This window comes from Leuciscus leuciscus (assembly GCF_965113295.1).
Source record: "Leuciscus leuciscus genome assembly, chromosome: 18".
NCBI lineage: Eukaryota > Metazoa > Chordata > Actinopteri > Cypriniformes > Leuciscidae > Leuciscus > Leuciscus leuciscus.
In genome coordinates, this window is record NC_138742.1 from 36,009,946 (window position 1) to 36,082,034 (window position 72,089).

Genomic DNA, 72,089 nt, shown 5'->3' on the forward strand with positions numbered 1-72,089 from the left:
CTCTCTCACACACACACACACACACACACACACACATACACACACATAAATACATACATAGGCTACACACGTGCATACAAGTATGCATATATACTTACACTAATAAGCAATTTTAGGATGCCTTGTGTGATGTATGTAAAAGCAATTCATGTAGTTGACTATTTTATTTTTTTCCCCTTTTTTATGTTTGTGTTTTTTAGGTTCGAAAACTTGCATTCGAATGCGCTGTCAAGTTCCACTGCAAATTCCCGGAATCCTGGTCAAAAACCCAAATGGCAGGCAAAGACTGGTTTACATCCTTCCTCAAAAGGAACAAGTCTCTTTCAATACGAAAACCACAAGCCACCAGTATGGCGAGAGCAACTAGTTTCAATTCTCACAATGTAGGAATTTTTTTTAACAATTTAGACACTGTATACAATACTCACCATTTCAGGCCAAATGACATATGGAATATGGATGAGACTGGTGTGACCACAGTACAGACCCCAGAAAAAATTATTGCGACAAAAGGAGTGCGCCAGATCGGAGCAATGACATCTGGAGAAAGGGGTACGCTTGTGACTGTGGCAGTGGCCATTAATGCCCTGGGGAATTCGGTGCCTCCGTTTTTTGTTTTTCCCCGTAAACGGTATTACTCTCACTTCATCCATGAAGGGCCGCCTGCATCAGCCGGAGCAGCAAATGGGTCTGGTTGGATGCAAGAAGAGGAATTTTTGCAGTTCCTTCACCACTTTGCCAACCATACAAAACCCTCGCTAGAAATGAAGGTACTTCTCTTGCTGGACAATCACGCGTCCCACCTGTCTGTGCCAGCCATGGATTTCTGTAGAGAAAGAGGCATCGTTTTACTTACTTTCCCGCCACACTGCACTCATAAGCTCTGTCCCCTGGACAGAACAGTTTTTCGATCTTTCAAAGGGAGGGTCAACACGCACCTGGACCCCTGGATGAAAGCTCACCCTGGCAAGAACGCCACAATATACGACCTCCCTGGGATTGTTGCAAAAGCGTTGCCACAGGCAACAACACCTGAGAATATCATGTCGGGTTTCAGGTATCTATCTATTAAATAAAAAATAATAAAATCGTTAATTTCCTTTGGGATGAATAAATTATCTGTCTATCTATCTAGGTGCACTGGTATCTGGCCGTACAGCCCTGATGTGTTTGGAGAAAATGACTTTGCTCCTGCATATGCAACCGACCGACCAGAACCAACTACCTTGACATCCTCTGCAGATTCCGCCACACTCCACCAGGGCTGCTCCTCTCTCCACCAGGGCTCCACACTGCACCAGGGCTCCTCCTCTCTCCACCAGGGCTCCTCCACACTCCACCAGGGCTCCTCCACACTCCACCAGGGCTCCTCCACACTCCACCAGGGCTGCTCCTCTCTCCACCAGGGCTCCACACTGCACCAGGGCTCCTCCTCTCTCCACCAGGGCTCCTCCACACTCCACCAGGGCTCCGCCACACTCCACCAGGGCTCCGCCACACTCCACCAGGGCTCCTCCTCTCTCCACCAGGGCTCCACACTGCACCAGGGCTCCTCCTCTCTCCACCAGGGCTCCTCCACACTCCACCAGGGCTCCTCCACACTCCACCAGGGCTCCTCCACACTCCACCAGGGCTCCGCCTCTCTCCACCAGGGCTCCTCCTCTCTCCACCAGGGCTCCTCCTCTCTCCACCAGGGCTCCTCCACACTCCACCAGGGCTCCTCCACACTCCACCAGGGCTCCTCCACACTCCACCAGGGCTCCTCCTCTCTCCACCAGGGCTCCTCCACACTCCACCAGGGCTCCTCCACACTCCACCAGGGCTCCGCCACACTCCACCAGGGCTCCTCTGTGCCTGAATTCAATCCTGTTTTAGTCAGGCCCTTCCCCAAGGCACCTCCAAGAAAAGAAGTTGCCAAGCCCAGAAAGAAGATAATAAGTGCCATCCTCACAGACACTCCAGTCGTTGCAGAGGAAGAGGTTAGAAAGAGCAAAAAGACAGCCCCCAAGAACAGAAGCCTTGGTGTGAAAAAGCAGGGTAAAGCAAGTAACTCAGTTGACTGCCTTGTGTGCGGGGAGGAATTTACATCCTCTGCACCTGGAGAGAAATGGGTTAAATGTGTCTTTTGTGATGGGTGGGCACATGAGTTATGCACAGAGGGAAATGAACATTATGTGTGTCACGTCTGTGATGAAGAGTAAGTTGCATTAAAGGGATAGTTCACTCAAAAATGAAAAGGAGCCCATGATTTACTCACCCTGAAGCCATCCTAGGTGTATATGACATTCTTCTTTCAGACTAATACAATTCGAGTTGTATTTAAAAAATGTCCTGGCTCTTCCAAGCTTTATAATGAGAGTTAATGAGTATATTTTTTTGGAAGTCCATCAGAGCGCATCCATCCGTGATGGAAAATATACTCATTCACTCCCATTATAAAGCTTGGAAGAGCCAGGACATTTTTTAATATAACTCAGATTATATTCGTCTGAAAGAAGAATGTCATATACACCTAGGATGACTTGAGGGTGAGTTAATCATGGGGACATTTTCATTTTTGGGTGAACTATCCCTTTAATGAGTAAAGTTTCAAGGCTACACATCGTAAAGTGGTGTGTTGAAAATGTTTCCACTTACTACGTGATGAATATTTGTTAGATATATGATTTATTAGCACTGATACAAAATAATCAGTTATTCAATTCATTCAAATATCAGTTGTACAGAAACGGTGTGAAAAGATGCATTTTTTTTTTATCTTTACATTGAAAAAACTTATGCAAATGTTTAAATGTCTTATGAAATGGTTTATGCACATTTTAAAATGTCTTAAGATAAAAAAAGAAAGTTACATGATTTTTAAAATGATATATCGGTTCATGAAACTGAGGCCTATATACAGGTCTGTTTTAAAAGTAAAAAAAAAGAAAAAAAGTTTGACATGATTTGTTGTCTAATCTCCCTTAAATCACACAGTTGAAGAGGTTGAAATGTCTTCGTAAATGTTAAGAGTGACATGTTTTTTATTTTTATTTATCAATGTATTTATCTACAAGGCCTACTGTAATAAGAAAAATATTTTTTTATAATTATTGAACCAGTTTATTGTTGAAAATAAATCTGTGTCTACACTCAAGAGTATTGTTTTAATAGATCAAAAAAATTGACATACTGTGCTATGTAGAATAAAACATTTAGTTGAGTATACTATAAGGAAATATACTACAATCTAAACTAAACTGAATTTGAATTTATTGTGTGAAATCTGACTCTTCCAGCAACTGTTACAACTAACCCTCTGTCTGTTACAACTAACCCCGCCCACGGGGTTAATTGTAACATTTGACTCTTGGCGCTTTGGGCGATACTGCACAGGAACGGTAGGTCCGACGAACATACAAACAGTGCTCATTTGTAGGAGAGGCTTGCATGTTGTTTGTTTAAAAATATGGTTCGTCTAACCCCATTACTTTGTTCATTATTTGGCCAAATCCCAAAAGTGTTACGTTGTGCCCCGCGCTCCCCTATGGTTGATAATGGCATTTTTTTTTATTCATTTAATGGACTTGGGCTCCAGATAAAAACCAGAAAAGTAGAAAGAGATTAACTTCTTATATATTCCTAAAGGAATAAAGACTTTTTCCATTCCATCCAAAAAGTACCTAATAAGAAGTTAACTTATTGGATGATTGAAATTATGATAGCCCCTCGTTAGAAGCAGCCAATCATCAGTCTAATCTTAATTTGCAAATCACAGGTATAAATACTTATCTGGTGGCATGTTTTGTCATTTGTCCAAGACAGCAAAATTGGAGTTCCAAGATTTCACGGCATCAAAATGGCTAGTCCTGCTAAGGTTCTAAAGGAGGGTGAAGACGGAATTGAGGGATTTATATTTAATGTTTCTCCCAGAAAGCAGAGCCGCAACAATTCTCCATATTTCACCGCGGTTATCCAAAGCGCCAGGAAAGAATACCATAGAGTTGTCGTTTTTTCTATGGACAAACAAGCCACCTTCACCCAGGCTGAAAAAAACGGCAACGCTGTAAGGCTGCGCAACGTCAAGCGCACTATAAGTAAGTAGCCTAGTTGTTTTTTACAGAACAGCCTGTATTGTGGTTCAATGCTGTATGGCCAGTGGGCGCGGTTTTAATAAAACTCTTTTAATTTTTCCTATAGGCTATTCTGATCCGGACGGATTTGATGTGTTGTGCTCTCGCTGGACCAGCGTGGAGGTGACCAGTCTGCCCTTTACGCGATCCGCGCCGCCGAGCTGCAAAGCTATGTCAATAGCGGAGGTGAAAGCGCTCGGTCCGAAGCAGAAGGTATGAATCGCAGAGCTGACTTTTCCAGACTTATTTTGTTTGTGGCCGCAATGGACAGAAAAGTAATGTTGTGTTTGTGGTGTGTTTAGGTGGGAGAGCTTCGCGGAAAAGTGAAGTTGCACGGTTCTGTGAACCGAGTAGTGAGCGTTAATGGCATGGACTGCGAGCTCAAGGAGGTGTGGATCTGCGACGGGACGGGAGAGATTAAAGTGACGCTGTGGGACAGGTTCGTCCACTCGACAGAGGGCGGAGAGTCTTACAGCTTCAGAAACCTGTCCACGCGAGACAGAGACGGGTGTATCTGTCTCTGCACTGGTCCATCCAGCACCATAGACCAGATCACTGATCTGCAGGTGGAGGAGGGAGAAGGTGCTGAGCAAGAGCAATTAACGGCACTTTTCAGTGCCACAATAAAAGGAATCGAGGTGGTTATTCAAAGAAAATGCTCTAGCTGCCAGTTCAAACAGAGGGAGTTTGTAGAGAAGTCTACAATGCATCGGTGCGAGGGCTGCAAGATGAAACAGGCGTCCCTCCGTTTCTCCCCCTCTTTTGGAGGTAAAGCTTGCGTGTCCACTGACAGCGGAGGAGATGAAGAGTGTGTTACTGACCAGCTCGGCACTTTCAACTTATCTGCGCGGCGCCGGCCTTACCAATTTGTCAAACGACTCGGAGGCGATCGAGGACCACTTTCTCCAGTCCCCCGCCTTTGACCTGAAAATCAACGTGGACGGTTTTCTTGTATCCATCGAGGCAGCTCGTCCCCGTGAAGCCTCCTCGTCAGAGGCAGCGGCTCCTGCTCTCACCGCGGAAGAGAGGTGGGACAGTGATGCAGAAGGCGCGGAGGAAGGCAACGCAGTCGCGGAGGAAGGCAACGCAGTCGCGGAGGAAGGCAACGCAGTCGCGGAGGAAGGCAACGCAGTCGCGGAGGAAGGCAACGCGGTGTCTGGTGGTTTGGTGTCCATCGTAGCAGCTTGTGAAGTTGGCTCCTCAGAGGCAGCGGCTCCTGCTCTTAGCGCGGAGGAGAAGTGATTCAGAAGGCGGGGCACCGCTAATGGAGGAAGGCAACTCGGTGTCTGGTGGTTTGGAAGTTTAACGTACAGCTGTCGATTTCAGTTTCGTTACCGTTAGATATATATAGCCTATTATTATTTTTTAAATTTTTTGAGTACAAGTGTTTTGAGTTGACCAAATGTTTAATAAATGTTTAATTTTTCATTTGATCCTATTTGTATTGTCTGCTTATTTGACTGGGACAATTTGAACTCCATATATAGGATAACATTTATTAATGTATTCTTAAATATGGTAAATGGGTGGACTGTTAAAAAAATAAAAGATCACTAATAAGCCATGGGAAGAAGTATTTTATATTAATTTATCAAAGTAGGCGAATCTTTGTATACAAGTTATATAAGATTGAGGTTGATTTAAAAGTTTCTAATCCAGTTAAATTTACAAAAGACCAGAGAACTGGATTAAAGTTTGTAGAGTAGGCTATAGGCTACTGCGTCAATCCAGTATCACAACACGTGAAGTCACGTTGGTCCATTTTCGTTTGCGTTTGAGCTAATCGTACTCCTAAACCTAACCATAACTATTTCTTTAAACTATGTAGGTTACATTTATAAAGAAAAAACAGACAAGTATAATCACAATCATTTATTGAGAATGTCAAAACCGGTAGCCTACCAAAAGTCGTTCACGTGACGATGTGTTACAGTCCTTTCTGGCAGTAGTTGTGTATCTATGTTGTGTATGAGGTAAGGTAACAGTAGAATTTAAGTTATTAATTTAAGCTTGAAAAAAGGTGGGCTTAAACTGTATTTTTCTTTTGGGAGTTTTTTTTTGTGTGTGTGTGTAAAATAAGATGGAAATGTAGGACGTTAATTTTTTTGGATAGATTTAATTATTTGGATATTTGGCCTAACTGCGCCAGAGCATTAGGTTTTGCGGCTTGCTTTAACTGAGTTGTTTTACATTGGATGAGTTATAGCCTATTGAAAGTCTAGTCGTTTGTTTGTATTTTTATTTCTGAATTATATTAGAGTAAGCCTAGTGCTTTAAGGAAAAAAAAAGTTGAAGTCTAAAGGTATCGAATTATCGGAATGATTGTACACTCAAAAAGCTTTTTATGTCTAAACATAATATTTATTTGAATTGCATATAGAATTTCCATCCATTTGGATTACATAGATTTAACATAAATCAATTAATAATCTGAATGTGATTCATATTTTTAAGTCATGTAAATTAAACGGGCAAGATTTTATGTAATAGCACACAGAAAAACACCCATGTTAAATTAACACTGCTCAGTGTTGATATGTGTGCATATGCTTTTCGAGTTGTTTAATCCTCCTCTGCTGAGATCTTCACAGATTGAATGTCTTCTTTTCTCTTCAGTTGATTTCATCTAAGGCTGTGTCTGAAGTCAGTTATAGATCTTGTGTTTCTCTTTCCTTCAGTGATTCTGCTTGTTAACAGCAGGTGTTCATAATTAATGCTCAATCACCACTTCATTATCTCATTAACTTCAACACTGCTTCAATGGTACTTTATCTCTGTAGTGTGCACACATATCAACACTGAGCAGTGTTAATTTAACATGGGTGTTTTTTCTGTGTGCTATTACATAAATCTTGCCCGTTTAATTTACATGACTTAAAAATATGAATCACATTCAGATTATTAATTGATTTATGTTAAATCTATGTAATCCAAATGGATGGAAATTCTATATGCAATTCAAATACATAAATCTTATGTTTAGACATAAAAAGCTTTTTGAGTGTACAATCATTCCAATAATTCAATACCTTTAGACTTCACCTTTTTTTCCTTAAAGCACTAGGCTAAGATTAAGACTAGGCTGCATCTCTAAGATTATGTAATTGTATTAATAAACTGAATGAAACATTAATAAACTTGTATTAATAAACTGTATATGAAACAGGTAAGATTTATGTAATTGTATTAATAAGCTGAATGTAATTCATATTTGTCTGTCATATGTAAATGAAACGGGCAAGATTTATGTAATAGCACACAGAAAAACACCCATGTTAAATTAACACTGCTCAGTGTCAAGTCAAGTCAAGTCAAGTATATTTGTATAGCGCTTTTCACAATACAGATTGTATCAAAGCAGCTTCACAGTATTAAATTAAAATAATACAACAAGGTTTGTTTCTAGTGGAATTTATTGATAAAATCAAATTAGATATCCCCAGAATATCCCCAACTGAGCAAGCCAAAGGCAACAGTGGCAAGGAACCGAAAAACTCCATCAAGTGACCTAATAGTGTCCTAAAACTCCATCAGGTGACCCAATGGAGAAAAAAAAACCTTGGGAGAACCCAGGCTCAGTCGGGGGCCAGTTCTCCTCTGGCGTTTATTAACTAGAGGCCGGATTGTAATTTGAACTGTAAGATTAAAAATATTATATGAATGCCTGGCTGAAGAGATGCGACTTTAATCTAGTTTTAAACTGGGAGAGCGAGTCTGAGCAACGAACAGTATCAGGAAGGCTATTCCAGAGTTTTGGAGCTAAATGTGAAAATGCTCTCCCTCCTTTGGTGGTTCTGGATATCCTAGGTATGACCAAAAGCCTTGAATTTAGTGATCTTAAAGAGCGCGATGGATTATAGGGCGATAGAAGATCCGTTAAATAGACTGGAGCTAAGCCGTTTAGGGCTTTATAAGTCAGTAGCAATACCTTGTAATTAATACGGAACTTTATAGGTAACCAATGCAGTGATGATAAAATCGGTGTTATATGATCATATTTTCTTGATCTAGTAAGAACTCTAGCGGCGGCATTTTGGACTAACTGTAGCTTGTTAATTGAGGATGCAGGACAACTGGCTAATAAAGCATTACAGTAATCTAGTCTCGAGGTCATGAATGCATGAACTAACTTTTCTGCATCAGAAACTGATAGCATATTACGTAGCTTAGCAATGTTTCTAAGGTGGAAAAAGGTGGTTTTTGTAACATATGAAATATGATTTTTGAAAGACAGGTTGCAATCGAGTATAACACCCAGGTCTTTTACTGTAGAGGATAAAGTAACAGGACATCCTACTATATTAAAGTTGTATTGCGAGAGGTTTTGTGGGCGGTTTTTTGAACCGATAAGTAGTACCTCTGTCTTGTCTGGATTTAATAAAAGAAAATTACGCGTCATCCAATCTTTTATATCTTTAACACACTCTGTCAATTTGGATAATTTAGCGTTTTCATCTGGCCGTGATGAAATATATATTTGAGTGTCATCAGCATAACAATGGAAACTAATTCCATGTTTCCTTATAATATTTCCAAGTGGCATCATATATACTGAGAATAATAGAGGGCCTAACACAGATCCCTGCGGCACTCCATAGTTTACTGGAGTTATGATCGATTTTTCTCCATTTAAATAGACAAAATGGTAGCGGTCAGATAAGTATGATCTAAACCAGCTTAATGCTTGTCCTTGAACACCAGTATAATTTTGTAGTCGATCTAAGAGTATTGTGTGATCTATAGTATCGAACGCAGCACTAAGATCAAGTAAAACTAGTATTGAGATACAGCCTTGGTCAGAAGCTAAAAGTAAATCATTTGTGATTTTAACGAGCGCAGTTTCAGTGCTATGGTGCGGCCTGAAACCAGACTGAAACTTCTCATAGATATCATTTTCTTGCAAGAAAGAACACAATTGAGCGGACACCACTTTTTCTAATATTTTAGACATAAATGGAAGATTTGAAATGGGTCTATAATTTGCTAGGTTATTATGATCTAATTGTGGTTTCTTAATGAGAGGTTTTATAACTGCCAGTTTAAATGTTCTTGGAACATGACCTAAAGATAAAGACGAGTTAATAATATTAAGGAGAGGCTCTTCCACTACAGGTAACACTTCTTTCAGTAGTTTAGTTGGTATCGGATCTAATAAACATGTTGTTGTTTTAGAGGAAGTGATAAGTTTATTTAACTCTATTTGTTCTATAGTTGTAAAGCACTGTAATTGTTCTTGCGGGGTGATAATTAAGGCTGAATTATAAGGCGCAACTGAAGATTGAACGTTTACAATTGTGGTTCTGATGCTTTCTATTTTCTCAGTGAAGAACTTCATAAAATCATTACTACTAAACTGTAACGGGATATTTTGTTCGGGTGATGTCTGTTTATTTGTTAGTCTAGCCACGGTGTTAAATAAAAACCTTGGATTATTTTGGTTATTTTCTATTAGTTTGCGGAGGTGCTCAGCCCTGGCTGCTTTTAGGGCCTTTTTATAACGTGACATACTGTCTTTCCACGCGATTCTAAAGACCTCTAAATTAGTTTGTTTCCATTTACGCTCTAAAATACGGGTTTCTCTCTTTAGAACATGTGTAGTATTGTTGTACCACGGTGCTTTAATTTTCTCTCTGACCTTTTTTAATCTAATAGGTGCAACAACATCCAATGTTCTAGAGAGAATAGTGCTCATAGTGCTAGTTAGTACATATCAGTGTTGATATGTGTGCACACTAAAGAGTTAAAGTACCATTGAAGCAGTGTTGAAGTTAATGAGATAATGAAGTGGTGATTCAGCATTAATTATGAATACCTGCTGTTAACAAGCAGAATCACTGAAGGAAAGAGAAACACAAGATCTATAACTGACTTCAGACACAGCCTTAGATGAAATCAACTGAAGAGAAAAGAAGACATTCAATCTGTGAAGATCTCAGCAGAGGAGGATTAAACAACTTGAACAGCATTACCAGCTTCACTTATTACTAACCAGACTGACTTTATTTAATTTCCATTTTAATGAAATCAATAGTTGTATTTTAAAGTCACTATGATGGTGGTTAGCGTTTGCTTTAGTTGTTGACCCTTGACTCTTTAATATTAAATGTTTTCTGGCTGCAATAATTGTGTGTTTATAAAGCACATTTGTTTTTGTAGCAAAAAAGCAAAGAGAAAATGAGATCAGGTGATGTTGGCTGTTTATTGATGATGACGATGTCATCATCATGTAATTGCCTGAGTCCCTGATCTTATTCAGTGTCTATACTTTGCTTATTTAGGATTTGTGGTTTTAATATTGTTTTATTCATAATAGAAGCCATTTAATTTACAGCATATAATAAGCAATAATAAGTGAAGCTGGTAATGCTGTTCGAGTTGTTTAATCCTCCTCTGCTGAGATCTTCACAGATTGAATGTCTTCTTTTCTCTTCAGTTGATTTCATCTAAGGCTGTGTCTGAAGTCAGTTATAGATCTTGTGTTTCTCTTTCAGTGATTCTGCTTGTTAACAGCAGGTATTCATAATTAATGTTCAATCACCACTTCATTATCTCATTAACTTCAACACTGCTTCAATGGTAGGCTACTTTAACTCTGTAGTGTGCACACATATCAACACTGAGCAGTGTTAATTTAACATGGGTGTTTTTCTGTGTGCTATTACATAGATCTTACCTGTTTCATTTACATATGACAGACAAATATGAATCACATTCAGTTTATTAATACAATACATGCTCTTGCTCCTGAATGCAGAACCATGAGTGGAGGTGGAAGCGCTCGGTCCGAAGCAGAAGGTATGATTCGCAGAACTGAGCTTTTCTGACTGCTTCGGTTTGTGGCTGCAATGGATAGAAAACTAATGTTGTTTTTTGTGGTGTGTTTAGGTGGGAGAGGTTCGCGGACCGGTTAAATTTCACGGATCTGTGATTGGTGACTGTCCACGGCTCGGACTGGGAGCCTTACTGGGAGGTGTGGATCTGTGACTATGGGGAAGTGAAGCCTCATGAATCACTGAGGGTTTCCCCTGACTGTTCCGGGAAAAGATTCAAAGCTTCGAGAGTGTCGAGAACAGCGCCGAGAACAGCGACATCTGGTGCTTATTTAAAATAAAGCAGCCAGAAGCCTGTGTTAGAAGCTCTGGCAGATGAAGGAACCACAACACACTCCATAGTTTCAATGGTATGTGTAGCCTACAAATAAAAGCCTTACATGTTTGTGTTTGATTTATTCATTAAATAAATTAATTTTCCCATTAAAGTGTGACAATAAAATATAATAGCTTATGCTTATATGATTCAATAAGATTTAATGTAGGCCTATCTCTCTCTCTCTCTCACACACACACACACACACACACACACACACACACACACACACACACACACACACACACACACACACACACACAATGAATAAGGACATTGTCTGAAAGGATCATTTGCTATTAAATATCAATAATTGTAAATATCAACCAAACTGAGGCAACAATGACTGAAGGTCGAGCCTTCTGACACCCAAAGCGAAACGCGCACGTGACTGGACAGAAAAGGCTTGTTTGAGATGCGCCTTGCCTCGCCTGAAATGTAGTCGAGAGTAGGCGCTGCAGTGAGAGGAGGAGTGAAAAAAGCGCAGGCAAGCCGGACAGATCTCTCTTCTCGTAGTGGATCTGACACCTGCGAGATCAAAGATGGATATCGCGGGATTCACGCTCGTGCACATTGTTACTAATAAACTGGATGTAATTCAAGTTCTGATATGAAAATAAATAAAATGAACAAGACACCCAAAGTACTTGTTATTTAATTCCATTCCAAATACATGTTTATCAATAATTTTTTCTTTAATACAGTATATGTGTTTTTATTTTTTAATTATTTTTATAAAAATTAAATTGCATAACCCAAAGAGATCGCACTGTCAGATAGTTTGGGAATATTCACACATAAACAACATATACACATAAAACCTGATATTAGAGTTTTAAAATCAAACATTTTAAAAGAGAACAATACATCACGGTTGTTTAAACCAATGAGCATTAAGCTGTGTCGTCAGCAAGTCGTTTCCCATCGTGCTTTTGATCAGCGCAGTCAGTGGAGAGCAAGTGCGCTCGACTGCAGAATCCGACAGGTGCGCCTTGCGATCGCGAGAGATTTTTGACATACGTCAGCATGACATCAGAGCAAGGCGGACCGTACTCGGACACATTTCTAACCGGCATGCATCTCGCGCTGATCACCGGTGATCGATTCTGCGCAGATTTTGCTCATCTCAAACAAGCCTAATGTGAGGCTTCGTTTGTCATCGATCACGTGACTCTAGTAAACCAATACACGCCTCGATACGGGGCTTCACTACAAATTAGGTGTGTTCGACATCGGCTGCGGCTGGATGTAACCAGAGCCCGTCTACGGAGAGCCTGTCCACTCCCTATTAAGCCCTATTGTACCGAATTTTGGTTGTAGTACCACCAGAGTTCCACTGGGGGCGCTTGCCATGAGTGCAAAATGAATGGGAGTCAATGGGGCTAGACGGCTAAATTTGTCTCTTTCACCCGATTGCCGTTGAGAAATCTCAGATGTGATTGTAGATTTTGCAAGTTCAACATGGGTTTTAGGTCGAAAGTTGAATGAACGAGTACTTATGTCGTTTTGATTTCTTACAGGTTGAGTTGTTGTTGCCCATAACACGCTAGCATTCTGCTAATGACGTCAGCATTCTGACGTCACTGACATTTTGAAAGACTTTTTTAAAGCAAATAAGTGACTCTAAAAAATCTAACACCCAGCAATGTGTAATTTCTTTGCATCTCCTTTCGAATACAACATTCAAATTACTAGACAAAAAATTATATCCTGAGAAAAGTGGATTTTGAGGGGTATACCGCCATTGACCTCCATTCATTCTGCACTCGTCCTGTGAGCGCCCTCATATGGAATCAGAGTGGAACTGCAACCAGTTCAAAAGCCGGAAGTGTAGTGAGAGTGAAACTTCTCGCCATATTAGACATTCTCTGATGTAACCGATCGGCGAGAGTAGCCGCGTGCAGGCGGGGAGGAGCTGCAAACGGAGACGTTTCTGGTTCCCGTAGTGACCGCTCACGTGGTGTTTGCATACTTTACAAGCGTGCCGCACAAGCCCTCAAAAGTGAAGCCAAAACGTCTCGATCGCCCCCCGGTGACTGGTCCTAGTATAGGTTATAAGTCCCGCCTCCCCGTGTTATTCAACGGGACGTGAGACCAACTAAACAATTAAATTACACTTCAAATATCTTTTTTCCAAAGGTGGTTTATTTCATTTGCTGTCATTTTTATCACGCTGATGTAAGTTGGTCATAGTAATTTGAATAGCACACTACACATTATAAGGAAGCATCCAACTGGTTTTTGTGGTTGTTGTCAGGTTGCAGAAACTATAGAGCATGTGTTGTTGAGTTGTAGACAATATGAAGAACAGAGGAAAAGTATGATAGAAGAGTTAGGAAAAGTTGGAATAATAGGGACAGGAGTGAGGGAAATACTGCAAAGTGGGGAGAATGAACAAAGCAGAGGAAATATTTTCTTTTTTTTATCAAGAACAGGTCTGATGAGAAGAATATGATGTAAATGGACATGAAAGAAAATAAATCCGGAAGATTTCGGTAGTGCAACATTAATGGATGCAAGCTGCCGATAAACCCTAAAGAAGAAGAAGAAGAGTTCTCTGGCTACTCTCGAATCACTCTCGCGGTACTTTGATGGCATACGTCACAGTCATGTGGCGTCGGCGGTGGATCAAGTCGGACACAATTTCTAACCGGCATGCACTGCTTCAAGTCAGCCACCGATCGGATTGCGCAGAGCTGCATGAAGTCGAACAAGCCTATTGTGTCTAATACACGCATCGAAGCAGTGTCATGTAACACTACCGCATGACCTGCCTCGATGGACAGAAGGAAACCATCCAAAGTTCACTTTCAGGTGGAAGCTGGGAAACTGTAGACAGACTGTTTTTTAATGGGGTTGGATAAATATTTTTTAACAGTGTGTGTGTGTGTGTGTGTGTGTGTGTGTGTGTGTGTGTGTGTGTGTGTGTGTGTGTGTGTGTGTGTTACGTGGGAATTAACTTATTTTCACTCAAAAAGGACAAGTTCAGTTTTGGTTTTTGCATGTAAATTTATAGCAGTAAAATACACAATAAACATTGATTTACTGTTGCAATAATAGTGTCCTGGTGAATAAATTGTGAGTTATGTTATCTAATAAAATAAAAGTTGTGTTTGTGTTATGGTATTTATAAGGAGGTATTTATTTATTTATTTCCAACCACTGGGGGAGCTGCGACCATGCTGCGACTGTCAGAAAGCACATTTCCGGTTGGTGGGAAGCCATTTTGTTCCCATCTCTCTCTAATGGTAAGAATGTGATTCTTGTTCCGTCTATATAATCTTATTAATCTGTATTTTATTACTGCTCATTCTTAATATATTTAATATAATTTGAAGTATTTGTATATTAATTGACATGTGTATATGTTTATTTTTGACAAATAAGCGTTAGGTGGTATATTAATTTAATGAGGCCTGATCACTGTGTCGTTGTAAAGCTAACCTTAATAAAATAGCATGCAAAAGTATTCTAAAATAATCCTATATGCTGTATACAGCTGTGCTGTATAGATTAGGTGTTTTTAAGGTAGGCTATATGATACGGTTTGGTGTGAATCTATTATTTATCGAAAATATGTTATTCTCGAATCCTGTGCGTATTTGTACAATTATCATGATTCATAAAAACAACACGAAATGGGACAAACTAAACTGCATATTCTTCTGTGAGGTAAATAATATTCCGGTTGTCCTGCGAATGCTCTTCGATGACCTTTAGCTTTCATGTAAATATCATCAATCGGAGCAATTCATTAAAGTTAACTATTTGAATTTGCACAGTTAAATATTTCATTCGCGTGCTGATGCGCTGTTCTAATATGCGTGTTTCTGAGCGCATTAAATCCGACGCGTAGCATGGCATTAAAAGCCTGTTAAACAGCGCCTTGGTTAATGGACTAAGTTAGTTTTGTGTCTTATTAAGCCAATACTTGTCATTAAAAGATTTACGTAAACACAGTTGGGTTATGACTAAAGTGAAAGCAAGCAAACATTTGAGAGAAAATTGGGTGCGAGTCATGCGTATTTCGCGTCGCGTGCAGGTCTTAAAGTTACAGAGCAGCCTTATAGTAAACATGTTTCGGCTTATCCTTAAAGCTACACTGTGTGATAATTTCCCCCATCTAGCGGTGAAATTGTATATGACTACCCAGTGAATATTAGTTTCTGTTCCTTTCAAAACTATTCATCACCTGTAATCCGTCGTAGCACAGATTTATGTTACAAGGTAAACAATACTTTTTCACCATTGACATGAGGAAAAGTAACGCAAGTTATACTAGAGGTCGTTCTGGCGTTATGCACAACCATGCTATGGTTAGACAAGCAACTATAAAACTTTGAATTTACACAAATAGGCTGAATTACCTGTCGAGAAGAAAGCAGGAAACCTCGGCGTCCGTTTTAAAATGTTTGCTCCTCATGAGCTTTTTCCATCTGGGAAAAGTTACTCCAATATTGACTTTGGTCTTGCTGATTTGCCTGTCGTGTTGAAGTTTTAATTCTCTCTTTCGCTTCCTTGGCGACTCTGCTACTGTACATGTCCTTGAAAATAGGTGTGATCCTCCATCAGAAATCTTTCAAATCTGCTGGCAGTCGCGAGTAATCTCCTCCTCGCATTCGTCTCTGTGTCACTGAGTGTAAAGCGCGAAAGGCAAAGCTTGAATTTACAGGTATGTCCCTCTTTGGCTAATGTAGTTTCAAGATGGAGGGGCAACATGGCGACCAGCATTCGAACCCCTCACCCGTATGTACTTTCAATGGCAGATTATAAACTTACGAGAATACTTTATTACTTGAAAGAAGTATACATTAATGAGCACATATATTTTTGAAAGAACTAAGTGTTTTTTGCTAAGAATCAACTAAAAAAATTACACAGTGTAGCTTTAAAGGAATAGTTCACCCAAAAATGATAATTCTGTCATTTTTTACTCACTCTAAAGTTGTTCCAAACCTGTATTAATTTGTTTCTTGTGCCTAACACAAAATAAGATATTTTGAATAATGTTTCTATCCAAAAGGTTGCTGATCTCCATTGACTTGCATAATAGGGAAAATATTGTAATAAAGTCAATGGGGACTAGGAGAAAATAACTCTCTGCTCTTGACTGTGAACTTAAATAGTAGCTTTAATACGAATTAATCTATATAATATATAGAGTAAAGTCTATTTAGTGTTTTATTTTTATATTTATTTTTTTAATGGTACTGTTAAATATACACTGTAGCTGAATAATAATTATATGTAAAGCATTGCTTATTTGTATATTTTTTGTGTATATGTAATGTGCATCTTTGTTCTTAATTTTTAATAACAAAGAAAATAATGACAAAGATTTTTTTATATTTGCCAGTTTGGCCTAAATGTCTGTAATTATTTTTTCTGTTATATTTTGTTACCTTGTAATGTTTAGTTTTTAAAATAGGGATATTAGTTTGGCTGTAATGCTCAGTCACTCTCAAAACGGTAAAACCAACATGCAAAAAAGAACTGTGATAAAATCGTTAATTGTGATTTTCTTTTGAAATGAATCGTATGTATTGGTTTGTTGTTTTTTAATTTAAAGGGTTAGTTCGCCCATTTAAGACATGAAGTTGTATGCAATCCTTACCAGCACTATAGTGCATACACACTGACCCACTCTGTGGTCACCTCCCTGGTCAGAGTTCTGGCCGCTGGAAGTTTTTCAAGAAAGTATTCCCGGTTAGTTTCCGGGGCCTCAAAACTGTGCGTTTTTATGTGAAAAAATTATATGCGTTTCAAAGCTTGATTAATTTACATCACAAAAAACACGCCAGACAAAATTCATACCTCAGTTTTTAATCGGCACTATTTTCTTTCCATTTCTATCAATCCGCGCTGCTGTCAATGTCAACAGTGCGCACATTCCGATCAGCTGTTCCATAGTGTTTACACAATTGAATGACACCGACCTAAAAAGTTGAAAATTAACAATGGTGCGAACTTGTAAATTCCCAGGTTGTCACCACAAGAATGTGCTGGGATCACTGTTCAGATTCCATCGTTTTCCTGTTTCGGATATATATATCCGAAACAGGAAACCGATGGAATCTGAACAGTAAAACACAGAACGTTCCCCTAACGTTCCCGTTTGGTTCCCATTTGGTTATTTTTTTGGGAACGAAACAAGAACGCTCTGGGAACGTTCCCTGTAGGTTATTTTTAGGATCTATGTTTATCAGAATCAGAATCAGAATCAGAAAGAGCTTTATTGCCAAGTGTGCTTGCACCCACAAGGAATTTTTCTTGGTACTGAAGCTTCCAGTGCACATATACAAATACAAATACAACAAGAAACATAGTAATAATACAAATTCTAAGAATAAAATATATTTAAAAAAAAATTAAATAAAAATAGTATAAAAAGTTTAAAAAAAGGGGTCACAGTTGGGTTTAGTCTGAATAAACATTTACAGATTATGAACATATTTACAGTATTTTGAGAAGTATGAATAATATAAATATAAATATCACCTGAGTTAGAGAATATTACACTAGACAGTGGGAGTCTAGTGCATGTTACAGATTATGAACATATTTACAGTATTTTGAGTAGTATGAATAATATAATATAAATATCACCTGAGTTAAGAGAATATTGCACTAGACAGTGGGAGTATTGCACTTACAGGCATATGCCTTGGGGGGCATGTTAAGTGTTCAGAAGGGAAATGGCCTGTGGAAAGAAACTGTTCCTGTGCCTGGATGTTCTTGTGGCCAGTGATCTGTGTCGCCGTCCTGACGGTAACAGTTCAAACAGGGGGTGTCCAGGGTGAGTGGAGTCTGTGATGATTTTACCTGCTCTCTTCCTCACTCTGGAAGAGTACAGGTCCTGGAGGGTTGGCAGGGGGGCACCAATAATCCTCTCCGCAGTCCGGACTGTCCGTTGTAGTCTCCTGATGTCCGATTTGGTAGCTGAACCAAACCAGACAGTGATGGAAGTACTTAAAACAGACTCAATGACGGCTGAGTAGAACTGGATCAGCAGCTCCTGTGGCAGATTGAACTTCTTCAGCTGGCGAAGGAAGTACAGTCTCTGCTGGGCCTTTTTCACAATGGAGTCAATGTGATTTGCCCACTTCAGGTCCTGAGAGATGGTAGAGCCCAGGAACCTGAATGACTCCACTGCTTCCACAGTGCTGTTCATGATGGTGAGAGGGGGGAGTGCTGGGGATTTTCTCCTGAAATCCACAATCATCTCCACTGTTTTGAGCGTGTTCAGCTCAAGGTTGTTATAGCTGCACCAGACAGCCAGCTGTTCAACCCCCAGTCTGTAAGCAGACTCGTCACCATTTTGGATGAGACCGATGACGGTGGTGTCGTCTGCAAATTTCAGGAGCTTGACAGAGGGGTCTTTAGAAGTGCAGTCATTAGTGTACAGGGAGAAGAGCAGTGGGGAGAGAACGCACCCTTGGGGGGCGCCAGTGCTGATGGTGAGGGTCCTGGATGTGAGCTTCCCCAGTCTCACTCGCTGCTGCCGGTCGGTCAGGAAGCTGGAGATCCACTGACAGATTGAGGATGGCATGGAGAGCTGAGTCAGTTTGGCTGTGAGAAGATCAGGGATGATGGTATTGAAGGCCGAACTGAAGTCCACAAATAAGATCCGTGCATAAGTCCCAGGTCTGTCAAGATGTTGCAGGATATAGTGCAGTCCCATGTTGACTGCATCATCCACAGACCTGTTTGCTCTGTAAGCAAACTGAAAGGGATCCAGAAGGGGTCCAGTGATGTCCTTCAGATAGGCCAACACCAGTCTTTCAAACGACTTCATGACCACAGACGTGAGAGCGACAGGTCTGTAGTCATTAAGTCCAGTGATTTTAGGTTTTTTGGGAACCGGAATGATAGTGGAGCGTTTGAAGCAGCAGGGAACTTCACACTGCTCCAATGATCTGTTGAAGATCTGCGTGAAGACTGGGGCCAGTTGGTCAGCGCAGGCTTTTAGACAAGCAGATGAGATGCCGTCTGGGCCTGAAGCTTTCCTAGTCTTCTGTTTTTTGAAGACTCGGCTCACGTCCTCCACACAGACCTTAAGCTCGGGTTGGATGGCAGAAGGGGGGAGGAGAGGGGTTGCAGGAGGTGATGGTGGATGTGTGAAGTGCACATCAGAGCGGGTGTGAGGTGTGAGTCTGGGCTTCTCAAACCTGCAATAGAATGCATTGAGAGTGTCAGCCAGTTGTTGATTCTCCACAGATCGGGGGGATGGTGATTTGTAGTTGGTGATGTTCCTCAGGCCTCTCCAGACTGATGCCGGGTCGTTGGCTGAAAACTGGGTTTTCAGCTTTTCAGAGTAGCTTCTTTTAGCAACTCTGATCTCCTTTGTCAGTCTGTTTCTGGCCTGGTTATACAAGATTTTATCCCCACTTCTGTAAGCATCCTCTTTGGCATGACGAAGCTGTTTGAGTTTCCCAGTAAACCATGGTTTATCATTAGTGAATGATAAGAATGTCCTGGTAGGAATGCATGTATCCTCACAGAAACTGATATATGATGTTACAGTATCTGTGAGCTCATCCAGATCGGTGGCTGCAGCTTCAAAAACAGTCCAATCAGTGCAATCGAAGCAGGCCTGTAGATCCTGCTCTGCTTCGTTGGTCCATCTTTTTACAGTCCTTATTACAGGTTTAGCTGATTTCAGTTTCTGCCTGTAGGTCGGTATAAGATGAACCAAACAATGATCAGAGAGCCCCAAAGCTGCCCGTGGGACGGAGTGATACGCATTCTTTATCGTGGAGTAACAGTGGTCCAATATATTACTGTCTCTGGTAGGACATGTAACATGCTGTCTGTATTTTGGCAGTTCACGGGAGAGATTTGCTTTGTTAAAATCCCCAAGAATGATTAAAAGAGAGTCTGGGTACCTTTGTTCCATTTCAGCTATATGTTCAGCCAGCTGTTGTATCGCCGCGCTCACACACGCGTCTGGAGGAATGTAAACATTCGCGAGAATGAATGAGGAAAACTCCCGCGGCGAGTAGAAAGGTTTACAGTTTATGAAATGTGCCTCTAAATTAGGAGAGCACATCTTCTTCAGTGTTGTTACATCTGAACACCAACTTTCGTTAATGTAGAAACACAATCCACCACCTCTCGTTTTCCCCGTTAGTTCCGCGATGCGATCCGCTCGGAACAGCTGAAAGCCCGGCAGATGTAGTGCGTTGTCCGGTATGGCTTCACTCAGCCAGGTTTCAGTGAAGCACAGAGCAGCGGAGTTTAAAAAATCCTTGTTAGTGCGGGTGAGGAGAAGAAGTTCGTCCATTTTGTTAGGAAGAGATCGGAGATTCGCAAGATGAATACTAGGGAGTGCAGTGCGGAGGCCGCGCTCGCGGAGTTTAACCAGCGCGCCAGCGCGCTTCCCGCGTTTGCGTCTGACCGCGCGTTTGAACAACACCGCTGCCCCTCCGACGAGAATGTCCAGTAAAACGTCTGAGTAATCAAAATCTGTGAAAAAGTTGTCTGGTGTGTGTTTCCTAATGTCCAGTAGTTCGTCTTTGGTGAAACTGATAGGAAAAGAATGACTAAACGCAGAACAAACCAACAAAAACAACACAATAACTGGAGAGCTCCACACCGAGGCAGCCATCCGCGGCGCCATCTTGGTGATGGATTATAACATTAAGGGAACGTTCCCAGAACGTTCCCTGTAGGTTATTTTTAGGTCTAAATTTATAACCTAAAGAGAACGTTTTGGGAACGTTCCCTGCAGGTTGTTATTTAATAACCTAAAGAGAACCTTCCCAGAACGTTCCCCGCAGGTTATTTTTAGGTTTAATTTTTATAACCTAAAGAGAACCTTCCCAGAACGTTCCCTGCATGTTATTTTTAGGTTTTATTTTTATAACCTAAAGAGAACCTTCCCAGAACGTTTCCTTGCAGGTTTTAGGTTTTATTTTTATAACCTAAAGAGAACGTTCTGAGAACATTCTCTGCAGGTTATTATTTTAATATCACTTACTATTAACAGGCAGATTCAACTGACAACGTCGTCAGTACGGTCCCCTAAGGTTATAAGATAACCAACAACGTTCAGATCTATTCGCAATAACTTTTTATTAATGATATTTTAAATTATGTTATATATTTTAATTCTATATGTTAAATGCTGCGTGACTTTGAAGTGTTTTAATGCGCATGCGCGTGATCAAACACTGGAGCACGTGCGCTGCGCAAGAGCAGATGGAAACGTCATCGACAACTGACAAACAACAAAACTCCCGTCTCTCGCTGTTGGTTTCACTGCTTTCAGGTAAGTTTAGACAACAAAATCTCACAAATAATACACACAAACGCCCCTGACACATTTCTTACGTGTAATTGACACGCTTCTGTTAAATATTTTTTTTTTTTAAATGGTTTTATGTCTTTGAAAAAGTCCGTTAGCATCTACGCTAGCTAACCGTTTTCAAAAGACAACGTTAGGCCTAAGTTACGTTAAGTTGAGGTCTTATTTATGAAAGTTTGGGTTTTTAAACACATATTTAGTGTAGATAACAGTTTTTGATAGTTTTGCTGGTAATTTGTCAATGGGAAGTAAGCTAATTTATTTAGGCTAACCTAAAAGAATGCACTGTATTGTTAACTTAATCAGTGTCGTCACTTACCAATATTGCTAAAATGTGATTTCAGAATAGCGAGAGAAAAAATACAACTCTACAACAAGGGGTGAGTTATTGATTAATCATGATGATAATTCCATATGCATTTATTTCACAATAATCTTAAGATTTGTATATATTTATCTTTTATGCATTTCACCTCTGTTCTAGCTTGGTTCCTTGTAATAAACATATCACATGTAATATTTTTGGCTCTGTGACAAACAGCATGTTATGTTCCTAGATCATCATGCTGTGATGGCCTGCTGCACTCCCTGTCCAAGAAAATTTCTATGAACCATATGACTAGTAAGCAAAACCACCTCAAACATGCAGTGCACTGCTGTTCAAAGGGTTGGGGTCTGTAAGATTTATGCTTTTGAAATAAGTCTCACATTTTAAAATCATTAACCCCAAGTTTTTTCAGTGAGATTGTCCTTGAGAAGCCTGTAAGCTAAATAATCAGCTAAATAATAGGCGACTAATACAATATTATAATGGTCATAGTTATAATAATTCATTTAACTATTATGATAACATGATATCCTGATGATTACTATATTTTATTTTATTTCTTTAGGTCTGTTTTGAATTATGTTGGCCAATGAGACTGACACCATACTGTCCAACTCAAAGGTATTTATGTATTTTTTTTATTGATCAATACTGAAATTCTTTGTACTTTTAAATGCGGTTCAGGGGGTCGACAACTTTAGGCAGTTATTTTTCACAGATTTATTTATTTAATGTTTATTTGACAGGGACAAATGCATAGAACATTGCTTTATAAAAAATACAAAGTAGATGCCATGCATACAGGTTTATAGCCATGACTAATTTGCAACCCCTTGATATCTTGGGCAGCTGTGGCTCATACTCTTAGTCTTTAAAAATGTTTGAATTGATATCCCCAATGCAATATCAGGGGGTAAATATATCAGTAGAGTTCTTAAAGTTATGGCTTTGCTCTTGTTACCAGATGAGATAAAATCCCTATTGTTTGGCCCTGTATTCTTCAGGACAAGACCTTGATGCCATCCACAGTCAGTAGATGAAGAAGGTGAGTTTAGCCAAATTCAGTTCTCTTTCACTTTTTTTTTACAGACACGTGCACACAAAATGAAGTCAAAATGGCGAGTTTCCTCTTGTCTTGTGTTTTAAACAGAAAGAAAACGGATGCATGTCATTTATATTAGTTCTGCGCATTCGTCTTAAAGGGACAGCAGCCTAACGTACCCGCAGCTGTTTGTGTCACCAACGGTGATCAAACATCAAAAGAGAAAATGACTTGTAGCTTTAGCAAAGATACATTAATTTTATAGTTATTTTATTTTTACACTGAAGACTTATTTTACATTTTGATAAATCAATTTCTGTACCTGATAAGTTAGATTTAACTGAAAAACATAATGCACTGCTTATTTCAACTGTGTTTTTCTTCTATTGTATTTATCTATGCTTGTTATCTATTGTAATTTTCTATGCAGGTTCACTCCTCTACAAAATCCCCCCAATAGGGGTTATGCGGAGCGCCCAGCGGTTGAACCGGAAAGAGATCTAAGCATTTCCGCTTTTCACTTCCGTACACATCTGCAGCGGTAGGTGATCTCTGAGTTTACTGTTAATTTTTGCTTATTACACTAAAATTCTTACTTCTGTTTTAATTAAAATGTCACGAAGGCTAAAATATCAGAAAAGGGAACATCCGAACAGCAGTTTTTGTTGTGTGCCGGTCTGCTCTATGTCAGGGAAAATGAGTAGTACAAATAGGTTCTGTACTCATAAAGTGACGTCAACATCAGCAGTAGCATTCGCCGTCAGGCAAGTGTTATTTAAATAAACTCCTGATGTACTTACAAACTTTCCAATGCCTCGTTTAATGAGTACAGAACCTATTTGTACTACTGTAGTAGTTTGGTACCATTCTGGGCATTATTAGTGGGGTAATTTACCAGATACAAACCTGGAGCCGCGCATGCACTAAACCATACGGCTGATATCTCTAAATAAACTCTACATTTTTCAATATCGTGCAGCCCTAATATTGAGCATATCTTAAAGTGAACCTGGAATGATAATTTGTGATACCAGATGAGATGTATGTATGATAGATTTTGAACTGTACTATTTTTTTTATTTCAGGTTCCAGCGGAAGGCATCAAGGCATCAGACGTTGGCCTGGACAGATGTTCCTGTAAACTACACCGACCTTTGCTTTTGCATGGATGGCTGATTATTACCATGTTCTGTGAGGGTTTCATTATAGCAAAACTGAGCACCTGTGACAGTGGAAAAAAAAAATTGATAGCAGTTTCAAACTTTTTTTCCTCTTTCTCTCTCATAAACAACACAGCAGTTACAAGGTTTTCACATTCTTCATTGGAGGTGAGACTTATACATAAAAGGTAGAGCGAATTCGCAGGTCAGAGTTCACTAGACTTAAATATTATTTTCTCTGTTTTTTATTTGACTTCAGAGAGAGAGGCTTAATGGGTATCCTTAATGGGTATCCTGTGGGCCCTATATAAAACATTCCTTTTTTGATTTGTAGTCTGAAATAATAAATAGTGCAATATAAATAAATGCAATGTAGTGTTTTGAAATATATAAATTTTTCTATACACATTGATGCTGAAATATCTGAATAAATACATGATACCAGCAGCGCTCGTGCTCTCATATCTCCTACAGCTTGTGACACACAATCCCACCTCACTCTTTTCATTTGCTCCAGATGAATATTAATGCCATTACAGGGCTTTAATTTTGGCATGGGATTGTGTGTCCATGTAACACGTTGTCTTTTTATTTTCTTGTTAAATTTGCAGATGGTGTTGGGAGTTTAAATGTTTTGAGCGGTGTGAAGATTGGCACATTCATGTATATTGTATATAAATAAATACTTTTTCAACTTTTTAGCCAAAGTTATAGGCTACAGTTTGCAAAAGATAGTTTTAATTAAAATGTTTGTGCAGTTTTATTTATTGAAATATTTTCATGTTTGAAATATTAAATGTAAATCACTGTTCCTGAATACATTTTGCTAATGCTGTTTTTAATGACTTATTTTAGGTTGATAATTAAACAATGAATCAACAAAAACATGGATTGTGTGCTGATTTATTTATTTAATACAAACTGATTGATTTACTTATTAATGATAGTTTCTGTAAATTCAATTTATTGTAATAATATATTCATAGGATTCTTAAGTGTTTGAACAATAAACAATGTAGAATATGTTTGTAGACCTATAATTTGTGTACAGGCATATCAGGATGTGTAGACGTTAGGAGAACGTTCCGAGAACCTTCCGGGAACGTTCTGGGAACCTTTCGGCAACGTTCCCCTAACCTTCCGGGAACGTTACGAGAACCTTGCGGGAACCTTTCGGGAACGTTCTGGGAACCTTTCGGCAACGTTCCGGGAACGTTCCCCTAACCTATAGGGAACGTTCTATTAACGTAAAGAAAACTTTCCTGGCTAACCAATAGGGAACGTTCTGGGAACCAAAAACTAACGTTCCCAGAATGTTAAATTGCCAACCAGCCAAATCTGTCTCATATTAGCTATAGCTAATATGAGACAGATTTGGCTGGTTGGCTGCCATCGGCTACTCTGCGGGAGCTAAAATATCCAGAATCAAGGATTTTCGTGTGTGCAGTGCTCACTTCAGCGAAGACGATTACATCCCCAACCAAGGAGAAAAAAAAAAAAAAAGATTTTAAAGAGTTTTGCTGTACCAGTACCACGGGTAAGCTCTATATTTACTAACTTTATGATCCCATGTCTAAACTGTACAGTAAACAATGTTTAGACTCCAGTGGAAATCGCGTGAAAAGAGGTCTAATATAAAAACAGTATGGGATATAGGTACAATTTGCTGAGAAAACTATTTGGATGTAATGCAGACAGACCTGTAATGCAGTTGGCCTCCTCGTCAATCAATGGGTTTTGCATCTGTGGCATTAGTTCCCATTCGTGGCAGCAATAGCTTCTGTTGGTATAACTTGACAATTTGAACAAGTGCACCACCATATGTCGTTCATCCTGGCTCTTGCTACAGCTGTGGGCAGGGGCGTAGCCATCATTTCAAAAGTGAGGGGGACAGAATGTCAAGTGTAATACCAGTTTTTTTTCAGACTTTTGTTGACAGGTTTTTGCTTAATTGGCTTAATATGCTATTTATTTTTAAAGCAATAAAACAGAAAGAAAGAACGATGTTCATTACTTTATATTGCACATGCAGGGTTTTTCCTGGCTCAAAACTAGGCGGAAGTGGTAAAATCCTGATCATGCATTTTAATAATAAGATAATGAAATTTGTATTTTTCATAGACCATCATATAGCCTACTGTGTTTGTGGGTGGAGCTCGGTACCCCTAGGGGGGTCGGGGGGCATGCCCCCCTGGAAGAAAATGTGTAAATTTTAAAGATAAATGCATTAATCTGGTGCACTTTGAGTCACCCGAATCTGCTGTTAAAAATAAATAATCCACCCGCCAACCGCCCAAACCTATGATATTTGATCATCACATTACAATTATTCAAACTACAATTATTACATCACTGTTGGAAAACATTTTTATCAGAATAAGTTTTTTACCTTTATAAAGGGCATTTTTTCCTTAATTTTATTAAATGTAGCCTATGCTCCATCTTTCATTTCAAATTGAAACTTTGTTACCGTCAGTGTATTATTATCAACTATAGGCTATCAATCGCCACTTAACATTAAATTAAATTAGAATCATCCTTGCATTATCTGTGATTCCCTATTTATTATTAATATTATTTATTATCTATCTATCTATCTATCTATCTATCTATCTATCTATCTATCTATCTATCTATCTATCTGCCTGTCTGTCTTACTAAACTAAAACTTTCCAATTGAAAACCTTCAAACTTCAAGCTTTTAAAACTACTTCAAACTTTCTGGTTAGGCTTTTTCAAGAGAACTTAAAGTTTGTCATCATGTACACATGTTACAACGCTGCCTGATTCAAGCAGGCTGTTAATGCATGAAAATACAAATTCAGCATTAGGCTAACAATCACCATGTTTATTCTAATTTGAAGGGCTTTGATAACATCTGTGAAAATAAAAGACATTACGAATAAAAAAAGATTGAAAATAAACGCACGTTTGTGCGGGTAGTGAATATTTTCAATTTACAACGAAACTTGTTAATTATTCAACAAGAGAAATAGGCAGAGTTATTCATCATTGTGCAACACAATTCAGATACCACATGACAACTTACTTACAGCGCTTGACTTTTTCGTGAAAAAGGATCGAGTTAAGACTGAAGAGTTTGTTGTCGTTTTGAACTCACTGCAACCTCTATGAAAAAAAATGGATTGGGCGCGGGTGCGAGCATGGGCGTGTCGTGATGCACGAGTGACTGATTACCATGGAAACGTGAAAGTCACGTATGTAGATAGACTTGACTCTTTGGATTTTAAATCTCGATGTAGGCTATGCACACCCGCGAAAACCGGGTGTGGTGGACACACTTGCCCTATGAAAAAGTGCGGGGGACGAATTTACATTTTATAAAAAGTGGGGGGGACACGTCCCCCGCGTCCCCCGCGTAATCTACGCCCATGGCTGTGGGCCCAGCATCAACTTGGACAACTTCATCTCTGTCCTCTCGCTCTCTCTTTTCCCGTTCTATTTCCATCTGCTGAAGTTCGGCATCGGTATACTCCGGTTCATAAAGGTATCCCTTTAGCGTTGTGCTAAAATTACTTTAATCATCATCTGTTCCGTCTGACATTGTGCTAAAATTGGTTTCATCATCAGAAGTTTCGTAGTCAGACATGTTTGTCAGTGAGTCGCGCTATCAACAGCTGATCGGAACGTGCGCACTGCTGACGTTGACAGCAGCGCGGATTGATAGAAATGGATAGAAAATAGTGCCGATTAAAACTGAGGTATGAATTTTGTCTGGCGTGTTTTTTGTGATGTAAATTAATCAAGCTTTGAAACGCATACAATTTTTTCACGTAAAAACGCACAGTTTTGAGGCCGCGGAAACTAACCAAGAATACTTTCTTGAAAAACTTCCAGCGGCCAGAACTCTGACCAGGGAGGTGACCACAGAGTGGGTCAGTGTGTATGCACTATAGTGCTGGTAAGGATTGCATACAACTTCATGTCTTAAATGGGCGAACTAACCCTTTAAGTGTTGATTGGGATGCTGACATTTATATTCATGTTTTGTTTCATCCCTGCAAGGAAACATAGCTTGTTTACAGAATATTATTATTAGGGGCCAAGCACCGAAGGTGCGTAGGCACCTATTGTATCTGTTCCCGTTCCTATTATTATTATTATTCTTCATTTTTCCGACTGGGAGTCTATGGCAGCCCATAGAACCACTTGCGGGAAAGTTTTCAAATTTGGCACACTGATAGAGGAGAGTCTGAACTATCAGCATAGCAAATTTGGAGTCTCCAATTCATTCCCTCTAGCGCCACCAGCTGTCCAAAGTTGCACTCATGTTTATGCTAATAACATTTGAACCACAAGGGCTAGAAACAAAATTCTTTTTTCCTCTGATTCCTTAGTTCAAGACGATTCGAATGCACCATATGACGTCATTTTCCGTCATAATAATTTTTCCGCCATTTTGAATTTTCCGAAAAACCTACTTTTTCGAACTCCTCCTAGGCCGTTGCTCCAATTTCCACAAAAATTGAATCAGATCATCTTCAGACCATGACGACAAAAAGTTATGGAATTCGTATTGATTCGTCAAACCGTTCTCGAATACAGCGCAAACAAATTATACGTAGCGCTTGCGAAAACAGACACAAGCCTCTATCTGCTCAACACTTTATCATATTCAGACCAAACTTGGTACATATCATCACAAGCATGACCTGAGGCTACATGCTGCGTTTCGGCGCAGTGCCACCTACTGGTCCGGAGATATGAAAAATGGCTGTTTTTGCTTATAACTTCTGAATGGTTTGTCCAAAAATCATAAAAGTGGTCTCGTTAGATTCAGGGCATCATGCCGAATCGACTGATATCCAATCTTCCCAGATCAGTCATTTTGGCTGTCGGCCATTTTTAATTATGTGCTAAAATGCTGTATTTTATGAACGCATGTACGGATTGTTACGAAACTCGGTATGGGTCATCAGCACGATGTCCTGAAAGAGCCTGGGAAGTTTCGAAACAGCGCCACCTAGTGGTAAATTTTTTTCCCCAAATGCTTATAACTTTGGGTGTGGTCAACTTATTTTCACAAAAGTCATCTCTTTAGACTCCTGAGTCGTTGCCGAGTCCAACGATACCAAACATGCTAGGTTTCGCCTTACGGTTTGTGTAGCGTTGAGATTTAGCGCTTAAAAAGCATTTGGCTATATCTTCGAAACCGCTAGTCCGATCGAGACGAAACCACCGTCAGAAGTTTGGAAACATAGGTCGATAGCTATACGCCAATGCCCAAATGCGAAAATATTGATAGTAAGGGGTAGTAAAATCCAATCAAAGTCATGTGTCAGTCATTTTTAACGTGTTGTTTCATATAAATGTCTATAACTCCGAAGCAAATTGAGATATTTTCACCAAAATTGACACACATTTGTATGGGCTCACTCTGAGGACACACAAAAAAAATGGTGGGACTGAGCCTCTTGGTGGCGCTATAATAGAACAAAACATGAAATTCCCATTGACTTCAATACAGTTTTGTGAAATAAAATGCTTTACTAAACAAATGCATTGGTGTGATATTACGAAACTCAGAATGTGCCATCAACACCATCCCCTGAAGGTACCCAAAAAATTTCGAGACAGCGCCACCTAGTGGTCAAAAATTATAAAAACATTTCCAAAAAGGATAATAACATTTGATTAAATCTGGCTATTGAAATGCCACTGGTCTTAATAGATTCCTTGGGTCAAGCCGAGAACAAAGATACCAAGTTTTTCTTATTTGGCCGAACTTCCTGTCCGCCATCTTGATTTTCATTCAAAACCTACTTTTTCGAACTCCTCCTAGGCTGTTGCTCCAATCTTCACCAAAATTGAATCGTATCATCTCCAGACTGTGCTGACTAAAAGTTATGGTTTTCGTGTCGATAGACGAAACCGTTTTCGTATAGCGCAGCAGCAAAGTTGAGGCATGATGGTAAAAGCACTATTCAGGCTTTATCTCTGCAATGCCTTGACATATTGACACCAAACTTTGTATGTGTCATTGTCACTTCACTCTGACCACATCACATCAGTTTTGTAACAGCGCCACCTATTGGTCGAAAGTGATAATCCATTAAATCATATTTTGAATGACTTTTTATATGATTTTTCAGCCATTTCGCTTAAAATCCTCTTTAAATGTATTTAATTGCTCATTGTTGCAGTTGGTCTGACACCTTCAGCCATGTTGGCATATCCTGTCATCTGCTTGCGCTTGGCCCCGATAATTGCTGCTTGCAGCTATATTTTGTAATTATTTCTCTTCTTCATTCTACTACTTTTAATTATTTTCAGACACTAGTCTAACAGATAGGCTACATATGTGTTAAATAGACGAGATGCTCACATGTGTGCTTTGATATTATCACTTAATTTGATTGTCATTGTCCAGAGTTAAACAAGTTTGTGTTAAATTAGATTGTATAAGGGAATATGAGATGTATTTTAAGTGTATGTTTTAATTGGAGGATGGCAGCTTTGTTGACTAATTTATGTTTGTTTGCTTTTTATGTGAAATGGGGAATGAATGGAGCAGTACTGACAGAGGTAAGTGAAATTTCACACAGAATATGTCCATAAATAGTATACAAGGCAGAATGAGTTGAAATGTACCTTATATATTATACAATTGTATGTATTAAAGTTTGTATAACTGGAGTATCGAGTTCTCTTTCGCAGTTGAATAAACATTAACACATAGAATTATGCCAAAATTCTTGTTTTGTCAATTGTTGTCATTAGAGCAGTCTGAAAATAGATAATGTCTTAAATAACTTGAGAGTTCTGAGAAAATGAGATGTGCATCAGATCTGCATCATGTTCAGCAGTGTCAGATCTTAAATTCAGAGCAGCCTAATAAACCAGTTGCTGTGATGCAGTCAATTTCATTAACGAAAATTATGACGAAAATGTTCATTGGCAACCTTTTTTTCCAAGATGATGATGACAGGGAGATGCCATTAAATTATAAATGTGACTATATCAACACATGCAATGGGCAATTCCACACAAAACTGTCACATCTATAACGCCAACTAAATACCATGGCATTTTGTTGGTATTATGGATGTGACAGTTTTGCGCGGAATTGCCCCAATATCGTTTACAAAAAAAGAGCGCGTCTACAGAGTTAAGCCATTGTAAGTTGTAATATGTTTATTTTGTTTATTAATGAACGATGCAGTAAGCGCTTAATTGTACTGGTGATCATCTTTAGCGTGTGCATCTCAAACAGCAATGCACATTTATAACTAAAATTGGGACTATTATATACATGCCATTATAATAAGAACATTATTGTAATAAAACGTTGCGTTAAACAAGCTGTTAGAAAAGTTCTTCAATTTCCCGTTGCTTGTTGTCTTAAGCGCTTGCGTGATCAAATAGTAATGCAAAACATTAAAAGTTATGATTGGTACTGTCATATGATTATAATTTTATACACTATTGTAATAGAAAGTTGTAAATTATTTGGGTTTAGTTGCAAACTGAACAATTTAATCAACCATTGAGTAGATTAACCTTCTAGCAAAGTGATTCAGTTTAATACTCGTTCTCTTTAGCCTCAGTGCGTGCAGCTCAAACAGCATTGATGTCATTTGAAACAGTAAGCCTGATATTTAAGAGGTTTACTATTACTGTAATATTAAAATGTATTTTTTTTTATATTGATGCGGTATAGGTTTCATTTAAAAAATATATTTTTCTACTTTCCAAAATGAATGTCAGTTACTGCAGTTTGACAAAGTTGACAAGAAATGCAATGACTTTCCGTCAACTAAAACTAGACTAAAACTACGAAAGACAAAATAACTATAGTGTGACTAAGACCAATAAGCATTTTCATCTGAAGATGAAGAGTAAAACTAAATAAAATATGGCTGCCAAAATTAAAACTGCTGTGATGTCTGTCATTAATGTTAATCATTGAACAAAGGTAACAGCAAATTGTAGGTGTAATAAAGATTAATCTGTTTACTTTATAATTTCTTTTGAATATTATAAAGTGTTTAACTATTAAATCTTTGTATATTTACTACCTGTTAGACAGGTAGAAATTATTCAGGTAAACGTCATTATAAGGGCTTCATGTGAAAATGTAATGATATATATATATATATATATATATATATATATATATATATATATATATATATATATATATATATATATATATATATATATATACATTAAAGTAATACGTTAAAAACGGTAAGCTTTTAATTATATTGAATGTACATGTATATGTTTTTTAATGAATTCCATAGAGATAGTTGCAGTAGCAGTATTAGTATCATCTTTCATAAAAAGATGCCATTAAATAAATATTTAAAAAATACTACATTGGTTTCACAGACAAGGCTTAGCCTAATCTAGTCCATTTTAACTGAAAGCAACTTGTACTGACATATTACTAACATTGTTTTGTGTTAAGATGCACAATAATAATGTTTTTTTTTTTTTTTAGGGCACATATAAAAGATTCATAAATATTCTGATTGAACTAAGGCATAATTCTGGTTTAGATTCAAGGACAAGTTTGGTATTTTACACTTAAAGCCCTGTTTTCAGATTGTTTCTGATGAAATAGAATGGTTAAGATTCGAATTTGGACATATGCTGCTGGCCCCGAGAATTTTAGGTTTCTTTCGCTTCGCTTTCGCTTAAACTAAATAATTAGTTTAACTTTTTGATTGTGAAGTTATGATGAAAGCTATATATAAAAAAATGTAGGCTAGTGTGTAAAATTCAATTTAGTAAGCACTGTGCTAAACTTGTTTCTCTGTGTGTATTTTTATGTAATTGCAGATGCCACGTGGAAAGAGTTTCCGTCGGTCCCAGGCGGCCAAGAGGAGGAATGCTGAGCGTTATACGCTCAGCTCCTTCTTGGACTTGGAAGAGGTTGTGCCTCCTCTCAAAAAAAAGGCACCCAACAGCTCTGTAACCCAGAGCGTTGACACAGAGAACGCTTCAAACTGCCGCAAGGCTGCTAATACCTCCCAAAACTGCCGCAAGGCTCCTAATGCTTTCCAAAAGTGCCACAATGTTCCAAAAATTTACCAAAAGTGCCACAATGTTCCAAATATTTGCCAAAAGTCTTTCACAAGTGTTCCCATGTTTACAAAAAGCTGGAGTGACATTACCAGTGATTTGCATGTCAATAACTCTGATTATTTTCCACAGAGAGTCTTACAGGGTTCCTTCCATCAGGGTGATTCCCGATTTGGTTTCAACAGTGGCAGACAGTGTGCAGCAAACAGCATCACAGCAGTCATGATGAGTGTGCTAAAGGATGTGCTTAGCTGGACAAGAGAGGACCTGGATGCTGTTCTGTTGCATGGAGATGAGCTGTACACATCTATGGACGTGCAGGGGAAGATCAACGATTCAGCATGGCGTGGTTATGTTGCTGTTCCAGAATTGCCAACCGTGCACACACTCTTCAACACAACATTCTCAATAAAGATCTCAGAATCTCTAAGTGGTGTTTTTGGTGTTGATCAGTATGATGAAGCATTGAGAGATGTGACCATGTCTATTGAAAATGCACTTCAGAGGGCCCTGTTTCAGTCTGATGCATGTCTGTTAAACCTTCATGGCTACATTTCTGCTGTTATAAAGGCGGGGTCAAAGTTTGCTGTAGTCGATTCACATGCACGTGATGGTAAAGGTATGGTATCTAGTACAGGCACAAGCGTAGTAGTTTATTGTGACGACATTTACGCGTTGTTTAATTATGTTGTTAACCTTGCCACATCACTGGAGGGTCATGGAAAATCATTCGAAGTAACGGGTGTAACCGCAACAGTAATCGGTAAGGCCTCACCTGCTGGCACAAGTTCAATTCAGTCTGGTCAACAATGCAGCGTCACTCAAGTTTCACCTACGAGCGCAGCAGAGCAGAGTAAGTGTGTCGGTGACGGTGGTAAACAAACAAACCAGCAACTCTGAGCAAACTGGTTGAAACGCGTCAAGATTCACGTAAGGAAAATAAACGTGTGCAGAACAAGTCCAAACATAAGTTGTTAAAGACCCACTCCGATGAAAATCATGTTTTTCTAGGTGTTAACATGTTCGTGTGGTATTTTTCTGATGTTAGAGGACATATCTTGAGAAAAATCAATTCAAAGTTGTATTTCTGAGTATTTCTGCATTCAAATGGCTGTGAATCAGTAGCAGACGCTAAAATGCCGGCTAAAATAGACTGGAGTTGTGACGTAGTAACTCCACTGGGCGGGGCCCGCCCGGTCAGGTTCAGGAGTAGAGAGAAGACGATGGCGGATCAATACCTATGTGCGGTAGCGAGTTGCAATGCTAAGAGGAGAGATATTGGTATTAGCTTTCATGCTTTACCAAAACATGTTGCTGTGAGAGATGAATGGATTACGTTCCAGGGTTCCAGACTGCGACCATTTTTTGAGAATGTGCGAGTTAAAATTTTATGTGGTTGCATTTGTGCGAGTGCATGGTCATGTACTACTCAGTTAAATTCACGCATGAATTTTCCTGCATTGAACTTGTTTTAGCGCCCGCCAAAGTGAATTTTTGTCCCGCCAAAGTCTTATTTGATCGGTGAGTAATGTAGATGAACTGCTGCGCTTGTTTAAATGAAAGAACGAGCAGAGAGAGAGACCCGAACGCGCGCGCGCGCGCACTCTCTGTCTTCGGAGCCTGGTGAAAATGTAAACAAGACCTCACCGTCTCCAAACTAAGCGCTGTCTTGCTCTCTCTCCCTCGCACATATTAATCAAAATAAATCGACACGGCGGTAAAAGGTCGGAAGACCAAAGTTTCATGTGGAGCATTCTGAGATTTTTTTTTTTTTTTTTTTTCTGAATTGCCGCTGGGTGTGAATTGTGCTAAATAAGTTGCCTTATCTTCTCTGAAAAGCATTCCGGACATTCAGCTGACATAAAACAACACTTTAATTAAACGAAAAAAACTATCCAGTGATGAAATGTTTTCTGTGTTGACAGAAAGAAAGAAAGACAGAAAGAGGCTGTTGCTGCCGCCTATGTATCTCGCTTCAGCCAACGGCTCCGCCCACAACGCAGAGGCGAATTGCTAATGAGCTACTGCCGCTCTGCTGAAGCGAAGTCCCAGAAAACGGCACAGGTTTTGTGATTTTGGCTAAAAACGGCATAATCATCATTTAAAGACCACTGAGAATGTTTAAAAATAGCTCAAAATATGATCGGAGTGGGACTTTAATGGATGATGATGTCAGTGTTGGACTTCAGTTAAATCCAGAGTTCAGTTCTAAACCTTTAACTGCTGATACAAGTTCGAATAAATCTGGTCAGCAATGTAGTGTCACACAAGTTTCACCTACGAGCGCAGCACAGCAGAGTAAGTCTGTCAGAGGTTGTGGTAAACAAACACGTGTAGGCAAACAGGCTGAAACGCATGATTCAAGTAAGAAAAATAAAGGTGTGCAGAGTAAGTCGAACCAAAAGTTAATGGATGATGATGTTAGTGTTGGACTTAAGTTAAATACAGAGTTCAGTTCTCAAACTTTAACTGCTGATACAAGTTCAAATAAGTCTGGTCAACAATGCTGCGTCACACAAGTTTCAACTACGAGAACAGCAGAGCAGAGTAAGTCTGTCAGAGGTTGTGGTAAACAAACACGTGTAGGCAAACCGGTTGAGCCGTGTCTGGATTCAAGTAAGAAAAATAGACGTGCGCAAACCAAGTCAAAAGTTTCACATGTGAGCATGTTGCATGATAATTTATTAATGGATGATGATATCATTATTGGCCCTACAGTAAACACTGAGTTCAGTTTCAAACATGTAACATTTGCAGACCAGAATGCTATGTGTGCACGCTTACAGCTGGTTAATGAAAGTGTTATTGTTCAAGGCACAAATGTGTGTTCTTTAGGAGTACCGTGCAAAACTAAGAGCATTAAAGCAGATGGTAATTGCTTGTTTAGATCCATGGCACATGCAGTATGCGGCAATCAAGAGAAACACCTGAAAATCAGACGTGCAGTTGTGAAACATCTTGAAGCTAACAGTTCTAAATTTGTGAGATATTTAAGTGAAGAGCACACATCAGTGAAAGATTATTTGACACAGTCTAAAATGTATTTTTCCGGAACGTGGGGAAGTCATGTGGAATTATTTGGTCTAGCTGACTTTTTCCAAATAAATGTAATGACCTTTAATGATGACAGATGGAATGCACACGCCCCTACCGAACAGCCATTTACAGATAATGCAATCTATTTGAAGCATTGCAATGGAAATCACTATGAAGTTGTTACATGTGTTAAACATATAAATCAAGATCTTTGTGCACAGGCTTGTAACATTGAAGTGGATGATCAGAACATTAATCGCTATTTGCGAAAAAGGAAATTGAATGACACAACTGAGAACTCTAAATGCAAAAGAGAACGTGTGCTATACCACAGCAACACCGAATTCAGGCAGAAAAAAATAGAGAGCTTAAAATCAAAATACTGTGAAGACGGCGAATACAGACAGAAAAAACTTGAAAATCTTCGAAATAAATATAAAAACAATATTAATGTAGAGCAGTCAAAACGTGAAAATTCAAAGATGAAGTATTCCACAAATGCTCGTTTTCAAAAACTTGTTCGGCACTATTCTCAGACCAAGTATAAAAGAAACAAAGCCTTTAGAGCAAGTGTTTGTGAATATTCAAAGAATAAATATCGCAAAAACTCTGCATTTAAAGCAAATGTATGTGAATATTCAAAGAAAAAATATCGCAGAAACCTCTCATTTAAAGCAAGCGTATGTGAATATTCAAAGATTAAATATCGCAGAAACCTCTCATTTAAAGCAAGCGTATGTGAATATTCAAAGATTAAATATCGCAGAAACCTCTCATTTAAAGCAAGCGTATGTGAATATTCAAAGATTAAATATCACACAAACCCCACCTTTAAAGCAAGTGTATGTGAATACAATAAAAAGAAATACCACGATAATGAAAACTTTCGTATGAGTAAAATACAAAAAAGATCTGAAATTTCTGCAAAACAGAGGGAGAGACAGAAAGACATTGATTTCACTATTAATCAGTTTCATCAAGAAGTCAGTACAGGTCCAGAATTTGTTTGCTGTGTTTGCCATCGTTTATTGTTCAGAAAACAGGTTGTTGAATGTCGAAGAGATTGCTATAAAACCAGAGGTCAACAAATTAATGATTTGGCTGAAAGATGCATCACACTAAAGTATTTACATGAATGCAATACTCAATGTGAGAATAGATGCAATTTATCAGGTAATCCGGCTTGTAAATTGTGGATTTGCTATACATGTCATCGTAAAATCCTTGGTGGGAAACTGCCTGAAGAGAGTGTTGCCAACAACATGCATTTGGTGGACGTTCCAAAAGAACTAAAAGGTCTGAACTCTTTGGAAGAACATCTTATAGCACGCAATATTCCTTTTATGAAGTTGCTTTGTCTTCCCCGTGGAAAACAGAATGGCTGCCATGGACCTGTAGTGTGTCTTCCTGTTAATACCACAGATGTCTCAAATATTCTCCCACGTAATGAATGTGATGACCACATGATAAGAATAAAACTGAAACGGAAATTAACATATAAAGGCCATTATGAATATAAATATGTTAACACTGATCGTGTCAGACATGCATTGTCTTATTTGATGAGACATAATAAATGGTATAATGATGTGGAGTTTAATGAGCAGTGGGTAAACTCTTTGGATGCAACTGATGAACCAGACAAGAATGCTGATGATTTTGAAATGGAGGAACAAGATGTAACTGATAAAAATGATGATCATAATGGAGCTGGAGATGACCCAGAGGAAGATATAACATATGTTAAAGAACAAAGTGGTCTTCTGTCAGACACATCACTACAACCTGTTGATCTGGGTTCAGAAATAATTGATCAACATTTTCAGGATGTACTAAACGTTGCTCCAGGTGAAGGTAACAGTCCTGTTAGGCTGCTAACTGATAAAGACAATGAGGCAAAGTGTTTCCCTGTTCTCTATCCTACTGGTGCTCCAACATTTCATGACAAAAGACAGGAAAAAATCACATTGTCACGATACCTAAATGCAAGAATACTAAATGCAGATGGACGTTTTGCACATAGCACAGACTTTATTTTTTATGCACAGTATATATCAGAAGTTGATCAAATTGTGTCTAATGTATCAATTGCACTGAGGAAAGGTTGTGAAAAAAATTGTTTAAAAGTCACACAAGATATGCTAACAAACTCTGATTCCTTGCAAAGAATACTACATTATGATGAAGGATATAAGTTCTTAAGACCAGTAAGAGGAACTCCTCCATATTGGATGTCTACGCAAAAAGATATGTTTGCCCTGATAAGACAACTAGGCATACCAACATTCTTTGCATCGTTTAGTTCTGCTGATCTGAGATGGCCTGAAATGATGAACACTATTATTAAGCAAGAGGGGAAACAAATAAATGTTGATGAGCTTGACTGGTCTGAAAAGTGTGGACTCATAAGACGAAATCCTGTCACTGCAGCAAGAATGTTTGATCACAGATGGCATTGTTTTCTAAAAAATGTCATAATGTCACCAGCAAAACCTATTGGCCAGATACAAGACTACTTTTATCGTGTTGAATTTCAACAGCGTGGTTCTCCTCATGTCCACTGTCTGTTTTGGGTGGAAGATGCTCCGAAGCTCAATGATAATGATGCAGACAATGATCCTCTGGTTGCTGAGTTCATTGACACTTACATTACATGCGAGACACCACCAGAAGATGATACTGTACTTTACGAAACAGTGAACAGTGTTCAGAAGCACAGTACAAGACATTCAAAAACATGTCGGAAGAAAAATACAGTTTGTAGATTTAATTTCCCACGACCACCATCCAGTCGTACGTTTATTACAAGACCAAGTAATGCAGATGAGTTGAAAGGTAAAGATGGAGATGACACAGCAAGTGCAATTATAAAGAAAGTCAAAACTGCTTTAAATTCTGATGTCAATTTTGATTCAGTTGACGCCTTTTTTTCATCTATTGGGATTAATCAAACTATGTTTGAAAAAGCATACAACAGGTGTACCAAAAAGAAAAGTATTGTCTTGAAAAGAAATCCAAAAGATGTTTGGGTAAACCAGTATAACAGAGATTTACTGCATGCTTGGCAAGGGAATATGGATATTCAGTATGTCACAGATGCTTTTTCTGTAGTGGTCTATATAATCAGTTACATCACAAAAGCAGAACAAGAGATGGGTCTGTTACTTCAGCGTACTCAGAGCGAAGCTATGAACGGAAATCTTGATGCTAAAGCATCATTAAAACAGTTGGGAAGTGTCTATCTGCACAACAGAGAAATCTCAGCTCAAGAGGCTGTGTACAGACTGACAGGCATGCATTTGAAGGAATGTTCTCGTAAAGTACAATTTATTCCGGTAGGACAAAATCCTGTAAAGATGAGTTTGCCTTTGAATATGATCCGAAACAAAGTGGAAAATGACCAGTCTGATGATGAAAGCAGTTTTTGGATGACAAGTCTCATTGACAGGTACAAAAACAGACCAGAGAAAGAACAAGTAGAAAATCTATGTCTTGCCAGTTTTTGTTCTGAGTACAGAGTTCTGACAAAATCAGAGGTTTCCTCACATAACAAAAAAAATGAAAATGAAATAATTCAACTCAATAATAACAATGGCCATGTCAAACGAAGGACACGAACTGAACCTGCAGTAGTGAGGTACCCAAGGTTTTCACCCACTAAAGATCCAGAAAAATATTATCATTCATTGCTGCAGCTTTTCTTACCATATTACGATGACTGTGATCTGAAGCCGAGCACCTATACCACATATGAGGAGTTTTACAACACTGGTGTCATAAAAAGTGGTTGTGAAGTGAAACAAGTGAAATCCATTGTTGATGGCAACAGAGAATTGTTTGAAAAGGAAAGTGACAAAATAGACAGAGCTAAACAGCTTTTAGAGCAAGATGTGGATTTAGAAGAAGCTTGGGCCCAGATATGTCCTGAAACAGAAAAACAGCGTGATGAATGCATAGAACTGATGAAGGATAAACTATTGCCTGATGAAGATGACACTCAAGAACTTATTCCAGATCTGACAGGAAATCCTCAAACTGTGTGTACCATTGAGACAAACCACACTACAATGCCAAGAGATGATGCACTGCATTTACTGAGGTCACTAAATGAGGAACAATCTGCTGTGTTCTACAAAGTGCGAAAGTGGTGTCTACAGAAAATACTTGGACAAAACCCTGAACCGTTTCAATTATTTCTTACTGGTGGAGCAGGCACAGGAAAAAGTCATCTAATCAAGGCAATACAGTATGAGTCTTCCAGACTTTTATCCCAGCTGTCTGAGAATCCTGATGACATTACTGTACTGTTGACCGCATCTACAGGAGTCGCCTCATTTAACATCGGAGCTTCCACATTACATAATAAATTTCTAATTGGTGCAAACGTCAGACTACCATATCAGCCTCTTAGTGATGACAAAATAAATACTTTACGGACAAAATTGGGTAATTTGCAAATTTTGATTATTGATGAAGTGTCTATGGTTGACCATCGTCTTTTGTCATATATTCACGGAAGGTTGCGACAAATAAAACAAACTGGTGACTACTCTCTCTTTGGAAAAGTGAGCATTCTTGCAGTGGGAGATTATTTTCAGCTTCCGCCTGTTAAAGGCACTGCTCTCTATGCTGATGCAAAAGGAGTAAAGCTATGGGAGAATAACTTTGAAATTGCTGAACTAACTAAAGTTGTTCGACAACAAGATCCAAGTTTTGCTGAAATGTTAAATCGACTCAGAATACGAAAGAAAAATGAACCTCTTGCCACTACTGATATTGCTATGTTGAAAAACTGTGAAACAGGGGAGAATTGTAATGATCTTCACATATTCGCTAAAAATGCCGAAGTTGATAAATACAACATTGAAAGACTTCATGAATGTTGTCCAGAGGCAATCAGTATACATGCTCAAGATTATGTGAAAAATTCCAAAACTGGACGAATGGAACGTAAAGTTGGATTTCATAGGAACATTTTCAACTCATGTTTGTCTGCATGCGTTTCCCTGGGTATTGGAGCAAAGGTCATGTTAAAAAAAAATATTGATGTTGCAGATGGTCTCGTCAATGGAGCTTTTGGTACAGTGGTCCACATCAGTGAAAGTCAAAGCAATGATGATGATTTCCCATCAGCCATTCATGTGGAGTTTGATAATCCAACTGTCGGTAAAATTCAGAGATCTAAAACACGCCAGAGATTTTCCCCAAATTCAACAGTAATTGAAGTACAAGAAGACCAAGTCACAAATGATGGTGGTATAAGGCGTCAGTTTCCTCTCAGATTAGCATGGGCATGTACAGTTCACAAAGTGCAAGGACTCACAGTAGATAAAGCTGTTGTATCACTGAAGAAAATCTTTACAGCAGGGCAAGCATATGTTGCATTGAGCCGTGTAAGATCTCTCAGTGGTTTAATAATTGAGGACTTTAAAGAGTCAGCTATATTTTGTAATGACAAAATTGAGTTGGCCTTGAAAGATATGCCAAAATTCCCTTTGGAAGAGTACAGTTACACTAAATCACTTGGTACATTCAGAATAGCGCTGCTTAATGTACAAAGTCTGAAAGCTCACTTTCAAGATGTTTTTGCACATAAAGCTCTAATGAATGCTGATTGTATTTGTTTGACAGAAACGTGGCTAAATGCTGAGGACAAAGGAGAAGAACCACAAATACCAGAATTTGTGTTCAAGCACAACCCAAGAGCTAAGTGTTATGATAACAGTACTGCTGTTTTTACTGATCTAAAACATCAGAGAGGCGGTGGAGTTGGAATATATTGTTCTGACAAAATTGAGTGTAACGTCTTTACTCCTGAGAACTGGAACTTAGAATGGTTATACTTTACAGTTCCACATGTCAATTTGACTGCTGCGCTCTTATACAGGCCCAATTCATATAAAACTGACATGTTTCGACAGCAGCTATTACAGGTTATTAAAGAGATGGAAAAGCATCCAGGACAGAAAGTAATCATGGGAGACTTTAATGAAGACATCTTTACTTCATCTACAGTTGTGAAATTAATGGAAAGTAATGGTTACAGTCAACAGGTACACAATCCAACAACAGAAAAAGGTACATTAATAGATCACATTTATACTAAAGATATGGAAGGTATAAGTGTTGACGTTGTGCAAACGTACTATAGTTTTCACCAGGCAATACTCATTTCACTGCTGTGATAAAGATTTGTGCTAAAGATTCCGCCTGCCATTGGGGGAGGGGGTGGGTAGGGAGGAAAGACACAAGAGAAGGCGGCTCCCTAGGGGTGGGAAGGTACTGGAGACCGGGTTGGCTGGCACAGGGGGTTGATTGGCACAAGGTTCATTTTTAAATGTTTTTAAGTTTTCATCAAAATACTGAATGTCTTTTTAATTATGGTTAAATTAAACTTTGTTCCTTTTTTTTTAACTTAAACCTTTTTACTGTGTCCCTCCAATATAAATTTCTCATTTCTCAGGCTCCCTCTCCTAAACAGAAACTCTGATTCACCCTTACCATGGTCACCATGGTGTGTAAATTACCACTAAATGTTTATAGAGCAAATATTTGAATAAACCATTGCCACTGTCCACAAGATGATCAGCCCAAGTTTATCTAGATGGTCCCACTTTATATTAAGTGGCGTTAAGTACTATGTACTTACATGAAAACTGCTATTGAGGTGTGATACGGGTAAGGTTAGGGACAGGTGTGGTGGATTGGGTAGGTATAAGGTGTAAGGGAAGGGTCAACTGTGTAATTACAAATGTAATTACATAAATTAATTACAGCTGTAATTACATGCAGGAATTTTAAAAATGTAAGTACAATGTAAAAACATGTAGTTACACAATAAGTACATTGTATCAAATTATTAATTTCAATGTAAGTACATGTAAGTACATAGTACTTAACGCCACTTAATATAAAGTGGGACCGTTGTTTAAAACTGTGCCAATCAACCCCATAATACATAGCTAGTGGATTTTGATTTGGGCATGTTGCAGGAATTGGGACATAACACTAATTGGGACTATGCTGTAGTAATAGCAAATAAGGTTTAATTATAGACATAGATATGGACTTCTGAAATTGCTCAGCAACTGTCTAAAAATGCCAAATATTTTGTTGTAAAATCAGTACAATCGGTAATTTGTATATTTAATATGTATATATTGTACATTTTTTTATAATATTTATAATGTATATTGTTTTTTGTTTGTTTTTGTTTGTTTTTGTTTTTCGGCAAGGTTATTTAAAAGTTTTATTCAAAATTGTGTCAGCCAACCCGGTCTCCTCTTTTTTTTTTTTTCTCACTAAATGTTTATTAAATGTATTAAGCTTGAATCAGCAAGTTTTGGGTATTATGCAAAACCACACCCATTAGTGTTATGACTTTATAGCATGGTTGTAGATGGAGATTTTGACTATGGGGCCAGACCATCATATTAGGTATTCAGGTTTGTAGAATTCAAAGTACATATTTACTTTAGTAGTACTAAATTTTCAAATAACAGCCTTTTTTGCATCAATTCTGAACAGAGATTCAGAATGGCTTTCTCACAAGCTATGTCCATGCTGTAAAGTTGCACTTTGTGATTATTTTTTTCAGTTTGTAAGTAGAACCACTTCTTGCAGTAGTTATTTTTTAGTTTCTAAAATGTTGTAAAATAAATGCGCATGTCAGATAAATTGACATCAAATTCAAATATTTTCCTGAACTAGCTAAAGTGTTTTTGTTCAATATTGTCATTACACAGCAAATTTTTTGCTGAGAACTTTGAAGCTGTGTTGTTCTACTTACAACACTGTTTTCCTTCCCTGTTATGTAATACCATAAAACATTTTGTGTACAGCTAATTTTATTTATTAATTTAAGTAAATGATGGTTAAAAAAATGTAAGATGCCAAAAACTGTAGTGCTACTTTCACATTTTGTAGCAGAAACCTTTCTCAAGCCACAATGTGGAGTTTAATGACAATTTAATTTCTCAATTTCCATTCAAAAATTGTACCATTTCATCCTCCATCTAAATTAAACAAGTGACCTACTCCTGTTAAAAAAAGAACATTTCATCTCTTACCATCTAGTAATCAGAACAAAGAATCATCTTCACAGAGACCTGATGTGAGTATAATTATTAAATGCTGTTTTGAATGTGCTTTTCATAACCATATTATTCATCAATGGTCTTAATATTGCATAACACTTTATGAAACAACAAAATTTTGTTTTATTGTTTTGTAGGACTATGAGGATACCATCACTACCATCGTCTTCTGGTTTAAAACAACTGACTATCTGTTCATCTATTGGAGAAAAAAAAAACCCTACTTCATTTGATGCACAGCAGACAACAAAAAGACTGCACTTCGCTAAAACTATGCTCCTAAATACAGACTTTATGTGAGTATTTTTTTTTTGCATATTCCGAATTTTTTAAAATTACAACATAATTGAAAAATATTTTTGTTGTTATGTTTGTAGGAATACTCTGAGGACATTTCACGATTATACAGGATGATACGCAGATGTGGCATAGTCATGACAACACTTCCATTTGCAGCAGAAACTGTTCACAACAGGACAGTATTACCAGAAAGAACTAATTTTCATTACACTTTGTATTACAATGTGAATACAACATGTGTTTAATGTATTATTTAAAGCAAATGTATTTGGAAGTATACTTGTAACTGCAACGTAAACAAAATTATATTGCACTTACAAGTGTATATACTATTTCTTCTAAATTACAAATGTACCTACCATGTAGTGACAACTCCCATACGTGTGGTTTGGCATAATAGCCAAGGCTCAAAAGTAGGACTTAAAACTTGCTGGTTCAAGCTTAAGTCAGGTCAAGAAAGGCACTAGACTTCTACATTATATATGTCTTATTCTGTTTCTGTTTTAGGACTTTTATATTAATGTTAATTATGTTAAAATTTTCCTGTTTACATACTGTTTTCTGAATGACCTATGTTTGCTGTGTTCTTATTTGTTTCCTTGGTTAAACATTATGCTTAGTTGTGTCTATTTTTTTCTTTCATTATTATCTTTATTCAGACTCCTCTGTTTTTCAGTTCATTGCTAGTGATTATTTTAGTTTTCTAAGCTGTTTGGTTTTGATTTCTGTTGCCTTGGGTCCACCTTTGCTGCTCAATCCATTGGCTCTACTATATGGCCTTTCGTCCCTCTGGTTCAACGGGTCCCTCATCATTCAGACTTCGCTCTGGTCTGAGATCCCCTTGGTTCCACAACAGACTTCCAGGCCTACCGTTATGTCTGCACCATCCTATAATTTAGCTTCACCAGGGACCTTCATCCCTCCAGCTGCACCATCATCCTCATTCCCACCGGCTTCACCTTGTCCCGCACATCTTCCGTTTCCACTTGGACGTCTGGTCCACTGGTATCACACTGGTTCTCCAACCCTCTGACTCCATCAAGGTAACCCACTCTGTCATTCTTACTGAAAAACATCTTTAAAACGACTTGATCTGAGCACATTTAGTATTGATAATTGCTGTTTTGCATATATTAGAAATTTGCATACTATTTGTTTAACATTGTATAAAAAAATGTTTTATTGTGTTCTAGGACTATGAAGACTGTCACCTTCTAGTTAAAACAGCAGACTCTGCCTTCACCCTCCAATCATCTGGCTCCTGTAGTCCATCTGTTCAGCTTCACCATGTTTGTCACTCCCACCAGCTCTACGTCAATATGCAGATCTTCTACGTCCACCTTGGCCCTCCAGTAAAGTGGTATCACCTTGGTTCTCCAGCCTTCCTGACTTCACCTTGGTCTTCCATCTGATCTACACAGGTCTGCACCACCTCCACCATGAGCCTCTATTCCTGCACAAAAGCATATTCCTCCATCAAAGCATCCCACTATGCCATTTCTGCCATGGCAAGCATTAGTCTTTCCACCACTGCACACCCATGTGCTCTTCTTCCACTAGTTTTCCTCGATCTTCTCCACCTTAGTCTCTTCTCCCCACCAGCATACTGCTGTTGTGATGTTGTATTTAGGCATGAAGAGCTGCCTTTTGGAAGTGCATGTATTGTTATGTTCTGTTTCTGTTCTAGGACTCGGATTTTGATTTAAAAAATAAATATCAATAGTTTCTGAGTTCATATTTATGTTTAAACTTATGTTATGTTTTTCAGAGGTGCCTATGTTTCTAGTATGTTCTAATTTTTTTTCATTGGTTGCCGATTATGCACACCTGTGTTTGGTGAATTCGTTGTTATTTCTATGCATTTTTACTCAATTGGATTCATAATACAAATGTATGGATTTTCAGTATTAAATTGATTTACTTATTGATACTTATTGTCAATACATAAGAATTATGTCATTATTTTTATTATAATTTATGAAAAGGTTGGTTTTGCCTGTGAACTTTTTTGGGATCTTGAATGTTTCGTTCGCATCCTTGAAACCAGTGACTATCTGTATAGTGTGTCTTTGTGTGTGCCTGTGTGCTTCAATGAAAGCTCACATTAATTTATAACATCAATTAAAGTGAGGGTATACATTAAACTGTTTAAAGCATGCATTGCTATTTGCATCAAACTATTATCTTATGCAAATAGAATCTATACTATTATTTGCCATTTATTTATATCTACTAAACCTTATAACATTAAAAACAAATATGCATTTCTAATGGGCAAAATGCCATAATATGATATCCAATCAATTTTGCAGAGTAAAAACAGAGTTTGTGTTGTTGAATCATTTATTTTTTACTTATTATCCTGTCGCCCCCTCTAGTGGACAGTATTGAGTATTACGGCCTTCATTGCACAGATAACGCAAGTCAATGGATTTTTTGGGAAAGTCAGTCTGAACAGTTAGAAAAGATATAAGCGAGTCAGACCAGTCTGAAGGTCTGAGCTGAGTTTGGTGAAGCATAAAGCATACGTTCTTAAGCCAACATAATAAATAAAACTCGAGAGAAACATCGACCAATTCAGTATGTAGGCCTAATAAAATTGTATTCGTTTTATAATAAAACGACATTTTAAAGGTATGCCGTGCTATTCAACCAACATGATTAATTTTGTCAATATTAATGTACATTCACTGATTCTAGCTTCTCTCTTTTCTGTCTCTTTATTTTCATGTGAACTGAGTAGGCTACACATGCTTACATTCATAAATATAAACTTTATTTCTATTCAGTTATCTAAATTATTTATAGCCTACATGTCACACACGCCAAACTTTTGATGTAAATAAAAGACGAGAGTGGTAAATGTTACGGACATTATCATGGTACAGTTCAGCCTATTATTGATTTTTATTTCCACTTCCCTTTTATCCAAAGAGACGGAGCTATTTGCACTGTATTTTTCAATGGAAAACACATCACGCTAAAATAATCTGTGGTTCACATTATTGGGGTCGCTTGCAAGCCACAGCAGCATGAATTACGTGACCAGCAAAATATTTCTGTTTCAAATATAGTGCGTAGTTAACAGTGAGTGGTGGTTTCAGACATTATTTTATAAAAGTGCATTTGTCAGTGCCACGCTCGAACTGACTCTTATTCTGCCCATAGGATTCTGCCTGACAGAAAGAAAAGCTTGTCGCTTACTGAAGGCGGAACGTTTTGACCAAATTAGATGGAAGGGTCGTTTCAGCACCGCCCATGTGTGCAAATGAAATATCGGACCCATAAACTGATTTGTAAACCTTCACTGTCATAACTTTCACCTTCTTTTTGATAATATTCTAATTGTAACGTAGACGTAACAGTCTTTATATAAACAAACAATAGGCTAGTAAACCTCAGGGATGTATGGGTCATGGCAACTTCCTCAAAAAATATTTATCCTGTATAAAATACAAATGTAAGTAGTGTTTTTCTGTTGATAGAACATGTCTTGGTGCCATAAGTAATATAATGAAGGTTCAAAGCACTAAAGGTGAATTATATCCTATATCCCTACAAAGGCTGTGATATTAACGTTGGCCACTAGAGTGAGCCCCAGTATAAGGAAATTTTTAAGCCCAATATTATTTTAAATCAGTTAACATCCATTTAAATGGAAAAAAAAAATGTATTGATCTTTGAGAATTTTGTTTTACATAGAATCTGTCAAATGCTGAAAATGTTAAAACTTTATAAATAAAATAAAACACATATTTTCAATATTCATATTTTTCAAGTTGACACAATTAAATATATTGCTGTCCATTTAAAATTAATATAACATTTTATTCTTCTTTTCAAGATAATATACATTTTCTATAAAATACTTATTTTCTTTTGGCTAAATATATAAATTTATGGGGGCAAAAATGCCCCAGTAATGACTTACTGATTTTTATATTAATAACATAAGATACAGTTAAGCATTATCACGTGAACAAGAATGGTGGTTTTATTGAATATAAGCTATTTGACTGAATGATTAAATGACTCGCTCATTAAAAAATTCTACTACCTACTGGAAGTTTTTATGAAAGGAGAGTATAGTAGGCCTATAATATATATTTTTTACACCTTTATTTGGCATTGATGCATACTGAAAAAAAAAAAAAAAAATTCATCAATGGGCTCCACTTGAAGAGCAAGTCTGCAAGGTAGGCACTACAGTAAGCACTATAGTTTATGTTTGTTCATTCTATTGTCATGCAGGGTCACTTTTTTGCATAATAGACAATATATGCTACACAGTATGACTGTTTCATTCAGATTTTATTTTCCCTGTCTAATAGGTGCTGAAATGTAATTGACATATAGCAACCATGTTTCTCAAAGTACATGCAATTTGATGGCAATGCAGACAAAGACACTTCATGCCAATTTTGAAATCAATCAGACCAACAATTCTAAAGTTACATCCAAATTCACAGCAGTGGCAAAATTAAGAGTTAAACAAACATTGTAAGTAGAATCAGACCAACTGCAACAAAGTCATAAGATGATTTTAGGCAAAATGGTAGAAAATGGTATATGGCTTGGAGCTTAATCAGCAAAAGAACACCTGCCATTCGCAGAACACCTGCCTCTCTTCCACCTCTAACTATCAAGAGCTCTGTTGTGAAGAAGGTGGAGTCAATTAAATTTTTAGGCACTGTTGAACAACTTGAAATGGGAGGAAAACAGCTCCTCCATTCTTAAGAGAGCTCATAGTGGAATGTTTTTCCTGAGACAGTTAACTAAACTGAACGTTTCCAGCTCTGTTCAGTCTACACTGCAAAAAATGCTTTTCTTACTTAGTATTTTTGTGTTGTTTCCAGTCCAAAAATCAAAAAATTCTTAAATCAAGAAGCATTTACTAGAGAAGTAAAACTACATAAGAAATTATAGTTTGTTTTCAGATAAACAGAAAGTATATTAAGTTATTTTTGCTTAAAACAAGCTAAATTATCTGCCAGTGCAGTAAGAAAAATAATCTTGTTTTAAGATTATGTTTTTATTAAGTTTTTTTGAATTAAGTTTTTTTTTCTTACTGCACTGGCAGATAATTTAGCTTGTTTTAAGCAAAAATTACTTAAGTTACTTACTGTTTATCTGAAAACAAAAAATAATTTCTTATGTAGTTTTACTTCTCTAGTAAATGCTTCTTGATTTAAGAATTTTTAGATTTTTGGACTGGAAACAACACAAAAATACTAAGTAAGAACAGCATTTTTTGCAGTGTAGATTTTACAGAGCCACTGTGGAAAGCCTTCTTTCAGCATCTATCACTGTTTCGTTTGCATCGGCATCAGCCCAGGCGAAGGTCAGACTACAGCGCATTGTGCGCACAGCAGAGAGGCTGACTGGACAGAGGCAGCTGTCACTTAATAACCTGTATGAGGCCAGAGTCAGGAAGAGGGCAGCTAAAAGTGCTGCTGATCAGTCCCATCCAGCAAGTGACATTTTTAGGCTGCTTCCCTCAGGAAGAAGGTACGGGGCGGTGAGCACAAGGACCTCACACCATCTTAATAGTTTTTTCCAAGAGCCATTTCCCTTATGAATAGCTGATCCAGCACTATTTTTGGACTATTTTATTATTTGATTTGATTGTTTTAGGCATGCTTTTTGCAGCTATACGCATATACGTTTGTGTGTTGAGTTTGTGTGTTACTGATGGCCATATCAAATTCTTGTGTATCTGCTGATGTATTTGGCGAATAAAGTGATTCTTATCTTATCTTATCCTATATCACTTTTGACCAATAGGTGGTGCAGTTACAAAACTGATGTGATATGGTCAGAGTGAAATGACAATGACACATACAAAGTTTGGTGTCAATATGTTAAGGCATTACAGAGATAAAGCCTGAATAGTCCTTTTAGCATCATGCCTCAACTTTGCTGCTGTGCTATACGAAAACGGTTTCGTTTATCAACATGAAATTCATAACTTTTAGTTGGCACAGTCTGGAGATGATATGATTCAATTTTGGTGAAAATCGGACAAACGGTCTAGGAGGAGTTAGAAAAAGTAGGTTTTGAATGAAAATCAAGATGGCGGACAGGAAGTTCGGCCAAATAAGGAAAACTTTGTATCTATGTTCTCGGCTTGACCCAAGGAATCGATTTAGACCAGTGGCATTTAAATAGACAGATGTATTCAAAAGTTATTAGCCTTTTTGGAAATTTTGTTATAACTTTTGACCACTAGGTGGCGCTGTCTCTAAATATTTTGGGTACCTTCAGGGGATGGTGCTGATGGCACATTCTGAGTTTTGTAATATTACACTAATGCATTTGTTTAGTATAGCATTTTATTTCACAAAACTGTATTGAAGTCAATGGGAATTTCATGTTTTGTTCTATTATAGCGCCACCAAGAGGCTCAGTCCCACAATTTTTTTTTATGTGTCCTCAGAGTGAGCCCATACATATGTGTGTCGATTTTGGTGAAAATATCTCAATTCGCTTCAGAGTTATAGACATTTATATGAAAAAACACGTAAAAAATGACTGACACATGACTTTGATTGGAATTTACTACCCCTAAACATCAATATTTTCGCATTTGGGCATTGACATATAGCTATCGACCTATGTTTCCAAACTTCTGACGGTGGTTTCGTCTCGATCGGACAAACGGTTTCGAAGATATAGCCAAATGTTTTTTAAGCGCTAAATCACAACGCTACACAAACCGTGAGGCGAAACCTAGCATGTTTGGTATCGTTGGACTCGGCAAGGATTCAGGAGTCTAATGAGATGAGTTTGGTGAAAATAAGTCAACCACACCCAAAGTTATAAGCATTTGAAAAAAAAAATTCACCACTAGGTGGCGCTGTTTCGAAACTTCTCACGCTCCTTCAGAACATCGTGCTGATGACCCATACCAAGTTTCGTAACAATCCGTTCATGCGTTCTTAAAATACAGCATTTTAGCACAAAATTAAAAATGGCCGACAGTCAAAATGGCCGATATGGTAAAATTTTATATCAGTCGACTCGGCATGTTGACCTGAATCTAACGAGACCAATTTTATGATTTTTGGACAAACCATTCAGAAGTTATAAGCAAAAATAGCCATTTTTCATATCTCCGGACCAGTAGGTGGCGCTGCGCCGAAACGCAGCATGTAGCCTCAGGTCATGCTTGGGATGACATGTACCTAGTTTGGTGTGAATCCGATAAAGCGTTGCAGAGATACAGCCTTACGTCTGTTTTCGCAAGCGCTACGTAAAATTTGTTTGTGGCTTTATCGAAAACGGTTAAGCGAATCAACTTGAATTCCATAACTTTTTGTCGGCATGGTCTGGAGATGATCTGGTTAAATTTTCGTGAAAATCTGAGAAACGGCCTAGGACGAGTTCGAAAAAGTAGCATTTTTGGAAAATTCAAAATGGCGGCCATATTTTTATGACGGAAAATGACGACATAGGGTGCAATTGAATCGTCATGAGCTCAGGAATCAGAGGGGAAAAGAATTTTGTGGATTGGCCTTACGGTTCAAAAGTTATTAGCAAAATATGAGTGAAACTTTGGACAGGTGGTGGCGCTAGAGGGAATGACTTAGACACACCAAAATTGGTGTATTTAATGTTGGGACTGTCCTCTATCAGAATGTCAAACCATTACAACTTTCCCGCAATCGGTTCTATGGGCTGCCATAGACACCCAGTCGGAAGAAGGAAGAATAATAATAATAGGAACGGGAACAGATACAATAGGTGCCTACGCACCTTCGGTGCTTGGCCCCTAATTAAAGCTGCAAGCAGCATTTAGCGGGGCCAAGCACAATCAGATGACAAGACATGCCAACATTGCTGAAAGTGTCAGACCAACTGCAATAATGAGCAATTAAAGACATTAAAGATGATTTTAGGCAAAATGCCTGATAATTCATAGAAACAGTAAATAAAAATATGATTTAATGCATTATCACTTTCGACCAATAGGTGGCGCAGTTACAAAACTGATGTGATGTGGTCAGAGTGAAGTGACAATGACAAATATATAGTTTGGTGTCAATATGTCAAGGCATTGCAGAGATAAAGCCTGAATAGTGCTTTTAGCATCATACATCAAATTTGCTGCTGCCCTATACGAAAACGGTTTCGTCAATCGACACGAAATCGATAACTTTTAGTCGGCACGGTCTGGAGATGATACGATTTGCTTTTGGTGAAAATCGGACTAACGGTGTAGGTGGAGTTAGAAAAAGTAGGTTTTGAATGAAAATAAAACAAAACTGTATTGAAGTCAATGGGAATTTCATGTTTTGTTCTATTATAGCTCCACCAAGAGGCTCAGCCACACCATTTTTTTTATGTGTCCTCAGAGTGAGCCCATACATATGTGTGTCAATTTTGGTGAAAATATCTCAATTCGATTCGGAGTTATAGACATTTATATGAAAAAACACGTAAAAAATGACTGACACATGACTTTGATTGAATTTTACTACCCCTTACTATCAATATTTTCGCATTTGGGTATTGGCGTATAGCTATCGACCTATGTTTTCAAACTTCTGACGGTGGTTTCGTCTCGATCAGACTAGCGGTTTCGAAGATATAGCCAAATGTTTTTTAAGCGCTAAATCACAACGCTACACAAACCGTAAGGCGAAACCTAGCATGTTTGGTATCGTAGGACTCAGCAAGGATTCAGGAGTCTAATTAGATGAGTCTCGTGAAAATAAGTCGACCACACCCAAAGTTATAAGCATTTGAATAAAAATATTCCCCACTAGGTGGCGCTGTTTCGAAACTTCTCAGGCTCCTTCAGGACATCGTGCTGATGACCCATACCAAGTTTCGTAACAATCCGTTCATGCGTTCTTAAAATACAGCATTTTAGCACAAAATTCAAAATGGCCGACAGTCAAAATGGCCGATATGGTAAAATTGGATATCAGTCGACTCGGCATGTTGTCCTGAATCTAACGAGACCAATTTTATGATTTTTGGACAAACTGTTCAGAAGTTATAAGCAAAAATAGCCATTTTTCATATCTCCGGACCAGTAGGTGGCGCTGCGCTGAAACGCAGCATGTTGCCTCAGGACATGCTTGTGATGACTTGTACCAAGTTTGGTTTGAATACGATTAAGCGTTGCGGATATACAGCCTTACGACTGTTTTTGCAAGCACTACGTAAAATTTGTTCGTGGGTTTATCGACAACGGTTAAGCGAATCAACTAGATTTTAATAACTTTTTGTCACCACTGCCTGAAGATGATCTGATTCAATTTTCGTGCAAATCGGACAAACCGTCTAGGACGAGTTCGAAAAAGTAGGTTTTGAGAATAATTCAAAATGGCGGCCATATTTTAATGACGGAAAGTGACGTCATAGGGTGCAATCGAATCGGCATGAGCTCAGGAATCAGAGGAAAAAATAAGTTTGTTGATTGGCCTTACGGTTCAAAAGTTATTAGCAAAATAAAAGTGAAATTTCGGACAGGTGGTGGCGCTAGAGGGAATGACTTAGACACACCAAAATTGGTGTATTTAATGTTGGGACTGTCCTCTATCAGAATGTCAAACCAAAACAACTTTCCCGCAATCGGTTCTATGGGCTGCCATAGACTCCAAGAGCGGAAGAATAATAATAATAATTAAAGCTGCAAGCAGCATTTAGCGGGGCCAAGCACAATCAGATGACAAGACATGCCAACATTGCTGAAAGTGTCAGACCAACTGCAACAATGAACAATTAAAGACATTAAAGAGGATTTTAGGCAAAATGCCTGAAAATTCATAGAAACAGTAGATAAAAATTTGATGTAATGCATTATCACTTTCTACCAATAGGTGGCGCAGTTACAAAACTGATGTGATGTGGTCAGAGTGATGTGACAATGACACATACAAAGTTTGGTGTCAATATGTCAAGGCATTGCAGAGATAAAGCCTGAATAGTGCTTTTAGCATCATGCCTCAACTTTGCTGCTGCGCTATACGAAAACGGTTTCGTCAATCGAGACGAAATCGATAACTTGTAGTCGGCACGGTCTGGAGATGATACGATTCGATTTTGGTGAAAATCGGACAAACGGTGTAGGAGGAGTTCGAAAATGTATGTTTTGAATGAAAATCAAGATGGCGGACAGAAAGTTAGGCCAAATAAGGAAAACTTGGTTTCTATGTTCTCGGCTTGACCCAAGGAATTTATTAATACCAGTGGCATTTCAATGGGCAGATTTATTCAAAAGTTATTAGCATTTTTAGAAGTTTTGTTATAACTTTTGACCAAAAGGTGGCGCTGTCTTGAAATATGTTGGGTACTTTCAGGAAATGGTGCTGAAGGCACTTTCTGAGTTTCATTAAATAACACCAATGCATTTGTTTTGTATAGCATTTTATTTCACAAAACTGTATTGAAGTCAATGGGAATTTCATGTTTTGTTCTATTATAGCGCCACCAAGAGGCTCAGTCACACCATTTTTTTTACGTGTCCTCAGAGTGAGCCCATACATATCTGTGTCAATTTTGGTGAAAATATCTCAATTCGCTTCGGAGTTATAGACATTTATATGAAAAAACACGTAAAAAATGACTGACACATGACTTTGATTGAATTTTACTACCCCTTACTATCAATATTTTCGCATTTGGGCATTGGCGTATAGCTATCGACCTATGTTTCCAAACTTCTGACGGTGGTTTCGTCTCGATCGGACAAATGGTTTCGAAGATATAGCCTAATGTTTTTTAAGCGCTAAATCACAACGCTACACAAACCGTAAGGCGAAACCTAGAATGTTTGGTATCGTTGGACTCGGCAACGATTCAGGAGTCTAATGAGATGAGTTTCGTGAAAATAAGTCGATCACTCCCAAAGTTATAAGCATTTGAAAAAAAAAATTCACCACTAGGTGGCGCTGTTTCGAAACTTCTCACACTCCTTCAGGACATAGTGTTGATGACCCATACCAAGTTTCGTAACAATCCGTTCATGCGTTGTTAAAATACAGCATTTTAGCACAAAATTCAAAATGGCCGACAGTCAAAATGGCCGATATGGCAAAATTTTATATCAGTCGACTCGGCATGTCGCCCTGAATCTATCAAGACCAATTTTATGATTTTTGGACAAAATGTTCAGAAGTTATAAGCAAAAATAGCCATTTTTCATATCTCCGGACCAGTAGGTGGCGCTGCGCCGAAACGCAGCATGTAGCCTCAGGTCATGCTTGTGAGTACATGTACCAAGATTGGTCTGAATACGATAAACCGTTGCGGAGATACAGCCTTACGACTGTTTTTGCTAGCGCTACGTAAAATGTATTCGTGCGTTTATCGAAAACGGTTTGACGAATCAACAAGATTTTAATAACTTTTTGTCAGCCCTGCCTGAAGATGATCCGATTCAATTTTCGTGCAAATCGGACAAACCGTCTAGGACGAGTTCGAAAAAGTACCTTTTTAGGAAAATTCAAAATGGCGGCCATATTTTAATGACGGAAAATGATGATATAGGGTGCAATCGAATCGTCATGAGCTCAGGAATCAGAGGAAAAAATAAGTTTGTTGATTGGCCTTACGGTTCAAAAGTTATTAGCAAAATAAAAGTGAAATTTTGGACAGGTGGTGGCGCTAGAGGGAATGACTTAGAAACACCAAAATTGGTGTATTTAATGTTGGGACTGTCCTCTATCAGAATGTCAAACCAAAACAACTTTCCCGCAATCGGTTCTATGGGCTGCCATAGACTCCAAGAGCGGAAGAAGAATAATAATAAATATAGCTGCAAGCAGCAATTATCGGGGCCAAGCGCAAGCATATGACAGGATGTGCCAACATGGCTGAAGGTGTCAGACCAACTGCAACAATGAGCAATTAAAGACATTTAAAGAGGATTTTAGGCAAAATGCCTGTAAAATCATATAAACAGTGATAAAAAATATGATTTGATTGATTATCACTTTCGACCAATAGGTGGCGCAGTTACGAAACTGATGTAATGTGTTCAGAGTGAAGTGACAATGAAACATACAAAGTTTGGTGTCAATGTGTCAAGGCATTGCAGAGATAAAGCCTGAATAGTCCTTTTGGCATCATGCCTCAACTTTGCTGCTGCGCTATACGAAAACGGTTCCGTCTGTCGACACGAAATCCATAACTTTTAGTTGGCAAAGTCTGGAGATGATACGATTCGATTTTGGTGAAAATCGGACAAACGGTCTTGGAGGAGTTCGAAAAAGTAGGTTTTGACTGAAAATCAAGATGCGGACAGGAAGTTCGGCCAAATAAGGACAACTTGCTATCTATGTTCTCGGCTTGACCCAAGGAATCTATTAAGATCAGTGGCATTTCAAAAGCCATATTTATTCAAAAGTTATTAGCCTTTTTGGAAATTTTGTCATAATATTTGATCACTAGGTGGCGCTGTCTCGAAATATTTTGGGTACCTTCAGGGGATGGTGCTGATGGCACAAATTGAGTTTCATAATATTACACCAATGCATTTGTTTAGTATATCATTTTAATTCACAAAACTGTATTGAAGTCAATGGGAATTTCATGTTTTGTTCTATTATAGCGCCACCAAGAGGCTCAGTCCCACCATTTTTTTTATGGGTCCTCAGAGTGAGCCAATGCATATGTGTGTCAATTTTGGTGAAAATATCTCAATTCACTTCGGAGTTATAGACATTTATATGAAAAAACATGTAAAAAATGACTGACACATGACTTTGATTGGATTTTACTACCCCTTACTATCAATATTTTCGCATTTGGGCATTGGTGTATAGCTATCGACCTATGTTTCCAAACTTCTGACGGTGGTTTCGTCTCGATCGGACAAGCGGTTTCGAAGATATAGCCAAATGTTTTTTAAGCACTAAATCACAACGCTACACAAACTGTAAGGCAAAACCTAGCATGTTTGGTATCGTTGGACTCGGCAACGATTCAGGAGTCTAAAGAGATGACTCTTGTGAAAATAAGTCGACCACACCCAAAGTTATAAGCATTTGGGAAAAAACATTCACCACTAGGTGGCGCTGTTTCGAAACTTCTCAGTCTCCTTCAGGACATCGTGCTGATGACCCATACTGAGTTTCGTAACAATCCGTTCATGCGTTCATAAAATATAGCATTTTAGCACATAATTCAAAATGGCCGACAGCCAAAATGGCTGATCAGGGAAAATTGGATATCAGTCGACTCAGCATGTCACCCTGAATCTAACGAGACGACTTTTATGATTTTTGAACAAACCATTCAGAAGTTATAAGCAAAAACAGCCATTTTTCATATCTCCGGACCAGTAGGTGGCACTACGCCGAAACGCAGCATGTAACCTCAGGTCATGCTTGTGATGATATGTACCAAGTTTGGTCTGAATATGATAAAGTGTTGAGGAGATACAGGCTTGTGTCTGTTTTCGCAAGCGCTACGTAAAATTTGTTTGCGTGGTATTCGAGAACGGTTTGACAAATCAACACCAATTCCATAACTTTTTGTCGGCATGGTATGAAGATGATCTGATTCAATTTTCGTGGAAATTGGAGCAACGGCCTAGGAGGAGTTTGAAAAAGTAGGTTTTTCGGAAAATTCAAAATGGCGGAAAAATATTATGACGAAAAATGACGTCATAGGGTGCTATCGAATTGTCATGAGCTCAGGAATCAGAGGAAAAAAGAATTTTGTTTCTAGCCCTTGTGGTTCAAAAGTTATTAGCATAAACACGAGTGCAACTTTGGACAGTTGGTGGCGCTAGAGGGATTGGTTTTAAGACACCAAATTTGCTATGGTGACAGATTGGCCTGTCCTCTATCACGGTGCCAAATTTCATAACTTTCCCGCAAGCGGTTCTATGGGCTGCCATAGACACCAAGTCGGAAGAAAAAGAAGAATAATAATAATAATAAATATAGCTGCAAGCAGCAATTACCGGGGCCAAGCAGAATAAGACGACAAGACATGCCAAAATGTCTGAAAGTGTCAGACCAACTGCAACAATGAGCAATTAAAGACATTTAAAGAGGATTTTAGACGAAATGGCTGAAAAATCATAGAAACAGTCAATAAAAATATGATTTAATGCATTATCACTTTTGACCAATAGGTGGCGCAGTTACAAAACTGATGTGATGTGGTCAGAGTGAAGTGACAATGACACATACAAAGTTTGGTGTCAATATGTCAAGGCATTGCAGAGATAAAGCCTGAATAGTGCTATTAGCATCATGCCTCAATTTTGCTGCTGCGCTATACGAAAACGGTTTGGTCTACCCACACGAAATCCATAACTTTGAGTCGGCACAGTCTGGAGATGATACGATTCGATTTTGGTGAAAATCGGACAAACGGTCTAGGAGGAGTTCGAAAAAGTAGGTTTTGAATGAAAATCAAGATGGCGGACAGGAAGTTTGGCCAAATAAGGTAAACTTGGTATCTATGTTCTCGGCTTGACCCAAGGAATCTATTAAGACCAGTGGCATTTCAGTAGCCAGATTTATTCAAAAGTTATTAGCCTTTTTGTAAATGTTGTTATAAGTTTTGACCACTAGGTGGCGCTGTTTCGAAATATTTTGAATACCTTTAGGGGATGATGCTGATGGCACATTCTGAGTTTTGTAATATTACACTAATGCATTTGTTTAGTATAGCACTTTATTTCACAAAACTGTATTGAAGTCAATGGGAATTTCATGTTTTGTTCTATTATAGCGCCACCAAGAGGCTCAGTCCCACAATTTTTTTTACGTGTCCTCAGAGTGAGCCCATACATATGTGTGTCGATTTTGGTGAAAATATCTCAATTCGCTTCAGAGTTATAGACATTTATATGAAAAAACACGTAAAAAATGACTGACACATGACTTTGATTGGAATTTACTACCCCTAAACATCAATATTTTCGCATTTGGGCATTGGCGTATAGCTATCGACCTATGTTTCCAAACTTCTGACGGTGGTTTCGTCTCGATCGGACAAACGGTTTCGAAGATATAGCCAAATGTTTTTTAAGCGCTAAATCACAACGCTACACAAACCGTGAGGCGAAACCTAGCATGTTTGGTATCGTTGGACTCGGCAAGGATTCAGGAGTCTAATGAGATGAGTTTGGTGAAAATAAGTCAACCACACCCAAAGTTATAAGCATTTGAAAAAAAAAATTCACCACTAGGTGGCGCTGTTTCGAAACTTCTCACGCTCCTTCAGAACATCGTGCTGATGACCCATACCAAGTTTCGTAACAATCCGTTCATGCATTCTTAAAATACAGCATTTTAGCACAAAATTCAAAATGGCCGACAGTCAAAATGGCCGATATGGTAAAATTTGATATCAGTCGACTCGGCATGTTGCCCTGAATCTAACGAGACCAATTTTATGATTTTTGGACAAATTGTTCAGAAGTTATAAGCAAAAATAGCCCTTTTTCATATCTCCGGACCAGTAGGTGGCGCTGCGCCGAAACGCAGCATGTAGCCTCAGGTCATGCTTGTGATGACCTGTACCAATTTTGGTCTGAATCCGATAAAGCGTTGCGGAGATACAGCCCTACGACTGTTTTCGCAAGCGCTACGTAAAATGTGTTCGAGCGTTATTCGAAAACGGTTTGACGAATCAATTTGAATTCCATAACTTTTGGTCAGCACTGCCTGAAGATGATCTGGTTCAATTTTCGTGCAAATCGGACAAACCGTCTAGGACGAGTTCGAAAAAGTAGCTTTGTCAGCACATTCAAAATGGCGGCCATATTTATAAGCCAGAAAATGACGTCATAGGGTGCAATCGAATCGTCATGAGCTCAGGAATCAGAGGAAAAAAGAATGTTGTTGATTGGCCAAATGGTTCAAAAGTTATTAGCATAATAAAAGTGAAACTTTGGACAGTTGGTGGCGCTAGAGGGATTGGTTTTAAGACACCAAATTTGCTATGGTGACTTTTCAGATGGTCATCTACCAGTGTGCCAAATTTCATAACTTTCCCGCAAGCGGTTCTATGGGCTGCCATAGACGCCTAGTCGGAAGAAATAACAGAATAATAATAATAATAATAAATATAGCTGCAAGCAGCAATTATCGGGGCCAAGCGCAAGCAGATGACAGGATATGCCAACATGGCTGAAGGTGTCAGACCAACTGCAACAATGAGCAATTAAAGACATTTAAAGAGGATTTTAGGCGAAATGGCTGAAAAATCATATAAAAAGTCATTCAAAATATGATTTAATGGATTATCACTTTCGACCAATAGGTGGAGCAGTTACAAAACTGATGTGATGTGGTCAGAGTGAAGTGACAATGACACCTACAAAGTTTGGTGTCAATATGTCGAGGCATTGCAGATATAAAGACTGAATAGTCATTTTGGCATCATGCCTCAACTTTGCTGCTGTGCTATACGAAAACGGTTTCGTCAATCAACACGAAATCCATAACTTTTAGTCGGCACAGTCTGGAGATGATACGATTCAATTTTGGTGAAATTCGGACAAACGGTCTAGGAGGAGTTCGAAAAAGTAGGTTTTGACTGAAAATCAAGATGGCGGACAGGAAGTTCGGCCAAATAAGGAAAACTTGGTATCTATGTTCTCGGCTTGACCCAAGGAATCTATTAAGACCAGTGGCATTTCAATAGCCAGATTTATTCAAAAGTTATTAGCCTTTTTGGAAATTTTGTTATAACTTTTGACCACTAGGTGGCGCTGTTTCGAAATATTTTGAGTACCTTCAGGGGATGGTGTTGTTGGCACATTCTGAGTTTCGTAATATTACACCAATGCATTTGTTTAGTATAGCATTTTATTTCACAAAACTGTATTGAAGTCAATGGGAATTTCATGTTTTGTTCTATTATAGCGCCAACAAGAGGCTCAGTCCCACAATTTTTTTGATGTGTCCTCAGAGTGAGCCCATACATATGTGTGTCAATTTTGGTGAAAATATCTCAATTCACTTCGGAGTTATAGACATTTATATGAAAAAACACGTAAAAAATGACTGACACATGACTTTGATTGGATTTTACTACCCCTTACTATCAATATTTTCGCATTTGGGCATTGGCGTATAGCTATCGACCTATGTTTCCAAACTTCTGACGGTGGTTTCGTCTCGATCAGACAAGCGGTTTCGAAGATATAGCCAAATGTTTTTTAACCGCTAAATCACAACGCTACACAAACCGTAAGGCGAAACCTAGCATGTTTGGTATCGTAGGACTCGACAAGTTTTCAGGAGTCTAATTAGATGAGTCTCGTGAAAATAAGTCGACCACACCCAAAGTTATAAGCATTTGGAAAAAAAAAATTACCACTAGGTGGCGCTGTTTCGAAACTTCTCACGCTCCTTCAGGACATCGTGCTGATGACCCATACCAAGTTTCGTAACAATCCGTTCATGCGTTCCTAAAATACAGCATTTTAGCACAAAATTCAAAATGGCCGACAGTCAAAATGGCCGATATGGTAAAATTTGATATCAGTCGACTCGGCATGTTGCCCTGAATCTAACGAGACCAATTTTATGATTTTTGGACAAACTGTTCAGAAGTTATAAGCAAAAATAGACATTTTTCATATCTCCGGACCAGTAGGTGGCGCTGCGCCGAAACGCAGCACGTAGCCTCAGGTCATGCTTGGGATGACATGTACCTAGTTTGGTGTGAATCCGATAAAGCGTTCCAGAGATACAGCCTTACGTCTGTTTTCGCAGGCGCTACGTAAAATTTGTTTGTGGCTTTATCGAAAACGGTTAAGCGAATCAACTTGAATTCCATAACTTTTTGTCGGCATGGTCTGGAGATGATCTGGTTCAATTTTCGTGAAAATCTGAGAAACGGCCTAGGACGAGTTCGAAAAAGTAGCATTTTTGGAAAATTCAAAATGGCGGCCATATTTTTATGACGGAAAATGACGACATAGGGTGCAATTGAATCGTCATGAGCTCAGGAATCAGAGGGAAAAAGAATTTTGTGGATTGGCCTTACGGTTCAAAAGTTATTAGCAAAATATGAGTGAAACTTTGGACAGGTGGTGGCGCTAGAGGGAATGACTTAGACACACCAAAATTGGTGTATTTAATGTTGGGACTGTCCTCTATCAGAATGTCAAACCATTACAACTTTCCCGCAATCGGTTCTATGGGCTGCCATAGACACCCAGTCGGAAGAAGGAAGAATAATAATAATAGGAACGGGAACAGATACAATAGGTGCCTACGCACCTTCGGTGCTTGGCCCCTAATAAGAACCGGAACAAATACAATAGGTGCCTCCGCACCTTCGGTGCTTGGCCCCTAATTAAAGCTGCAAGCAGCATTTAGCGGGGCCAAGCACAATCAGATGACAAGACATGCCAACATTGCTGAAAGTGTCAGACCAACTGCAACAATGAGCAATTAAAGACATTAAAGAGGATTTTAGGCAAAATGCCTGAAAATTCATAGAAACAGTAAATAAAAATATGATTTAATGCATTATCACTTTCGACCAATAGGTGGCGCAGTTACAAAACTGATGTGATGTGGTCAGAGTGAAGTGACAATGACACATACAAAGTTTGGTGTCAATATGTCAAGGCATTGCAGAGATAAAGCCTGAATAGTGCTTTTAGCATCATGCCTCAACTTTGCTGCTGCGCTATACGAAAACGGTTTCGTCAATCGAGACGAAATCGATAACTTTTAGTCGGCACGGTCTGGAGATGATACGATTCGATTTTGGTGAAAATCGGACAAACGGTGTAGGAGGAGTTCGAAAATGTATGTTTTGAATGAAAATCAAGATGGCGGACAGGAAGTTAGGCCAAATAAGGAAAACTTGGCTTCTATGTTCTCGGCTTGACCCAAGGAATCTATTAATACCAGTGGCATTTCAATGGGCAGATTTATTCAAAAGTTATTAGCATTTTTAGAAGTTTTGTTATAACTTTTGACCAATAGGTGGCGCTGTCTTGAAATATGTTGGGTACTTTCAGGAAATGGTGCTGAAGGCACTCTCTGAGTTTCATTAAATAACACCAATGCATTTGTTTAGTATAGCATTTTATTTCACAAAACTGTATTGAAGTCAATGGGAATTTCATGTTTTGTTCTATTATAGCACCACCAAGAGGCTCAGTCACACCATTTTTTTTACGTGTCCTCAGAGTGAGCCCATACATATCTGTGTCAATTTTGGTGAAAATATCTCAATTCGCTTTGGAGTTATAGACATTTATATGAAAAAACACGTAAAAAATGACTGACACATGACTTTGATTGAATTTTACTACCCCTAACTATCAATATTTTCGCATTTGGGCATTGGCGTATAGCTATCGACCTATGTTTCCAAACTTCTGACGGTGGTTTCGTCTCGATCAGACTAGCGGTTTCGCAGATATAGCCAAATGTTTTTTAAGCGCTAAATCACAACGCTACACAAACCGTAAGGCGAAACCTAGCATGTTTGGTATCGTAGGACTCGGCAAGGATTCAGGAGTCTAATTAGATGAGTCTCGTGAAAATAAGTCGACCACACCCAAAGTTATAAGCATTTGAATAAAAAGATTAACCACTAGGTGGCGCTGTTTCGAAACTTCTCAGGCTCCTTCAGGACATCGTGCTGATGACCCATACCAAGTTTCGTAACAATCCATTCATGCGTTCTTAAAATACAGCATTTTAGCACAAAATTCAAAATGGCCGACAGTCAAAATGGCCGATATGGTAAAATTGGATATCAGTCGACTTGGCATTTTGCCCTGAATCTAACAAGACCAATTTTATGATTTTTGGACAAACTGTTCAGAAGTTATAAGCAAAAATAGCCATTTTTCATATCTCTGGACCAGTAGGTGGCGCTGCGCCGAAACGCAGCATGTAGCCTCAGGTCATGCTTGTGATGACATGTACCAAGTTTGGTCTGAATACGATAAAGCGTTGCGAAGATACAGCCTTACGACTGTTTTCGCAAGCGCTACGTAAAATTTGTTCGAGCGTTTATTGAAAACGGTTTGACAAATCAACTAGATTTTAATAACTTTTTGTCAGCACTGCCTGAAGATGATCTGGTTCAATTTTCATGCAAATCGGACAAACCGTCTAGGACGAGTTCGAAAAAGTAGGTTTTGAGAATAATTCAAAATGGCGGCCATGTTTCTATGACGGAAAATGACGACATAGGGTGCAATCGAATCGGCATGAGCTCAGGAATCAGAGGAAAAAAGAATTTTGTTTATTGGCCTTACGGTTCAAAAGTTATTAGCAAAACAAAAGTGAAATTTTGGACAGGTGGTGGCGCTAGAGGGAATGACTTAGACACACCAAAATTGGTGTATTTAATGTTGGGACTGTCCTCTATCAGAATGTCAAACCATTACAACTTTCCCGCAATCGGTTCTATGGGCTGCCATAGACTCCCAGAGTGGAAGAAGAATAATAATAATTAAAGCTGCAAGCAGCATTTAGCGGGGCCAAGCACAATCAGATGACAAGACATGCCAACATTGCTGAAAGTGTCAGACCAACTGCAACAATGAGCAATTAAAGACATTAAAGAGGATTTTAGGCAAAATGCCTGAAAATTCATAGAAAGAGTAAATAAAAATATGATGTAATGCATTATCACTTTCTACCAATAGGTGGCGCAGTTACAAAACTGATGTGATGTGGTCAGAGTGAAGTGACAATGACACATACAAAGTTTGGTGTCAATATGTCAAGGCATTGCAGAGATAAAGCCTGAATAGTGTTTATAGCATCATGCCTCAACTTTGCTGCTGCGCTATACGAAAATGGTTTCGTCAATCGAGACGAAATCGATAACTTTTAGTCGGCACGGTCTGGAGATGATACGATTCGATTTTGGTGAAAATCGGACAAACGGTGTAGGAGGAGTTCGAAAATGTATGTTTTGAATGAAAATCAAGATGGCGGACAGAAAATTAGGCCAAATAAGGAAAACTTGGTTTCTATGTTCTCGGCTTGACCCAAGGAATCTATTAATACCAGTGGCATTTCAATAGGCAGATTTATTCAAAAGTTATTAGCATTTTTAGAAGTTTTGTTATAACTTTTGACCACTAGGTGGCGCTGTCTTGAAATATGTTGGGTACTTTCAGGAAATGGTGCTGAAGGCACTTTCTGAGTTTCATTAAATAACACCAATGCATTTGTTTAGTATAGCATTTTATTTCACAAAACTGTATTGAAGTCAATGGGAATTTCATGTTTTGTTCTATTATAGCGCCACCAAGAGGCTCAGTCACACCATTTTTTTTACATGTCCTCAGAGTGAGCCCATACATATGTGTGTCAATTTTGGTGAAAATATCTCAATTCGCTTCGGAGTTATAGACATTTGTATGAAAAAACACGTAAAAAATGACTGACACATGACTTTGATTGGATTTTACTACCCCTTACTATCAATATTTTCGCATTTGGGCATTGGCGTATAGCTATCGACCTATGTTTCCAAACTTCTGACGGTGGTTTCGTCTTGATCAGACTAGCGGTTTCGAAGATATAGCCAAATGTTTTTTAAGCGCTAAATCACAACGCTACACAAACCGTAAGGCGAAACCTAGCATGTTTGGTATCGTAGGACTCGGCAAGGATTCAGGAGTCTAATTAGATGAGTTTCGTGAAAATATGTCGACCACACCCAAAGTTATAAGCATTTGAATAAAAAGATTAACCACTAGGTGGCGCTGTTTCGAAACTTCTCAGGCTCCTTCAGGACATCGTGCTGATGACCCATACCAAGTTTCGTAACAATCCGTTCATGCGTTCTTAAAATACAGCATTTTAGCACAAAATTCAAAATGGCCGACAGTCAAAATGGCCAATATGGTTAAATTGGATATCAGTCGACTCAGCATGTCGCCCTGAATCTAACGAGACCAATTTTATGATTTTTGGACAAACTGTTCAGAAGTTATAAGCAAAAATAGCCATTTTTCATATCTCTGGACCAGTAGGTGGCGCTGGGCCGAAACGCAGCATGTAGCCTCAGGTCATGCTTGTGATGACATGTACAAAGTTTGGTCTGAATACAATAAAGCGTTGCGAAGATACAGCCTTACGACTGTTTTCGCAAGCGCTACGTAAAATTTGTTCGAGCGTTTATTGAAAACGGTTTGACAAATCAACTAGATTTTAATAACTTTTTGTCAGAACTGCCTGAAGATGATCTGGTTCAATTTTCGTGCAAATCGGACAAACCGTCTAGGACGAGTTCGAAAAAGTAGGTTTTGAGAATAATTCAAAATGGCGGCCATGTTTTCATGACGGCAAATGACGTCATAGGGTGCAATCGAATCGTCATGAGCTCAGGAATCAGAGGAAAAAAGAATTTTGTTGATTGGCCTTACGGTTCAAAAGTTATTAGCAAAACAAAAGTGAAATTTTGGACAGGTGGTGGCGCTAGAGGGAATGACTTAGAAACACCAAAATTGGTGTATTTAATGTTGGGAATGTCCTCTATCAGAATGTCAAACCAAAACAACTTTCCCGCAATCGGTTCTATGGGCTGCCATAGACTCCAAGAGCGGAAGAAGAATAATAATAATAATAATAATAATTAAAGCTGCAAGCAGCATTTAGCGGGGCCAAGCACAATCAGATGACAAGACATGCCAACATTGCTGAAAGTGTCAGACCAACTGCAATAATGAGCAATTAAAGACATTAAAGATGATTTTAGGCAAAATGCCTGATAATTCATAGAAACAGTAAATAAAAATATGATTTAATGCATTATCACTTTCGACCAATAGGTGGCGCAGTTACAAAACTGATGTGATGTGGTCAGAGTGAAGTGACAATGACAAATATATAGTTTGGTGTCAATATGTCAAGGCATTGCAGAGATAAAGCCTGAATAGTGCTTTTAGCATCATACATCAAATTTGCTGCTGCCCTATACGAAAACGGTTTCGTCAATCGACACGAAATCGATAACTTTTAGTCGGCACGGTCTGGAGATGATACGATTTGCTTTTGGTGAAAATCGGACTAACGGTGTAGGTGGAGTTAGAAAAAGTAGGTTTTGAATGAAAATAAAACAAAACTGTATTGAAGTCAATGGGAATTTCATGTTTTGTTCTATTATAGCTCCACCAAGAGGCTCAGCCACACCATTTTTTTTATGTGTCCTCAGAGTGAGCCCATACATATGTGTGTCAATTTTGGTGAAAATATCTCAATTCGATTCGGAGTTATAGACATTTATATGAAAAAACACGTAAAAAATGACTGACACATGACTTTGATTGAATTTTACTACCCCTTACTATCAATATTTTCGCATTTGGGTATTGGCGTATAGCTATCGACCTATGTTTCCAAACTTCTGACGGTGGTTTCGTCTCGATCAGACTAGCGGTTTCGAAGATATAGCCAAATGTTTTTTAAGCGCTAAATCACAACGCTACACAAACCGTAAGGCGAAACCTAGCATGTTTGGTATCGTAGGACTCAGCAAGGATTCAGGAGTCTAATTAGATGAGTCTCGTGAAAATAAGTCGACCACACCCAAAGTTATAAGCATTTGAATAAAAATATTCCCCACTAGGTGGCGCTGTTTCGAAACTTCTCAGGCTCCTTCAGGACATCGTGCTGATGACCCATACCAAGTTTCGTAACAATCCGTTCATGCGTTCTTAAAATACAGCATTTTAGCACAAAATTCAAAATGGCCGAGAGTCAAAATGGCCGATATGGTAAAATTGGATATCAGTCGACTCGGCATGTTGTCCTGAATCTAACGAGACCAATTTTATGATTTTTGGACAAACTGTTCAGAAGTTATAAGCAAAAATAGCCATTTTTCATATCTCCGGACCAGTAGGTGGCGCTGCGCTGAAACGCAGCATGTTGCCTCAGGACATGCTTGTGATGACTTGTACCAAGTTTGGTTTGAATACGATTAAGCGTTGCGGATATACAGCCTTACGACTGTTTTTGCAAGCACTACGTAAAATTTGTTCGTGGGTTTATCGACAACGGTTAAGCGAATCAACTAGATTTTAATAACTTTTTGTCACCACTGCCTGAAGATGATCTGATTCAATTTTCGTGCAAATCGGACAAACCGTCTAGGACGAGTTCGAAAAAGTAGGTTTTGAGAATAATTCAAAATGGCGGCCATATTTTAATGACGGAAAGTGACGTCATAGGGTGCAATCGAATCGGCATGAGCTCAGGAATCAGAGGAAAAAATAAGTTTGTTGATTGGCCTTACGGTTCAAAAGTTATTAGCAAAATAAAAGTGAAATTTCGGACAGGTGGTGGCGCTAGAGGGAATGACTTAGACACACCAAAATTGGTGTATTTAATGTTGGGACTGTCCTCTATCAGAATGTCAAACCAAAACAACTTTCCCGCAATCGGTTCTATGGGCTGCCATAGACTCCAAGAGCGGAAGAATAATAATAATAATAATAAGAACGGGAACAATTACAATAGGTGCCCGCACCTTCGGTGCTTGGCCCCTAATAATAATAAGAACGGGAACAGATACAATAGGTGCCCGCACCTTCGGTGCTTGGCCCCTAATTAAAGCTGCAAGCAGCATTTAGCGGGGCCAAGCACAATCAGATGACAAGACATGCCAACATTGCTGAAAGTGTCAGACCAACTGCAACAATGAACAATTAAAGACATTAAAGAGGATTTTAGGCAAAATGCCTGAAAATTCATAGAAACAGTAAATAAAAATTTGATGTAATGCATTATCACTTTCTACCAATAGGTGGCGCAGTTACAAAACTGATGTGATGTGGTCAGAGTGATGTGACAATGACACATACAAAGTTTGGTGTCAATATGTCAAGGCATTGCAGAGATAAAGCCTGAATAGTGCTTTTAGCATCATGCCTCAACTTTGCTGCTGCGCTATACGAAAACGGTTTCGTCAATCGAGACGAAATCGATAACTTTTAGTCGGCACGGTCTGGAGATGATACGATTCGATTTTGGTGAAAATCGGACAAACGGTGTAGGAGGAGTTCGAAAATGTATGTTTTGAATGAAAATCAAGATGGCGGACAGGAAGTTAGGCCAAATAAGGAAAACTTGGTTTCTATGTTCTCGGCTTGACCCAAGGAATTTATTAATACCAGTGGCATTTCAATGGTCAGATTTATTCAAAAGTTATTAGCATTTTTAGAAGTTTTGTTATAACTTTTGACCAAAAGGTGGCGCTGTCTTGAAATATGTTGGGTACTTTCAGGAAATGGTGCTGAAGGCACTTTCTGAGTTTCATTAAATAACACCAATGCATTTGTTTTGTATAGCATTTTATTTCACAAAACTGTATTGAAGTCAATGGGAATTTCATGTTTTGTTCTATTATAGCGCCACCAAGAGGCTCAGTCACACCATTTTTTTTACGTGTCCTCAGAGTGAGCCCATACATATCTGTGTCAATTTTGGTGAAAATATCTCAATTCGCTTCGGAGTTATAGACATTTATATGAAAAAACACGTAAAAAATGACTGACACATGACTTTGATTGAATTTTACTACCCCTTACTATCAATATTTTCGCATTTGGGCATTGGCATATAGCTATCGACCTATGTTTCCAAACTTCTGACGGTGGTTTCGTCTCGATCGGACAAATGGTTTCGAAGATATAGCCTAATGTTTTTTAAGCGCTAAATCACAACGCTACACAAACCGTAAGGCGAAACCTAGAATGTTTGGTATCGTTGGACTCGGCAACGATTCAGGAGTCTAATGAGATGAGTTTCGTGAAAATAAGTCGATCACTCCCAAAGTTATAAGCATTTGAAAAAAAAAATTCACCACTAGGTGGCGCTGTTTCGAAACTTCTCACACTCCTTCAGGACATAGTGTTGATGACCCATACCAAGTTTCGTAACAATCCGTTCATGCGTTGTTAAAATACAGCATTTTAGCACAAAATTCAAAATGGCCGACAGTCAAAATGGCCGATATGGCAAAATTGGATATCAGTCGACTCGGCATGTCGCCCTGAATCTATCAAGACCAATTTTATGATTTTTGGACAAACTGTTCAGAAGTTATAAGCAAAAATAGCCATTTTTCATATCTCCGGACCAGTAGGTGGCGCTGCGCCGAAACACAGCATGTAGCCTCAGGTCATGCTTGTGAGTACATGTACCAAGATTGGTCTGAATACGATAAACCGTTGCGGAGATACAGCCTTACGACTGTTTTTGCTTGCGCTACGTAAAATGTATTCGTGCGTTTATCGAAAACGGTTTGACGAATCAACAAGATTTTAATAACTTTTTGTCACCCCTGCCTGAAGATGATCCGATTCAATTTTCGTGCAAATCGGACAAACCGTCTAGGACGAGTTTGAAAAAGTACCTTTTTAGGAAAATTCAAAATGGCGGCCATGTTTTTATGACGGAAAATGATGATATAGGGTGCAATCGAATCGTCATGAGCTCAGGAATCAGAGGAAAAAAGGATTTCGCTGATTGGCCTTACGGTTCAAAAGTTATTAGCAAAGTAAAAGTGAAACTTTGGACAGGTGGTGGCGCTAGAGGGAATGACTTAGACACACCAAAATTGGTGTACTTAATGTTGGGACTGTCCTCTATCAGAATGTCAAACCAAAACAACTTTCCCGCAATCGGTTCTATGGGCTGCCATAGACTCCCATGGCGGAAGAAGAATAATAATAATAAGAACGCGAACAGATACAATAGGTGCCTCCGCACCTTCGGTGCTTGGCCCCTAATAACTAGAATGTACATTTCCTGAAGAAAATGTGAAGTGGTGCTTGCAGTGGCAAAATTCGCCACTCGGTTGCTACGGTGTTGTACATGATTGCATACGAGCCAACAACCATGTCTGTACGATGTTGTGGAGCTGAAATATGGCTTCTATATGTTGCAATATGGTTGCTAGGTAGCTTTAAACGGTTGCTAAGGTGTGGTTACACAGTTACCATGATGATATTTACAGACTGGTTTCCCAACCGAAACAAACAAGCACACCCCCATGTCTATATGATGTTCTGGTGCTGAGATATAGCTCATTCATGTGTTTGTACGGTTGCTAGGGTATGCCAAATGGTTGCTAAGGTTTGTTTATACAGTTTATGGGGTCATATTTAAAGAGTATTTGCAGGTCTGGGTAAAAAAATGTCCAACTCTGTGTTTTTACAATGTTTTGATGCTGAGATATGGCTTGTAAATGTTGTTCAATGGTTGCTAGGGGCCTGTAACTGGTTGCTAGGGCATGGCTATGAAATTGTTATGTCACTACTTATTGGCTGCTTGATAGGATGAATCAAAAGAGCCCAACCCCAAGGCTCTATGACCTTCTGAGCCAAAGATATGCTTTTGCTAAATTTGTGCCTATGTTAAGTCTATGGGACATTTTTCGGCAAATTTTTCCCCCGCCAGACGAACATCGTACACCCGATCACTTATAAAAGTCATAGCACACCTCTCCTCAATAAACCGATCGATTTGACACCTCATTCAGGGGTCTGTGACAAACGCTGTGGGGTGAGTTACGCGCCGAAGTTTTGTCTAGGT

At 38.5% G+C, this 72,089-nt stretch overlaps 1 protein-coding gene and 2 long non-coding RNA genes across 4 annotated transcripts; all 3 read left to right on the plus strand.

Annotated features, from left to right (window-relative positions):
- The first annotated feature begins 20,896 nt into the window (after positions 1-20,896).
- On the plus strand, positions 20,897-24,164 carry LOC309480317. 2 transcript variants are annotated; one of them, XR_014199582.1, is made up of 6 exons: positions 20,897-21,944; positions 22,122-22,186; positions 22,458-22,513; positions 22,857-22,937; positions 23,365-23,475; positions 24,020-24,164. It is a non-coding gene; the product is annotated as an uncharacterized lncRNA (long non-coding RNA). The 2 variants fall into 2 exon arrangements; XR_014199583.1 differs by having other exon boundaries at positions 22,897-22,937.
- Positions 24,165-30,341: 6,177 nt separating this feature from the next.
- LOC309480248 (uncharacterized protein) lies at positions 30,342-34,045 on the plus strand (the record flags this gene model as incomplete). Its single annotated transcript, XM_082144660.1, has 2 exons — positions 30,342-30,640; positions 32,903-34,045. Exons 1-2 carry the CDS (start codon positions 30,527-30,529, stop codon positions 34,043-34,045), a joined length of 1,257 nt encoding a protein of 418 aa, XP_082000786.1. The 5' UTR covers positions 30,342-30,526.
- Positions 34,046-41,438: 7,393 nt separating this feature from the next.
- Positions 41,439-44,950, plus strand: LOC309481285. Its single transcript, XR_014199973.1, has 3 exons — positions 41,439-42,259; positions 44,258-44,294; positions 44,424-44,950. It is a non-coding gene; the product is annotated as an uncharacterized lncRNA (long non-coding RNA).
- The last annotated feature ends 27,139 nt before the right edge of the window (positions 44,951-72,089 follow it).